General features: G+C 51.2%; 2 protein-coding genes across 3 annotated transcripts; both read right to left on the minus strand.

Moving 5' to 3' along the window:
* Positions 1-12,963: 12,963 nt before the first annotated feature.
* Positions 12,964-15,060, minus strand: LOC125514515 (transcription factor MYB20). Of its 2 annotated transcripts, XM_048679854.2 has the most exons (3): positions 13,979-15,060; positions 13,760-13,889; positions 12,964-13,684 (listed from the first exon to the last, which is right to left on the minus strand). In XM_048679854.2, exons 1-3 carry the CDS (start codon positions 14,109-14,111, stop codon positions 13,159-13,161), a joined length of 789 nt encoding a protein of 262 aa, XP_048535811.1. In that variant the 5' UTR covers positions 14,112-15,060; the 3' UTR covers positions 12,964-13,158. The 2 variants fall into 2 exon arrangements, with proteins under 2 accessions (XP_048535811.1, XP_087384674.1); XM_087528548.1 differs by having other exon boundaries at positions 12,964-13,889.
* A 139-nt stretch (positions 15,061-15,199) lies between these two features.
* On the minus strand, positions 15,200-42,744 carry LOC125514514 (mediator of RNA polymerase II transcription subunit). Its single transcript, XM_048679853.2, has 21 exons — positions 42,354-42,744; positions 42,224-42,267; positions 41,833-41,932; positions 40,785-41,750; positions 39,584-39,818; positions 39,142-39,359; positions 38,029-38,242; positions 37,466-37,752; positions 36,923-37,006; positions 36,633-36,727; positions 36,155-36,317; positions 35,835-36,080; positions 35,180-35,347; positions 34,986-35,099; positions 34,743-34,868; positions 20,051-20,196; positions 17,851-18,094; positions 17,013-17,772; positions 16,693-16,874; positions 15,800-15,903; positions 15,200-15,672 (listed from the first exon to the last, which is right to left on the minus strand). The coding sequence occupies exons 1-21, from the start codon at positions 42,492-42,494 to the stop codon at positions 15,468-15,470; spliced, it is 4,842 nt and encodes a 1,613-aa protein (XP_048535810.1). The 5' UTR covers positions 42,495-42,744; the 3' UTR covers positions 15,200-15,467.
* Between the last annotated feature and the right edge of the window lie 28,379 nt (positions 42,745-71,123).

Consider the following 71,123-nt stretch of genomic DNA (forward strand, 5'->3'; position numbering starts at 1 on the left):
AGCTGTTTTCCATCCATTACTTTCCCGGAGTCGGTCTGTGGTTGGCAGGCGACCTGGTTCTACTGTCAGGACCAGGCGACCCCAGGACAGTCGACTGGTCTTCCTCCTTTCTCCCTCGACCGAGCTGAAAAACCCGCTTCTCTGAAAGTGACGCCGGAGGAAAGGGCCCAAGTCAAAGTGTTGGCCGGTCGAGTGGTCGAGCTTGTCCGTGAGGGTGTGACTGGTATGGACCTGCTGGAGGTCTTCCTCCAGAGACGCATCCAACCGCTCCAGGCCCGTGACCACCCGATGTGGTTGTACTCGGGTCTCGATGACACCACTCGGATCCACCCGGAGGAGGTCACCGACGAGATGCTGGAGGGGTGGCTGTCGAGAATCACGGGGAACAAAGACAACCCCCGAGGAGCCAGGAGGGTAACTCCACTCGACAACTCGTATGAAGTGGACCAGATATGTCTTTATGCTCCCGACTGAAATCTTGTTTTCTGCATTGGTCTTCTTTGAGTTGGTCGATTGACTCTCGTCTTGTCCATTGCTTTCCAGGCGACCACCGAGATGTACTCGACGCCCAACGGGGCTCAGGAGCCAACTGAGGAAGGGGAGGCAAGCGGAGGTGAGAGTGGGGACGACCAAGGCGAGTGGGAGTCTGACGGTGAAGGAGAGGGAGACGACAACGTCGACTCCAGCGAAGAGGAGGAGGAGGAGGTCGAACCCCCTCGCCCAGAGGGGCGGTCCAAGCACACACACGACCCAGCGCGGGAACGTGGCAAGGCGACTGCTTCTGTTGGGCAATCGTCGAAACGCCCTCGGACCTCTTCTCCTACGCCGACTGGGAAGGTTCCCAAGCACCCACGCACGACGCTGTCCAAACCGCCCAAGGCTCTGCCCAAGATGAAGACAGCTGTCCCTACCCTTTCCGGGTAATAATAAAACTTGCTTTCCTTCGTCGACCATGGACAGATCCTTGGTCGATTCATTGAGCCAACTGACTGACTTTCGAGATTTGCAGCGCTGCTACTTCTGAGGTCTCCCCCAAGGACGACGACCAAGAGATGGAGGATGCTGTTACCTCCAACCCTGGTACGATTACTGACGTTCTGCTTTGAGTCGACTGATCATTTATTGCAACTCTGGTCGATTGAATGTTTCTCTTGCAGCCCCTCCTCATGTTATCGACCTTCCGGATGACGACGACAACGGACCGCTGAGAATGAGGAGGAACAAGAGATCGTCGGCTGACAAGACCCCCCCAACCTACTCCGGCGTCTGAGGCCATGGCTCGGGATGGTGGTGACACCACTCGGGCTTCTGTGACTTTCGCCATTCCTCTAACGAGCGTGCGGCCTTCGGCGTCGACTGCGGATCCACCTTCGCTTTTTGCTGCGTACCCCATCCCTGAGGACCAAGCGGCTGCTGCAAAGGAGGCTATACGCCAGGCAGGGATCATGATGGAGCAAGTGAAGATGGCTCGGGAGGCCAGCCAAGCAGCCTATGACGCGAGTTCGGCTCTTCAGAGCAACGTCCAGGTCAGTCGACTCAACACTTGGTCTGTTATGATATGCTATTTGAAGAGTCTCTTTTCCGAAGATCTTTTGTATCTGTATCTGTACACCCACTGGGTGTGTCTGCCAATCCTTGGACGAGTGGGGGCACGCTAAGTGCACCCACTGGGTGTAGTCCCCGAGACTACGGTGGACTGCTGGCAGTCGACTGTAGTCTTTACATTGTGTTGCTGTAGCTGTATTTCTTCACTCGGTTTGGTCGGGCCAGGTCGAGTGGAACTGTATCCGGTCGACTGCGGGCAGTCGACTTTTTCTCTCTTTCTCTTTGTTTTTTTTTGTTTTTTTGGTCGAACCAGTGGGGGCACGCTGAGTGCACCCACTGGGTGTAGTCCCCGAGACTACTGTCGAATGTTTTTGATTCGGCTGTGGTCTTAGAAACGTCGTCATTGTCTCTTAGTTACTCGGAAGCAACTTATCTTGGACGTCTGTCGACTGATTTTGCTTTTACAGAAATCCTGCGAACTTGTAGCTCGCTATACTGAGTTGGAGAAGCAGAAGATTCAACTGAACCTTGATCTGGAGCTGGCCAGAACAGAGCTGCAGAAGGTCAGAGACGGCGCCGCAGGTAAGACGACTTTGTCGACTGGTTAGTTTTTAGGCTTGAGTACCCTTTTGCTATTTCCGATTCGATCATCATTTCTTCGCAGAAAAACTGAACGAAGCTCTGGCGAAGAAGGATCAGGACTTGGCTGCTGCCCGTAAGGAGGTTGATGACAAGACCGCTCTGGCCGTACAGAAGCTGGCTTCTGTCGACCACTTAGAAGAAGAGAATACCAAGCTGAAGATCGCTCTGAATGAGGCCAACAGGGAGTGTTCACGTTGGAAGAAGGAGAACCTCACCCTGAACGAGAAGATGGAAGGCATCGCTCGCAGGAGGGACGACCTGGAGAGCTACTTGAGGAGCCTCGCCAAGAAGTTGTACATCAAGCTTGAAGGTGCACATTCAGTTCCGACTGGTTTTTTTGGGTCAACTCAGTCTATGAAAATTGACTTATCCTTGGATCGTGTATGCAGAGCTTTGTCAGAATTTGAAGAGGAGACTGGGCGGATCGAAACAGGTTTGGATCCAATCAACTCTCCCGTGAAAGATGAAGCTGCCATGAATCTGCTCCGACTGGAATCTCGCATTGACGGCATCGTGGACTACTTGGCTCGACTGAAGGTTGCCATGTCACGGATCGACCCGGCACTTTGGCCAGAGGCTACGCTCCAAAACAATCTCGAGTCTCTGATGACTCGACTTAACGGAATCCCTGACCGAGTGCAGGAGTGGAAGAAGTCTTCTGCTCGGTGTGGCGCTGATGTGGCTCTGTCTCTGGTCCGCGTCCATTGCAAGGAGGCGCGAGAAGAGAAGCTGGTCGCCATCCAAGTTGCCAATACCAGGAAGCACAATTTTCAAGATTTCATGGAGACTTTCATCGCTGCTGCCACCCGTATTGCAGACGGGATCGACTTGGACGAGTTCGTCGCCCCTTCCAGTCCTCCACCTGAGGAGTAAAAAACTTTTGAGCTCCACTTTAAATTTGCCTCGGAATGCCGAGTGGATTTTGTAACCGTTAAACTCCGTCAAGCTGAGGGCTCGATTGCTTTGGCCTGAGGTCTGGGACCTTTAGGTCTTATCTGAATTGGATTCATCGTTGAATATCTTCATGGATGATCCGTCGAGTGGAACTCGATCTTCACTCGGAATAACCTAGTATTTGCGGCGCAGCTCCAGAGGGGAAGGTAGCAGTCGACTCGCGGATTGGGTTGTGTCTTGTACTTAGGCGAGCACTGGGCTGCAGCTAAGCCTCCGAGTGGGAGGTTTGCTCTCCACTCGGTAGGATTTTTAAACACTTAGGCGAGCGCTGGGCTGCAGCTAAGCCCCCCGAGTGGGACGTTTGCTCTCCACTCGGTAGGATTTTTTTCAAACTTAGGCGAGTGTCTGACTGCAGCTAAGTCTCTTAGTGGGAGAACTTAGGCGAGTGCTGGACTGCGGCTAAGCCCCCGAGTGGGAGGTTCACTCTCCACTCGGTAGGATTTTTTTTTCAAACTTAGGCGAGTGCTGACTGCAGCTAAGTCTCTTAGTGGGAGAACTTAGGCGAGTGCTGGACTGCGGCTAAGCCCTCGAGTGGGAGGTTCGCTCTCCACTCGGTAGGATTTTTTTTTCAAACTTAGGCGAGTGCTGACTGCAGCTAAGTCTCTTAGTGGGAGAACTTAGGCGAGTACTGGACTGCGGCTAAGCCCCCGAGTGGGAGGTTTGCTCTCCACTCGGTAGGATTTTTGAACACTTAGGCAAGCACTGGGCTGCGGCTAAGCCCCCGAGTGGGAGGTTTGCTCTCCACTCGGTAGGATTTTTTCAAACTTAGGCGAGCGTCTGACTGCAGCTAAGTCTCTTAGTGGGAGAACTTAGGCGAGTGCTGGACTGCGGCTAAGCCCCCGAGTGGGAGGTTCGCTCTCCACTCGGTAGGATTTTTTTTTAAACTTAGGCGAGTGCTGACTGCAGCTAAGTCTCTTAGTGGGAGAACTTAGGCGAGTACTGGACTGCAGCTAAGCCTCCGAGTGGGAGGTTTGCTCTCCACTCGGTAGGATTTTTTGAACACTTAGGCAAGCACTGGGCTGCAGCTAAGCCCCCGAGTGGGAGGTTTGCACTCCACTCGGTAGGATTTTTTCAAACTTAGGCGAGCGCTGGGCTGCAGCTAAGCCTCCGAGTGGGAGTCTGGCTCTCCACTCGGTAGGATTTTTCGAACTTAGGCGAAACGGATTCGCAGCTAAGTCACCCACTGGGGGATTTCGTAAGCAAACAGAAGTGACAGCAATTATTGGAACACTCTTGTCTTTGATAAAAATAAACTGCAGAAATTTTTCTTATTACATCCCGTCCAAGGGAGAACTCAAGTGTAAAAGGGGCGGAGTAGTTCCGCATTCCAAGCTCGTGGCTCGTCAATCTGACGATCAACATTGTAGAGGTGATACGCTCCATTGTGGAGGACTCTGGTGACGATGAAGGGACCTTCCCAAGTAGGAGCAAGTTTGTGTGGTTTCTGTTGATCCACTCGGAGGACCAAATCTCCTTCCTGGAAGGCTCGGCTCTTCACATTTCTGGCATGGAATCGGCGCAAGTCTTGCTGATAGATGGTCGATCTGATCATAGCCATTTCCCTCTCCTCCTCTAGGAGGTCGACTGCGTCTTGCCGGGCTTGCTCTGCTTCGTCTTCGTTATAAAGCTCGACTCTGGGGGCGTTGTGAAGTAGGTCACTCGGCAGGACGGCTTCGGCTCCGTAAACCAGAAAAAATGGCGTTCTTCCGGTCGATCGGTTCGGGGTGGTCCTCAGCCCCCACAAAACCGACGGAAGTTCGTCGACCCAAGCGCCTGCTGCGTGCTTGAGATCACACATCAATCGAGGCTTCAATCCTTTGAGAATCAGACCATTTGCTCTTTTAGCTTGTCCATTCGACTGGGGATGGGCGACTGATGCGTAGTCGACTCGAGTGCCTTGTGAGGCGCAAAAAGCTCTGAACTTGTCCGAATCGAAGTTTGACCCATTGTCAGTGATGATGCTATGCAGGACTCCATATCTGAATGTTAGCCCTTTGACGAAACTGATAGCAGTGCAAGCATCAAGATTCTTGATAGGCTTAGCTTCAATCCATTTGGTAAACTTGTCGACTGCCACAAGCACATGAGTGAAACCACTTCTGCCTGTTCTGAGCGGGCCGACCATATCTAGTCCCCAGACAGCAAAGGGCCAGACGAGTGGAATGGTCTTCAGGGCTGATGCAGGCTTGTGTGACATGTTGGAGTAGAACTGGCACCCTCCACACTTGTCGACTATCTCTTTTGCCATCTCATTTGCTCTTGGCCAGTAAAATCCTGCTCGGTATGCTTTAGCCACAATGGTCCGAGAGGACGCATGGTGACCACAGGTCCCCGAGTGGATATCATTAAGGATCATCTGACCCTCTTCTGGTGTTATGCATTTCTAACCGATTCCAGTCGTGCTTTCCCTATACAACTGTCCCTTTATGACTGTGAAGGCCTTGGATCGGCGGACGACCTGTCGAGCCTCTTCCTCGTCCTCCGGGAGTTCTTTCCTTAGGATATACGTGATGTACGGTATCGTCCAGTCGGGAGTGATTGCCAGGACTTCCATGATTAGGTCGACCACAGCAGGAACTTCGACTTCAGTCGGATCTGTGGCACTTTTCGGTTGTGGGGCTTCTTCTGTGAAAGGATCCTCCTGGACTGACGGCGAGCGGATGTGCTCCAAAAACACATTGCTGGGAATGGCTTCTCTCTTGGAGCCTATCTTTGCCAGATCATCAGCTGCTTGATTTTTCAGTCGGGGGATGTGATGAAGCTCTAACCCCTCGAATTTCTTTTCTAGCTTTCTTACCGTGTTGCAGTAGCCAGTCATAGCTGGGCTTCTGACGTCCCACTCCTTCATCACCTGATTAACCATCAAATCTGAGTCGCCGTAGACCATGAGGCGCCGGACGCCGAGTGAAATGGCCATGCGCAACCCATATAAGAGTGCTTCATATTCTGCTTCATTATTGGAGGAATCGAAGTGGATCTGGAGAACATATCTGAGCTTATCTCCTCGGGGGGAGACCAATACTACCCCAGCGCCGGAACCATTCAGCATCTTAGATCCATCGAAGAACATGGTCCAGTGCTCCGAGTGAACTTGAGTCGGAAGCTGCTGTTCAATCCACTCGGCGACGAAATCTGCAATTGCTTGGGACTTGATAGCCTTCTTTGCTTCAAACTTGATATCTAGGGGGAGGAGTTCAATCGCCCACTTAGCCACTCGACCAGTTGCACCTCTGTTGTGCAAGATCTCTGACAGTGGAGCGTCGCTGATGACTGTAATGGAATGGTCAGAGAAGTAGTGTGCAACCTTCTTCGTGGTCATGTAGATCCCATATACAAGCTTCTGGTAATGGGGATATCTTTGCTTCGAAGGGGTCAAAACTTCAGACACATAATATACTGGGCGTTGAACTCTGAAGGCCTTTCCTTCTTCTTCCCGCTCGACCGTGAGTACTGTACTGACAACTTGTCCCGTGGCCGCAATGTACAGCAGCAGAGGCTCTTTACTGATTGGGGCAGCAAGCACCGGCTGGGTGGAGAGCAGAGCTTTGAGCTCTGCAAACGCTGCGTCAGCTTCTGGAGTCCACTCGAACTTGTCAGACTTCTTCATCAGTCGGTAAAGAGGCAACGCCTTTTCACCGAGACGAGAAATGAATCGTCTTAGAGCGGCCAAGCAACCTGTAAGTTTCTATACATCGTGCACGCGTACAGGACGCTTCATCCGGAGTATGGTGCCAACTTTTTTAGGATTGGCATCGATCCCCCGTTCGGAAACGAGAAAACCGAGTAACTTTCCACCTGGAACTCCGAACGTGCACTTTGACGGATTGAGCTTGATATCATACCTCCTGAGGTTGGCAAAGGTTTTAGCAAGGTCAGCCCGCAGGTCGGAACCTTTCCGTGACTTGACCACAATATCATCCATGTATGCCTCCACATTCCGACTGATTTGAGTGAGTAGACACTTCTGAATCATTCTCATGAACGTGGCTCCGGCGTTCTTGAGGCCGAACGGCATGGTGACGTAACATAAGCATCCGAATGGAGTGATGAAAGCTGTTTTGATCTCGTTGGGTCCATACAGACGGATCTGATGGTACCCAGAATAGGCATCTAGAAAAGACAATCTCTCGCACCCCGCAGTCGAGTCGACTATTTGGTCGATGCGAGGGAGAGGAAAATGATCTTTCGGGCAGGCCCGATTGATATGTTTGAAATCAATGCACATGCGAAGTGACTTGTCCTTCTTGGGGACCATGACGACATTGGCGAGCCACTCAGAGTGGTAAATCTCTCGGATGAACTCTGCTTCTAAGAGCCGAGCTACCTCCTCGCCAATGGCTTGCTTCTCCTGGACGGCGGACCGTCGAAGATGTTCCTTCACAGGCTTGAATTTTGGGTCGACTCGTAGACAGTGCTCAGCCAGCCCTCTGGGAACTCCAGGCATGTCAGAGGGCTTCCATGCGAAGATGTCCCAGTTCTCACGGAGGATCTGGACGAGCGCTTCTTCCTATTTGGAGTCGAGCGTCGTTGAGATGTGAGTCGGGGCAGCATCAGGGTCGGTCGGGTGAATGTGGACTGGCTTTGTTTCACCAGACGACTGAAAAGCTGATTCTAAAGCAGGCTTCTTGGCTCGTAGCAATTCACTCGGATCGGCAGTCTTTTGGTACTCTTGCAGCTCGACCACTGCCATCTGAGCATCAGCGATCTTTGAGCCTTTCTGAAAACACTCTTCTGCTTTCTTTCGGTTGCCTGTAACAGTGATTACACCTTTGGGGCCAGGCATCTTCAGTTTGAGGTACACGTAACATGGTCGAGCCATGAAGCGTGTGTAAGCTGGCCTGCCCAAAATGGTATGATAAGCACTTTGGAAGTCCACAACCTCGAATGTCAACTTTTCCTTGCGGTAATTCTTTGAATCGCCGAAAACCACATCAAGAGCAATCTGGCCGAGTGATTCGGCTTTCTTGCCAGGAATGACTCCGTGGAAGCTCATGTTACTGGTACTTAGTCTGGACATCGGAATGCCCATTCCTTTCAAAGTTTCGGCGTACAGTATGTTCAGGCCACTGCCACCATCCATCAGGACTTTGGTCAGTCGAGTGCCTTCGACAATTGGATCGACCACCAAAGCTTGCCTCCCAGGGGTGGCAATGTGCGTAGGGTGATCAGACTGGTCGAACGTGATGGCAGTCTGAGACCACTTCAGATAACTGGGTGTTGCCGGAGCAACCATATTCACCTCACGGTTGATGACTTTCAGTCGACTTTTGCTTTCGACGTCAGCAAAAATCATCAGGGTGAAATTGATTTGGGGGTATCCATCGTCACTGTCTTCTTTGTCCTCAACTCTGTCTGACTCTTTTTCCTTATCTTTGGACTGTTTGCCCTGAAACTGCTGGATCAGGAGCCGACGCTGTCGAGTGGTATGCTTTGGGTAAATAAAATTACTCTCCTCATCTTTCTTGGTGTGGATGTGACATGGCAGGTCCAAAACATCGTTTCCATCCTGATCCTTGACTTTCTTGGGCTTCCAGGTGCCCTTGGGTTTTCCCTTGAAGTTTCCCTGGGCTACGGCCAGGGCCTCCCCAGGAGCGGCTGGCTCGGCCTTCCGCTTCTGTTTCCGACTGGAGTTTCCTCCGGTTTCTTGGGCGACTGCCTTGTGCTTGCCACTCCGGAGTCGGTCCTCGTCTTCACCATTAGCGTACTTGGTGGCAATCTCCATCATCCGATTCAGAGACATCTCTCCAGTTCGACCAAACTTCAGATTCAACTCTCTGTATTTAACGCCTTCCTTGAAGGCACAAACTGCTTGATGGTCTGGCACATTCTCAACCGAGTGATGCAGTGTGATCCACCTCTGAATGTATTCCCTCAAAGTTTCATTTGGCTTCTGCACGCAAGACCGCAACTCTGTAAGGCCTGCAGGTCGCTTGCATGTTCCTTCAAAGGTTGTGATAAACACTCGGGAGAGGTCCTCCCAAGTGTAAATGTTGCTGGGTGCCAACTGATTTAGCCACGCTCTGGCTGAGCCCTCTAACATGAGAGACAAATGCTTCATGGCCACCTCATCATTGCCACCGCCAATCTGTACAGCCACTCGGTAATCTTCGAGCCAAGTGTCAGGCTTAGATTCACCGGTGAACTTGCTGATTCCAGTCGCTAGCCTGAAATTGGGAGGAATCACTGCAGCTCTGATGGCTCGACTGAAACACTCTGGCCCTGAAGCATGTACTCCGCTGCTGGCAGGCGCATCTCTGTTGTGGCCTTCTCGATGAGCTCTGTTCCTGTCAACCAAACCTTGAACGAGGATGGATCTCGCATCAAAGCCTGGGTCCCTGGGGTCGACTGGAATCCTCTGCCCAACACTATGAGGGCGTCTGTCATCTTGCTGTCGAGGCAGATACGACCCACTCCTCGGGGGAGGGGTTGGCACTCGACGTCGATCATCACGATCGAACCGGTGATCATACTGCTCATTCCTCCTGTACTGATCATGCCGGTCACCACGTCCCTCACGCCTCGGGGGCGATCTCGGGCTGTGAGCCGACTGGACTGTATCTGTTGCAACGGATCGACTGTGGATCCTGTTCCGCGACTGAGAAACAGTGGAATTCCGGTTTCCCGCCGCCCGGAGCAACGCTCTGATCTGTAACAAGCCCCTGCCAGCCTCCGACTGGGAGGGCTGAATCGATTCTGCTATACGGGCCGCGGCGGCCAAATTCTGAACTGGGGTTCGGTATACCTGCGTCGGCGGGAAGAGCTGACGTCGACTAGACTCGGGAGCCTGCTGACGCGCTTGCTCGTCGAGTGCTCGCTGAAGATTCTCCAGTCGAGTGCGCTCGGCCAAATTAGCCAAGCGCGCGTCCTCCAAGGCCCGGGCCTCGGGGGACTCTCCGACGATAGGAGTGCGGAGTGCGTCCATATTCCAGCGGCGAAGCTCCTCTCACTGCAATGACGTGAGAGGTTCGGAGAGATACTCATCGTGGGGATGCGACGGGTCGCCCCCACCCGCGCCTCCACCAGCGCGAGGGAAACCGGGAAGACTGTGCATTCCATCGACCGCCAGGATCTCAGCCGCTGGGTCGCTGCTGTCGCACTCGAATGCGGTCTCCACGGAGCCAGTCGAACAGGCTGTAGAGGGATTCGTCGGGCTCAATTGCCGCGACTTGCGGGGCGGCCGACTGGCGAGCCGCGACATGCCTCACCCACCTCTGAAGTCTCGACCGACCGGAGCGCTTGCGCCGGTGGGAGACAGAGCGGGGAGACGATACGGGGGCCGACCGATACTGGGTCGACGGCTGCCGCAGGAGGACGCCACGAACGCATGCGCGGAAATGCGTCGCACCGCGGACGGGGAGCGCGTCGATGTCGAGTGGCGCCTCCTGAAGCCAGGCGGAGTCGTCGGCGATGAACGTGAGCGCGCCGAGGCGGATCTCGCGGCCCTCCACCAAAACTCCGCACGAATCCATGATCAAAGGGATCGGAAAAATCGCAACTTCTCCAATCAAGCGCTAAGATTCCTGCCCACGGTGGGCGCCAACTGTCGTGGTTCTAATTCTGACAGTGATGTAGGGGGGTATGTATGGAGAGGCTAGATCTCAGCTATTGGGAAGTTGTAAACACACCAAGATGTACGAGTTCAGGCCCTTCGCGGAGGAAGTAACAGCCCTACGTCTCGGTGCCCGGAGGCGGTCGACTGGATTACTGGCGTGTGAATAACAGGGGTCCGAACCCTTCATACTGAGGAGGGGGGTGGCTTATATAGAGTTCGCCGGCCCTCTCCTGCCCTCGGTAATGCAGGGTTTAAGGTACATTTAAGGTTGGGCGTTACTGGTAACGCCCCTAATAGAGTGCTACAATGACCATAAAGACTACTTAATAGCCGACCGTTTGCCTGCGGAGTGACTTCAGATCTCCTGGCGGTCGAGTGGCTAGCTTCATGGTCGAGTGGTAGCTTCTTGGTCGAGTGTCTTGGACCCGTCGAGTGAGATACCTTCAAGTCGATTGAAAGGTGACTTCTTCTAGGGATGTCCTTGGGTAGGGCTCTTTGGACGGGTTCGTGCCCCTACCCTAGGTACATAGTTTCATCAGATGCCTCCAGAAGGAAACGACGTCTGAGACGCCGCCATCGTCCGTCAAGACCACAGTCTGGCACGATTTTCATCGGAAGCCATGTCTTCCCGACCTCGTGGCTGGCTGGAACCGAGCGGAACCTCGCCATGAAGACGTATGTTGCCGTCGGTATTTCGGCGGAGATCCGGCATCTCCTCATCGGTCCCTCCACGCGCCGCCGGTCGGCGAAAGGCCTCCCCGCGACGGATCCAAACGGGGCATTGGATCCGCAGTAGCCGTCGTCACCATCACGAGCAGGACAGCCCACCTCGCCGGATGGGGCACTGCCACCGCCGCCGTCCATGCAGGGCCGCCGCTCCGCCGGCGATGGTGCTCGGGCCCCCGCCGCACAACCCGGATACTCCGTCCTAGCCGCCGCCGTTGGATCTCATGAGAAGGGCCGCCCCCGCCGCCTCAGATGGGATCCGCCGCCTCCCCCCGCCCAGGACCTTTGGCACCGGGCATTTCAAAATACCGTAGATTCAATTGTGCACAAGCATGGTCTAAAAGTGACAATCCACTGAGTTGTCCTTGCCTTGATTTGTGATACAAGTACTTCTAGTTTGTGAAACGCCTTTTCTTGTGTAACTGGAAAGCATCTATATGTAAGTATAATAGAGTGGAAAAAAGTCTAATTAGATATACTATCTCAGAATTTTGACAATCCTTTGAGAAGACATTTAAGGGGTTCTCAAATGTAACATAAAAGTAAAATATTCAGTTCATGACTGTTTTATTGTATGTAATTATTTAGGTGTTGATGCAAACGAACCAAGCAAAACAGTGTATATCTAAAGGCATGTTTTTTATTGTTTTTTCTAATCATCAAAAGAAGGCCTGCTTTTATTGGGGGTCTTTTCTTGTGCTCCTTGGTATTTCACAAAACAGTCTTGCTAAATCTTAGTCGACTGAGACTTGGTTAAGTGTCAGTCAATGCTATATCAATAAGATTTTATATTAATCCATGTATTTTTTAGTTTTTTTTTCTTTCTTGAATGTTATATCACTTTTTCGATAAAGGACGCTTTATTACTTAAAGAATGTTATATCACTTGACTGAGACTTGATACCTAGCCACGCCCTTCGCGAAAAAGCACACTCAATCTCAAATAGAGCCTAACGGTCAAATCAACAAGAATTATGTTCCCGGTGATTGGAAGGATGCTTCTCGAGACCTGGCAAAGAGAAGGTTTACAAGGCTGCGACCATAAAAGTTGTGAATGATCCTTCTTTGAGTACTGTTTTTTGAATTATCTTTCTTTCCTTTTTGGATTATATACACAAGGATGCTTTTGTGCGTGGAGCCTTTCTTATATTAAACTAATCAGTGTGTGGTTATATTAGCAACAGACATCTTCAACTTAAGTACTCCACTACTATTGCTAAAGCAGTCCTCGCACTTCCAAACTGGTCCCGGAAGTACTGAGCTTTCGTTCCAGGGAGTCTCTGCCGCAGTCCATCATTGGAGCGTGCATGCACAAATACTATTCAGCCATGTTCATAAAACAAGACATTTTTCTTTGACGAAAGGCTTAGCTTTTCGCTTTCAGAATTGAATATGTTTATAGGGGAGGTATGGGTGGGAATGTTTGTTCTTTTGTGTGTGTGCATGAGCGCGTTGAACCAAAGATGATACCGTGATCGATGATCCAGCGAACTGCTTCTTGACACTTTCTTCGTTTCACGGATTTTCACAAACCACGCTCGCCATTTTTCTCATTCGTTATCAACAAGTATGCATGCATGCATGCATGAACATGGACAAATTCTCTCCCAAGATACCAAAGAAATCAGAGCACATAGAGAGTGAGAGTGAGAGTGAGAGTGAGAGGAAAACAGCTAGAAGGAAAGAAGTGAGGTGTTCCTGGCACAATCTACTCTAACCCTCAAACGCTATCGTCAGGATCACATCCACACCTCTTGATCGAAGCCAACGTCGGAGCACTGGTCGAAGAGATCGACGCCAATGTCGCCGCCGCCGCCGCTACCGGACAGGATGCTGGCCCAGTCCATGTCGATGATTGCGTCGACCTGGAAGAGGTCGAGGGGGTCCGGCCAGTCCACGTCGGCGCCGCCGGGCGTGGCGGCGGAGGCCGAGGCCGAGGCGGAGGAGGAGGAGCAGGGGGACGGCGATACGGCCGACGCGGTGGAGACAGAGCAGGCGGCGCCCTGCTTCGGCTCGGCGCTCGTCGGCGCCTCCTCCTCGGCGCCAGCGCCGGTGCCGGAGCCGGCCGATTCCTGGGACGAGGCCTTGTCATCGCAGTGCTCCTGCTGCAGGTCCTCGAGGGGGTCGGCGCGGGAGGCGGCGACGGGCTGGTGGGTGACGGGGTCGAGGCCCATCTTCTTGAGCTTCTTCCTGATGTGGGTGTTCCAATGGTTCTTGATCTCGTTGTCCGTCCTGCCCGGCAGCCGCGCCGCGATCTTGGACCATCTGCGCCGCAGCACAAGAAGAGAATTCACGACGCGAACATGCAGAAAAATGTCCGGAATCGAGCTGGACACGCACCTGTTGCCGAGCTGCGAGTGGAGGTCGATGACGAGCTTCTCCTCGTCGTCGGAGAGGAGGCCCCGCTTGAGGTCGGGGCGCAGGTAGTTGGTCCATCGCAGGCGGCAGCTCTTCCCGCACCTCAGCAGCCCTGCGATGGCAAGCATGCGACTGAGACTCCAAATGCTTTGCGGGTGGTCGGATGGTTGCCATGCATTTGCGTGTGTGTTCTCATCTCACCTGCGAGCTTGGGGACGAGCCTCCAGCAGCAATGGCCGTGGGAGAGGAGGAAGGCGACGAGCTTCTGGTCCTCCTCCGCCGTCCACGGGCCCTTCTTCAGGCCCACCTTCTCGCAGCACGGCTGCCTGCCCATCTCTGCCGGTCGATCGAGCCGGGCGAGCACCAGTGAGCGAGCGAGCTGGGAAGCGAAGGGAGGCGGCGGGGGCAGGCGCTCGCTCGGGTCTCGAGGGAATCGGTCAGTCCCAGGAGGAAGAAGTTTGGCCTTAATGTGGGAGCGGAGGCGCGTAGCGGGGGATTAATAGGTGCGGCCGGAAGTGGAAAGGGGCCACGCGCACGTGGCGGGCAGAGCCCCAGTACGTGTGAGCCGGCCTCTGCTCGCTCTGATGGACCGGCCTCGGCCTCACCCTCACCCACACGGGTGGACCATGCATGCATATATGCATGGCGTTTCTTTCTGCTACTAGGCTGTGCACCCGACCACGGATTAGCAGCAGGAGAAGACGGGCCACGGATTACCAGGCACGTACTACGTGGACCTTGCTTGCTAATCACCGCGGCGGTACTAGTATCTATCTATCGGGAAAGAAAGAGGCTGAATGAACCGTGGGAGGCTCTAGCATTTTTGCTCGGAAACGTGTGGATTTTCACACAAACTTTGTACCGTGCCCAACACGTGAACATCGGGATTTGAACCCGGGGTATGCTGTTGAAAATTTAGAGAAGTGACCGCTGATGTTTACGAGGCATAGCTGACACTGGTGAACTTGCTCGCAGTCAGCAGTACAACGACGACTGTAGTTTGCACAGGAGTGCGGGCTATGTTAACGTGGGAAAAACCGAAATTTTCCGGGCCAACCCAACCGGAGAGAAGCTGTCTTGCAGGCAGCGATCCACTGTGATGCGATGTCCACGGTTCAGGACACGGGGTACACACCAGCGAGCGTCTGATGCCCACCGGCGACAAGGGTCAGTCCGTCGTCCTTGGCGCCTGCTCCGTGACAAACCTTGCAAGCACGCGATGCACTCTTTCTTGCTCGTCTCAGATCGGTGTCACGACGGGTAACCCCTGACCGTGACCATCGACCAAACGAGCCGTGTCCTGCACTGCAGCATCAGAGGAAAAGAGGCACTAGTACTTGGTACCGCCGACTGCCGCTAACTCCAGCCAATGAGTTGCAGCCATGAAGCGACCAACGAAACGCACAAACGCTTGCATGGCGCTGACAGTAAATATGTTTTGACTTTAGACAGACAAGTTCATTTTTAGATGATAAACGTCGCAATCTACACCACTGCTACATATATATGGGGTTACAACACAGATCCAGCGGACAATCTGCCCCTAACCGTTGAGATAAACTCCAGGTTCCGGTTTGGCAGCAAGTTAACTGGTTAAAACTGCTTGGCGCTCAGGCCTGTACAGCGAGATCAGCCGAGCCGCAGCAGTTCAGGCGTACACTATTTTACAGCATCCATGTTGTGTTGTAGATTAGGATGGGTGTTGTTGCGCTAGCTTTGGATGGGTCGCCGCGTAAATCGACGAGGTTGGTTCGGTCTTCAGGTGGGAGAGGAGATGCTGCACGTCGGGCCTAAGCATGTCCACCACTTTCCCGCACAATGTCAGTATCTCCACTTTAGGTTTGCTGGTACTCTGAACCGGGCCGCCTTGACCTTCGTACATGACGGCATGATGCCTGTTTTCGCGACGAGAACATAAGCTCATATGAGAAGCTATACAGCGAATTAACGATTGAGCACAAAATGGGAAAATACATGTAGTCCATGCCCGAGAATTTTCAGCGAGGATTAGGAGTATCTTACAGGAAGTCAATGATGTCTCCAATTTCTGATGCAGGCACATGAGGTGAGGCCTGAGAGTTCTTCCCAAACACATCCCCCAACACACTGAACAGCAAAGCCAGTGTCTGCAGATCCCGAGGACAAGAGAAAATTAGTACAGAACAACAAATAAACTGTACTTCATACAACAATGTATCGGGCCACCGGTGAAGCCAGCAGAGCAGGGGCTGGTGGAGTAAAGAAAAATGGTGTTTCTGTTAGTGCGAAAATGATGAAAACTAGCAAATATAGCAAGAGAGGATGTTGTGGGTCCTGGCCACTTTTGGCCTGCATGAAGCTCTTCCCATGGATGAAAACATCCGGTCGTGGGGAAAAATCAATAACATGCGTTCATTTATTTCGTTCAGAAAGCAAGGGCACACTTACAGCTCAATTGTGTCAAAGACACAACAAATCAGACAAGTGTAGGGCCTAATGATATATGACTGCGAGCCTATATGAATGCACGAGAGGAACTATTCGAGAGTCATTCCGTAAGAATCCTAGAAACTCATTCCCTGTTCCAAACATATATATGGAAAACATTCCTATAGGATTGCAGTCTTTAAATAGCCAAAAAATACTACTCCCTCCGGTCCATATTACTTGTCGCTGCTTTAGTTAAAGCAGCGACAAGTAATATGGACCGGAGGGAGTACATTGGAAAGAGGCTAGCAGTGCTTTTTCAGTGTGAAGTTTCTGAAACAGAAGACAGAATAGAAGCCATGTTGGAACATGATCTTGCTTTGATTATTGAGATTACAGGTGTAACATATATCGTAGAAATTTGTTCAAAACAGCTGTAAATTTGCTCTGATTATTGAGATTATACATTCTCTTAGTAACTAGAAGTACAAAGGGAAAACCAAGCATACCTTCATGAATAGAGGTCGAGCAAAGGCTAGACGAGGCAATAAGGGGCCCAATATGCGGAAGGCAATTCTCAACATGGCAACTGAAGTCACTGGCTTGAGATGTTTGATGACAGTATGCGAAGATTCCAGCCACTCTTGAGGAAGATTGCTAAAAAATGAGTGTAGAAGGGCCACAATGTTACCTGCAATCAAGGCAGAACAAACATATAACTAGAGCACAAAATGGTATAAGTGTATTAAATTAACACTGAGCTGAATGGGCCCAAATGTTTAGGCTGAAATGGGGTAAAAAGACAGTAAACAAAAATGTCTTACGGTACCTATGGCTGTCGATGTACTGTCTTGAGAAGCCCATGTTGGGTCCAGAAGTGCATAACCGACAGCTGAGTTAAGCTCTTTCACAGGTCTCGAACTGTCAGAAAGCCAACGACAATCTTTTATGATTCGAGCTGCTTCTGAGTAAAGTTGCATGTGGAATTCTGGTGGGAGTTGTGCCAGCAAGAAGCCACATGCTTGAATCATCAAAACAGACAACTGCTGACAAGAGTAGCCACTTCTAGAAACAAAGTTAGCGCTGATTCCACTTGCCGAAATGTTTGCTCGGCTGGCACCTGCAGACTCGGCACCGGCGCCTGAAGGAGAAGTTGGCAGCCCAGAATTTTGGCCCAAACCACCAGACATTCCTTGACCAGTATTAGACTGTATAAGCATTGCTTGTACATGAGCTATTAATTGAACTAGAGAGGACACTATTTGAGAAGCTGGCACAGAGAGTGAGAGAATCTCAATAGCTGCTGTTTCCAAAACAAGCTGTGTGTATGACCCAGGATCCTGATTTTGATAAAATGCCCTCTGAGCATCAGCGTTACTATTTCCACCAGCTTGCGTAGATGCGTGAGGCTTGCTGAAATTTGTGCGTCCGCCAGAAGCATCTGCTGGGTTTGATTTGGACTTGCTACTCAAAGGAGGTATGACATTATTAACAAGGCCTAGCAAAAGGTTGGCAAAATATTCTGGTGGTGGGCAAATAGAAGAATTTGAAGACCCTAAATATTGAGCAAAGGATTCCGAGAAAGGAGTCTGTAAAATGATCACCATTAGTATGAATAGAACTGGACAGCTAGAAGAGTTTCCAGAAAAGAGTAAACAGGGGTTTACCTTGGTGGTAACACCCAGCACGTTGAGGATCCGGACAATTAACTTGCTTGGAAGATGACCATAGAAGTATGCAAGAATATCCCGCACAAATGTAAATCTCAGTGGGTGGAAAGCGAGAAAGGTAGAATAAAATGCGAGAACCCTGTCCGCAATATCTGTAGCATCATTCTCAATAAGCCTATAAATTATCAGCGGGATGACTGGAAGCAAGCGGGCAGCAATGTCATCGAAAAAGGGAGGATAGCTGCATTCACAAAACAACTATAGTGAATCAAGCTTCAATAACTTTTGCACAGAAACCCAAAAGGGCAAACTATACCGACAGAAATATGATTTAAAAAGTCAAATATACCCAAATCAACATAATATGCCATGGTACAAGCCTACAAGGTAATATAAACATAGAAAGTAAAGAGATATATGTACCAGCCAGGGGATTGAGGCTAGCACCCCCTCTGAACCGGAGCAACATATTGTTAAGGGTGGAAACTAGCACCAGATAATACAAATTATCTGATGTTCGTATTCAAGAAAAGGCTACTACGGGATGAGATATCTGCATCCGAATCAGAATCAAATCTGGATCCTGACAATATGGGGACTTAATATCCAGATATAAATGCGGATGTGGCATTGGAAAAAGACGAGGATACGAATTTTCAAAATCGAATGTATCAGTGTCAGAGTAAAAACTATCCAGCTCCCTGATCCAGTGCGGCTGTCCCCTTAGATCTCAGCCCATTTAGCAAGGAAAAGCCCAATAAACAAAGTTTAGTGCCAAAACTCTGGCATCAGACACCTCAGTCGCATCCCTTGTCAAGCAACTTGCACGTCGCCCTCTTCACACTAGTGCCCTCCATGCGACTCTTTTGCTTTCTTCTCCACGCAGGCACGCTCCTACTCCTTTCAGCTTCCATCGCGCACGGTAATAACATGACCATACAGTAGTAATCAATCACGTCATGGTGTTGCTCTTCAGGAATCAGGATGCATGCTTAAAGAGCTGGACAAAAATCTACCATGCGCTTAATTATGACCCACACTTTTACAGATAAAATGCCAAACTAGTTTGCTGCCTAGCTCTAAGACTTGTTAGCTGGTATATTGTGCCGCTGGAAGCCTTGAACAACCAAAGAGATCAAGGGAACCACTGTTCATCATATGTCATCAATCAACAGCAATATCAAGTGCCCTATAGTGTGTCGTCAAAGTTTTAGGATATTTAACCTCGCAAAAAAAATTAGGATATTTGTATTCAAGTAGCACCCGAGCTGTCCTCGTGTTCGACAACATCCGTATTTGCATCTGTACTCGTTTTGAAAATATGGAAAAGAAACTGGGAAGAGTACCATCTAGTCAGCATCCAATCCATTTCCACCCTACATATTGAGACTATTGGCACTGGCCCGAGCAGCAAATTGGAAGAATTGTCGAAAACTCAAAACTAAACTTTATCAATTTCATTACAGTGTATTGTTTTTCTACCACTAAACCTTGCTTTATTAGTTACTCCCTCCGTCCCATAATATAAGAGCATTTTTGACACTACACTAGTGTAAAACTGCTCTTATATTATGGGACGGAGGGAGTACTTACAAAGTTGAATCATGAAAAATGCACGCAACTTAAAACATCAAGATGATTTTACAAACAAAAAACGAATGCAGAAAAAAGTAGATATGTTCTTTTACCGGGTAAAGTAGATATATGATCCATTGCTAAAGTAAATCCTAATCACAGCAATACGTAGAAAAAGGCATCTTACATCCACCCTTAAGAATGTTCAGGAAGTCTATTACTAGTGGCCATATATGGTTGGGAATAGGACAAGGGTTTACCAAACCAGCGAGATTCAGATAAAAACAGGGATGGTTCAATTTAAGGCTGGGAAATAAATGGATAAGTACTTACCAGGCATACCCAGAAACGCCCCTGACTAAAGATAAACTAAGCCCTGTACGCTCGAATTTATCTACAGATCCAAATATATCAGACTGTACCAGGCAATCAGATTAACAAGCAAATTTTCAATCAAATAGCTAGTTGGTATTGCTATTCAAAAGACAACTAAAGGTTAAAAATGAACCTGCTTTACGCATGTTTTCAACGAATATGTTATATATCATTCAAATTCCAAATGCATAATTGCATATTTAACTAAAACACTGGACTTGAATATCAATTAAAAGATTGCACTTACCGGTCCTTCCATGAAAGATGGTTACCAAGAGCTTTCTGGAGCTCAGCTCTTTTTGGAGGTTGATTTTTTAGCCAATGCTCAGGTGAGCGAGAACTGCAGAATGCTTTAATTCTGTGCTGAAGTTCAGATCTTTCAAGCAGACTTATCTGTAATGTTAAATTTATCATCAAAGCAAGTCCAAGCTTTAGCATACACAGATGAAGCAACTAGTCAGTTTTAAAATGTCAAATCCGTCCGAGTACAATGCTTTCTAATTACCTTGGTATACACAGACAAAAATCTAGTTGTTACTTAAGAGTAGAAATTAGCCAGCTCAGGCACTGGTTGGTACTCAAAAGACCCTGTTTGTTTGGGCTTGTGCTTCAGCTTGTGGTGTTTCTAACCGTCTAGAAGCACACACTCAACAAACACCTGTCGGCTTTACACTGGGGTGGAGAAGCGCCACCAGAGTTGCTTCCCGCAGTCCCTTGCCAAACCTTCCACAGGAGACTTGACGTGGTGGGCGCACGGCAGATGCCAAGGGATGGCTAAAGAGAGGAGGAGGCTCGAGGGCGCTGGTGGACTCCAGAGGCGGGGTTGGCATGAGCGGGCACGAGACGCCGGACATACCCAGGTTCGGGGCTCTCCGGAGAGATAATACCCCTAGTCCTGCCGAGTGTAGTTGGATGATCGATAGTACAATGTTGCTCCTGGAGCTGTATGGAGGAGGAAGGAAGCTGGCCAAGGCTTGGGCTGCTCCTTCTCTCCGGTGTTGCTGTTTTGTGGCTAGTCCTATGCTTACTTGCTCTTCTCTCGTATGTGTTTTCTGTTTGCCCTCTCGCTCGTCTCCCATGATCATGGGCTCCCGGGGGGTTTTACAGTCCAACCCCCCGGGGGTACAATGGTAATGTTACAAGTCGGTGGGTCCGTATTGTCGGTGTCCGGGAACCCAGGCTGGGTCCCGCTGAGGGCTTGTGGTTCACCGGGTTCCCCTAGGTGCGGGCCCCGCATGCCTAGGGGGACTGTGCGCCGTCTTGTCGATCGTCAGGGCGTAGCCGAGTCGAGTCGCGTACAATGCTCTCCGTCAGGTGGCCGCTTGCTGTCGTCAGCGATGAAGGCGGGGGCACTGTAGCCACGCTGGCCCTAGTTAGCGGGTAGGTGAGGGGCACTGTTGCCACGTTCCTGCTGACCAGAGGCATGGGCGGGGCACTGTTGCCTCGGTCATCGTTGATTGAAGTCTCGTCCCCATCATACGGCCTGGATGGGACGGGAGTTGACCCGCGGCTGGATTGCGTAGCACGCCACGGGTGGTGCTGGCTTGTCGAGGAGGCTTTGGCCGTGCCGGGTTCGGCTGTCTTGCGCTAGTTGTTGGGGCCGAGTCGGCTAGTCTGGCCGGCTTGCGGGGCTTGGCCGGGTCGCTCGACCCGGCCAAGCGCGTGACGGTATTGAGGGGCAGTGCCAACCCCGTTGTTTTTCGAACAGGATTCGGGTTCCGTTGCCTGCCCGGGGTCCATCCCCCGACAGTAGTCCCCGAAGCTGTGAAAGTCCGCCGTCTTCGGATGAGTGAGCCTTCGCAGTTCCCTCCTTAAGCAAGGTGGATTCTGCGAGCGCCGGGTCCGGCAACACCCACTCAGTGCCGGTTTTCTCGGAAACCGGATCGTGGCATCCCGGCCGTGGCGGGAACCAAGAAGTCCGGCGAATCTTGGGGCAATCCCTCGGGCTTTGCGCAGGCGCCACGTGGTGCCCGGAAGTCGAAGGGGCCTAACAGGCCACGCGCGTGACGGGATTGGGCGACGGGCTGGGGCCCGCCGCCGCACGCCCTCGGCCCAAGCGCGCAGATTTATTGCGGCATCCGGGGGCTGGTTGCTCTTCCCCGGGCAGTTACTGCGCGTGTACGTGCGCACTTATTGCGGGGTAGTGGAACGGGCGCGTGCAGATGATCCCACTTCCCCCACTTCCCCACGTTCAAACCGAGGGTTATAAATCGGGGGACAGGGGGGCGGCGGACATTATTCTCGCTCGAGCCCTCCTGTCCCTTTGCTCTCGCTCCGCTCTTTGCAATTGACACACTGCGGCGCCCGCTGCTCCGAGCAGAACTCCTTCGCCGTCCATCTTCCTTCTTCTTCCTTTGATCATGTCGCTGCCATCGGGCTCCTGGATGGGTTCAAATGTCACCTCCGAGGACATCACCCAACTCCGGGCGACGCGGCGCCTGCCGCGGGAGACGGACGTCGGGGTCCGCCTGCCGCGCGGCGAGCAGAGGCCTCGGACCAAGGGGCGGGAGCGCGTGGTCTTCCTCACGCACTTCGAGCACGGGTTCGGGCTCCAGCCGCATCATCTTGGCGTCGGCGCCATCGTCCAGCTCTATGGCTTCGTCACCCTCTGCGAGGGGTACCTGGGGGTCGAGCCTACGATCGACCTCTGGGCGCGCTTCTTCTCCTTGAAGCAGCAGGGCCTGTCGGCCGAGGAGTTCGCCGATTGCGGCGCCGCCGTCATCTCGAAGCGGTCGGGGGCGGATTTCCCCAAGATCCCGCTGGAGGATTCTGCCAAGAAGTGGCAGAACTCCTTCTACGTCTACAACCTCGGTGCGGATCACATCAACCTTCCGGCCTTCGCTATCGCACCGCCGCGGGCGAAGACGAACTGGGGCTACTCGCCCAGGCGCCGTCGCAGGAGATCGTCAATCTCTGTGAGCGGGTGACGGTGATGAGGACTCAGGAGGGGCTCACCGGCACCGACCTCCTCGCCGCGTTCATCAGGTGCCGGGTCCTTCCGCTTCAGGGGCGCTCCTGCCTCATCGGCGAAATGGTCGGCCTTCAAGACCCCAACCGCATGGGGTCGACGCGGTTGTCCGCGGAGCAGATCGCACGTGGCGTGAATGACATCTCCAAGGCCAACCTTGGGGAGGACTGGCAGTTCGGCAAGGCGCCGTACAGCCAGTCGAATCCGGCGCCGCAGGTGAGTGTCTGGTCTTCTTACTTTGCTGCCGCGCACCTTCTTATCCGTCCTGACGCGACGCGGGGGGTACTTCTGAACGCAATTCGGCATCCTTACGCCCGGGCCCCGTTGCAGGTGACGCAGGTGGTGCCAGAGGAGCCCGCGGCTCATGGCGGGGAGAAGGCCGAGTCCGACGCCGGCGCTGGGCGTCACGCGGGTAAGTCCGTGTTTTTCTTCATGTGTCTTGAATTGCCGACCACGGCACGGAACGGTCGGTGCTGACGCCAGTTGTCGGTGTAGTGGCGTTGGGCGGGGGAGGCGGCGATGCGGGCAGAGCCGGGTCCTCGCGTGGGGCGGCGCCGAGCCGACCACATGGGAAAGACAGCGCGCGACCCCGGGCCCCGAAGCGCACGGCGGACCCGGCCGGGGCCGGGAGGCCGGCCAAGAGGAAGCGCAGCGGCGGGGACGGGAGGCCAACCCCGGTCCCGGTCTTGGCGGGGTAAGCTTCATCTCTCGTTTGCGCTCAGATTCTTTTTCTTGAGCTAGTCTTGTTTCTTTTCTGCTCATTCTGTCTTCTTCTTCAGGTCGCCAATCGCACTGGCGAGGGTGGCGGCGGAAGCCGCGGCGGCCGAAGGGGCCGTGTTCCGCAGGAGCCGGTCCGACCTCGCCGACCAGGCCGAGGTGGAGGGACGGGCCGACTCGGACCTCGGCCTGGATCAGAATGACGCCGAAGCCTTGGCCTGGCGGGACAGGAACCGGGCCGCGGCGGAGCTGGAGGCGGCGTCGGTCCGTGCTTGGACCGACGCGGCGGCAACATGGGCGCGAGCCGGCGCGGAGCCGGCCTGGCGCGAGATGTCGGAGGGCACGGTGGTGGCGGCGACGGTCTTTGAGCCGTCGTCGGTGGGGCGCGGCCGTGGAGGCCAGGCTGAGGTGGTGATCCCTGACCGGGTGGTCGTGGAGGTGGCGGATGACACCCCGCCGCGGGCCGACGTGGTCGAGCGAGCGGGGACTGATGGTGGTGGAGGCGGCGGCGTTTTTGAAGAGACGCTGCGGGCGGCGAGGAGGCACCGCGGGCGGCGGTGACGGAGGCCACCCCGGCAGCTGGGCCGGAGACGGCGACGCAGGGCTTTCCGGCGTCCGGGTCGGAGACGACGATGCAGGGCGTCCCGGCGCCCGGGTCGTCATCGGCGCTGGGGGGCGTCGGAGGAGGTGCTGGCCGCGTCGCGAGCGGCCAGCGGGGAGTACGCCTTGGTGCCCCGATAGGGAGGGCGCCGAGCTGCCGTGCCGCAGCTGGCGCGGAGCGGGGGCGCCGTTGTCTTCGGGCCTCAGACTCAGGAGGAGGCGGCGCTGGACGCCGTCAGTCGCCGCCTGTGAGGCCGGACGTAACGGCTCAAGGCCTTCGCCCAGGCCGAGGTGGAGCGGACGCGCGACCTAGAGCGCGTCATTCTGGTAAGTCTTCTTGTAATTTCTTCTTTGTGGGGGCGCGCCAGCGCACCCACTGGGTGTAGCCCCCGAGGTTCGGGCCAACTACGTCGAATCTTTAGAGTGTTGGCCTTGTTCTCATTTCTACCTTCTTCAGCATCTCGACGCCTTCCAGATCGCCGCCTACAATCGTCTCCTGGGCAAGCACCGGGAGCTCATGGAGCAGCTTGCCGCCAAGGAGGAGTTCCGCGTCGCCGCAGGTATTCTTGTGCTCTTTTCTAGTGGGGGCGCGCTAGCGCACCCACTGGGTGTAGCCCCCGAGATTCGGGCCAACTGTGTAACAGTTGGGCCAAATCTTAAGTCTTGCTTTTTTCTTCTGCTGAGTCCTTTTTCGCAGCCGAGGTGCTGTCCTGGCTGACTCGTCTGCTCCGGGCCGGTCATCGCTACGACCGGCTCGTTGTCGACACAGGCCGTCTTGGCGTCGAGGCGGCGCAGGCAAGGGCGGAGGCGGCCGCGGCTCAGCGGTCTCTCGACGAGGCCAACCAGCTGCATGAGCAGCTGGCGGGTCACAAGGGCCGCCTCGAGGCCGAGGTGGAGCTCCTTAAGGCGGAAGCCGCCAAGATGGCAGAGGCGCAGCAGGCCCTGGTGGAGGCGGACCAGCAGCGCGGCCAGCTGGCTAACGACAAGGGCCGGCTCCAGGCCGAGGTGGAACGCCTGCAGGGGCAAGTCACCGCGGCTGAGGGGGCCCATCAGGACGAGGCCCGTCGCTGCGAGGCGGCCGAGAAGGCCGAAGACAAGGACGTCGAGCTGAAGGCGGCCCTTGCCAAGGCGACCGATCTCGCGTCATCGAACGGGAGCGGCGTGGTACGTTGCTTGAGGCGCAGCACCTAGAAGAGTCCTTCTCCAGTAAGTGCTTTTTCTTGTCGTTTGCCGGGTCAGGATCCGGCCTTTCTTCCATGTTGCTCTTCTTCTAACTCGCTTCTTCCTTTTGCGGCAGGGGCCTTCTCGGAGACGCAGCGACTGGCAGAGGAAGTTGTCCGCTATCAGCGCGACCCGACCGGCGTCGTTGGGTCCGGGACGGATCCGCAGGTGGCCTGGACCTTCCCGAAGATCGTTGCCGCCGCTGAGGCCCGCCTGCAGGTCCTGGGAACGCAGTTGGGGCGGTTGTCCCAGGACGGTACCGCAATAACGGCGGCCCTATGGCCGGACTCCGTCCAACCGAGCAGCTTCTCGCGCCTGGCGCGTTGGTTGGAGATGGGGCCGGACCGGCTTCCCGGGCCAGCTACATCACCGAGTTCGCCTTCCACGACGAGTTCCATCCGAAGTGGACAGAAGACGGCAGGGTCGTGGACGGCGACGACTACGGCTTGCTCCTCCATGATCCGGAGGGGAGCTCGGAGGAGACGGGCGTCTACCGCAACGCGGGTGCTGAGGACACCGGCGCCTCGCTGGACCCGGAGGCCACCAGGGAAGAGCCGTCGACGTCGCGACGCGGCGCTGGAGGTGCCTGAGACACTTTGTGTAAAATTTGTTAAATAGCAAGTCCACCCACCCACTGGGGGTTTTAGGGTGTAATGAACTCGGGTCATGGGCTTTTGCTTAAATACTTGTGTAGATGTCGTGGGTGCTTTTGCTTTTTGCCTTCCGTTTTTTGGACCGATTTCATGCGCTTTTACTTTCTCAAACGGCCGAGGCTCCGGTCCGTGACAAGGAGTTCGGTTCTTTGAGAGGAGCGCGCAGGACTTGGGTCCCTCGAAACGTTGAGCGCGAGCGAAACACCCACTGGGCCAGCTGGCGGCAATCCGGCGAAGCCGGTTGGCGAGCAGCCGGTCGTGCGGCTGTTCATTTGATGAATGGTGGGCCGGGTTGATCGACCCGGCAGCCTTTGACTTAGTGTATGAAGCATAAAGGAGCTTTGGCCCGTTGTGCTTGCCAGCCGACAGCCAAAGCTGGATCTGTGGCTTTAGGGCAAAGTGGGGGACCGCGGCATCCTAACTTTATCAGGAATCACCAAGTAAGGTGGCGGGCTGGCGACCGAGCCGGCCAGTCCCCGAGCCCCCAGGTCGAGCGAGTCGGACCGGTGGCCGGGTTCAGTGGTATAGTGATGCAAGAAAATAGGGACACAATAAATTGGTCGACAAAAGGCAGCCCCCGAGTCTCGTTCGGGGACCCCATGGTTCCATGCGTTTACAAAAGGCGACGATACATACGCTCGTGCGGCTAACTGTAAAACGGGCGGAGGAGTTCCGCGTTCCAAGGCCGGGTCGTTTCTGCACCGGCGGTGTCCTTCTTGCGCTTCCTTGACTTGCGTGCGTCGATGAGGTAGTAGGCGTTGGTGTCGCGCAAGGCCTTGCTCATGGAGGGGACAGTTTGTGCTGGCCTGCCTGCTCTTGGACGAGTCGGAGGACGAGGTCGCCCTCGCGGAACGCGAGGGGCTTGATCTTCCTGCTGTGGTAGTGCCTCAGGCCTTGCTGGTAGAGGGTCGAGCGACTGAGCGCCAGGAGGCGTGCTTCTTCGAGCAGGTCGACGCCATCTTCGCGGGTTTCTCTGGCTTCGGCTTCGGTGTACATCGCGACGCGCGGCGAGTCGAACTCGACGTCGGTCGGGATGACGGCTTCGGCTCCGTAGACGAGGAAGACGGGGTGAACCCGGTCGACCGATTCGGCGTGGTGCGTAGACTCCAGAGAACGGCTGGCAACTCGTCAAGCCAGCTGCCGGGTGAGCGGATGAGTGGCTCGACGAGTCGCGGCTTGACGCCGGACAGGATGAGTCCATTGGCCCGCTCGACCTGCCCGTTGGACTGCGAATGCGCAACGGAGGCCAGGTCGAGGCGGATGCCGGAGACAGAGCAGTATTGCTCGAGCGCGCCCTTGGCGAAGTTGGTGTCGTTGTCGGTGATGATGCTGTTCGGCATGCCGTAGCGCACCGCTATGTCCTTGATGAACCGAACGGTTGTTGGCCCGTCCAGTTTCTTGATTGGTCTTGCCTCGATCCACTTGGTGAATTTGTCCACTGCCACCAGCAAGTGCGTCATGCCGCCTTGAGCGGTTTTGAAGGGTCCAACCATGTCGAGTCCCCAGACCGCGAAGGGCCAGGCAATCGGTATGGTGCGGAGTGCTGACGCCGGCCGGTGGCTGCGTTTGCTGAAGCGCTGGCATCCCTCACACTTGAGGACGAGCGACTCGGCATCTTGGAGGGCCGTGGGCCAGTAGAAACCGTGGCGGAACGCCTTGGCCACCAGGGATCGTGATGCGGCGTGGTGCCCGCACTCGCCCTGATGTATGTCGAGCAGGATGTCGATGCCCCGTTCCTACTTGACGCAGCGCTGGAACACGCCGGTGGAGCTGCGCTTGACGAGCTCGTTGTTGATGATGTTGTAGGCGGACGCCCGGCGCTGCACTTGCCGAGCCTCGGTCTCGTCCATGGGGAGAACCCCGTTCTCCAAAAATTCTGATATTGGGAGGGCCCAAGATGGAGTCGTAACCACGGCGAAGACGGCCACCAGGGTGGGTTCCGAGTCGGCAGCCCCCGAGCCGGGTTGAGCAGCCCCCGGGTCGGGGATGACGACGGCCGGGTCCGGGACGATGGTGGCCGAGTCGAGCTGAGCAGCCCCTGGGCCGGTTTCAGCAGTCCCCGGGCCGGGTTGAGGTGCGGCCGGGTCGTCTGGAACGTGGATGGACTCGGAGTCCGGCGATGGCTTGACGGACGGCTTGCGCAGGTGCTCGAGGGAGACGCCGAACGGGATGGCTTGTCGCGACGAGGCGATCTTGGCGAGCGTGTCGGTTGCTTCGTTCTCCGCGCGCGGGATGTGGAGGAACTCGCAGCCCTCGAAGGATTCGGACAGCTTCTGGACGAGGAAGCGGTAGCTTGCCATGTTGGAGTCGCGGGCGTCTCATTCGCCGGAGCACTGCTGCACCACCAGGTCCGAGTCACCATAGCACAGGATGCGTCGAATGCCGAGTTCCTTGACAAGCCGGAGGTCGTGCACAAGGGCTTCGTACTCGGCGACGTTGTTGGAGGCGGCGAAGTGGATCTGGAGCGCGTAGCGGAGCCGGTCACCCTTCGGGGACGACAGTACGATGCCGACCCCCAAGCCGAGTCGCATCTTGGACCCGTCGAAGTGCATGGGCCAATGCGTCGAATCGGGAGGCGGCGGCAAGTACTGGGTCTCGGTCCAGTCGACGAGGAAGTCGGCCAGGGCTTGAGACTTGATCGCGGTGCGGGGCTCGTAGAGGATGGTGTGGCCGGCTAGCTGGATCGCCCACTTGGCAACCCGGCCAGAGGCGTCCCGGCATCCGATGATTTCTCCGATAGGCGCTGTGCTGACCACGGTGACAACGTGCTCTTGGAAATACTGCTTCAGCTTCTTGGCGGTGAAGTACACGCCGTAACACATCTTCTGGTAGTGCGGGTAGTTCTGCTTGGAGATGGAGAGCACCTCGCTCAGGTAGTAGACCGGGCGCTGGACGGCTTGGATCTTGTCCTTCTCTGGTCGATCGACCACCAGCACCGTGCTGACCGCCCGCGAGGTCGCGGCTATGTAGAGCAACAGCGGCTCCTTGTCGGTCAGCGCGGCCAGGACTGGTGCGGTGGAGAGCATGCGCTTGAGGTCTTGGAAGGCCTCATCTGCCTTGCCGTTCCATTCGAACGGGCTTGTCTTCATCAGATGGTACAGGGGTAGCGCCCTCTCGCCCAGCCGGCTTAGAAACCGGCTGACCGAGGCCAAGCATCCGGTGAACTTCTGGACATCGCGCAGCCGAGCCGGCTTGCACATGCGCTCGATGGCCTTGATCTTCTTCGGGTTCGCCTCAATGCCGCGTTCCGAGACGAGGAAGCCGAGTAGCTTTCCGGTCGGGACGCCGAAGACGCATTTTTCCGGGTTAAGCTTACCTTGTATTCGCGGAGGTTGGTGAAGGTTTCCTTCAAATCATCGAGGAGCGTGAGGTGCTGCTTGGTCTTCACCATGATGTTGTCCACGTATACGTGGATATTGCGGCCGAGTTGCGACAGCAGACATTTCTGCATGCAGCGCTGGAAGGTGGCGTCGGCGTTCTTCAAGCCGAACGACATGGTGATGTAGCAATACGCCCCAAAGGGCGTGATGAAGGACGTCTTCAGGGCATCGGCCGAGTCCAGCTTGATCTGGTGGTAGCAGGAGTAAGCGTCCAGGAAGGACAGGAGCTCACACCCGATGGTCGAGTCGATGACTTGGTCGATCCGCGGGAGGGCGAACGAATCCTTGAGACAGGCCTTGTTGAGGCTGGTGTAGTCGATACACATGTGCCAGGTCTTGTTCTTCTTCAGGACGAGGACTGGATTGGCCAGCCACTCGGGGTGAAACACTTCCATTATGAAGTCGGCCGCCAAAAGCTTGGCGACCTCTTCACCAATGGTTCTTCTCTTCTCTTCGGAAAATCGTCGTAGGGGTTGACGGACAGGCTTGGCGTCCTTGCGGACGTGAAGTTTGTGCTCGGCGTACTTCCTCGGGATACCCGGCATGTCCTTGGGGGTCCATGCGAAGATATCCCGATTCTCACGGAGGAAGTCGACGAGCTCGCCTTCCTATTTGCTGTCGAGGCGGGCGCTTATGACAACGTACTTGCTGCAGCTGGGGTCTTCTGGGTTGAGCTTCACTTTCTTGGTCTCCTTGGAGGGCTTGAAGGCGGCCTCGTCGGTCAGGTCCGGGGTCGGGATCGACGCGGCGGAGGCCTCGCCTGCCAGGGCGACGATCCAGTCGAGATGGCGCCGCTCCTCGGCGATGACCAGCGACTCGGCCAACTTGGCGCCGTCTCGGGCGCACTCCAGGGACTTGCGGTAATCGCCGATGATGGTGATGAGGCCCCGGCATCTTCATCTTCAGGTACGCGTAGTGGGGAACCGCCATGAACTTGGCGAGCGCGTGCCGGCCCAGCAACGCGTGATACGCGCTAGACAGGTCCATCACCTCGAACCAGATCGGTTCGCGCCGGAAGTGGCTGATGTCACCGAACAGGACATCTAGCCGGACCCGGCCAATGGGGGAGCAGGAGAGGCCGGGCACGATGCCGTGGAAGATCGTTCGGGTCGGCTCCAGGTCCTCGGCCTTGAGGCCGAGCTTGGTCATCGTGTCACGGTAGAGGATGTTGATGCTGCTGCCACCGTCGATGAGGACTCGGGAGAACTTGCATGTGCGCCGCGCGACGATGGTGGGGTTGAGAATGAGGGCGTAACCACCCGGACTCGGCATGACTGCCGGGTGATTGTTGTTGCCGGCTGCTTTCGCCGGCCGGCTTTGGAAGGGGAACCGGCTTCGCCTTGCCGGCTTCATCCAGCGCCACCTGCATCTTCATGGCGGAGTCGGCGTTGGCGTACTTGTCCGCCGTCACCATGAGCGCGGCCATGGTGGCCGGCTCGGAGCGTAAGAGCTTGTGCTTGAGGAGGGTGCCGTCTCGGCACCCGCTGACAAAGTACTAGATCGCCTGGACTTCATGGACGCCCTCGCAGCTGTTCCGGAGCTCGGTCCAGCGTGCGAGGTACTCGCGACCGGTCTCCGTAGGCCCTTGCACGCACATGGCGAGCTAGCTAGGGCAGCCGAGTCGCTTGTAGGTCCCCGTGAAGTTGCGGACGAAGGCTTCCTCGAAGTCCACCCACGTGTTGATGCTGCCCATCGGCAGGCTGTTCAACCACGTGCGGGCCGACCATTGGAGCATGAGCGGTGCGTAGCGCACGGCGAGACGACAATTGGCACCGGTGATGCCAATGGCCGTGGTGTAGTCGGTGAGCCAGTCTTCTGGCTTCACTGACCCGTTGTACTTGGGGGTGTCGCGGGGAGCATGAATCCTTTGGGGAAGGGCTCCTCCCGGATGCGCGGGCCGAAGCACGCCGGCCCGATAGCGCCGCTCTCCTCCACCTCCAGGGAGTGAGCGAGCCGATCGAGGCGGTGGCGAGCGTCGGCGTCGTCGATGGCGCGCGGGCCGAGTCGACTTGCGGCCAGGCCTCGGGGGCCGGGTCGGTTGGAGCCGGACGCCGGCCATGCGGGCCGGGCCCGTGCTGGATCTCTAGGGCAGGCTCGTCGCCCAATCCGCCGACGGCTGTAGCGGCCGGGTCGCGCCGAGTCCGGGTTATGCCGGAGTGCGCCTCGCCGGGTGGCGAGGAAGCGGTGTGCAGAAGTTCGTCGGACCCGCCAAGGCAGGCGAAGCCGGATCCCGCCGGCTTGGCGAGCTGATTGAGGCGGTCCTGCTAGGCGTTGGCGGCGTGGAGGAGTTCGCGCATCCGCCCGATGCGCTCTTTCAGCTCCTCACCCGCGAGCTGGTCCAGGCCGGCTGCGGCTACCTGGGCAGCGCGCATGTTCTTCGCTGGGGTCTCGTAGACGGTTGGGACGGCGCCGAGGGCCCGGCCGATCACTCCTCCCCGGGCACGCACATCGGCGACCCGGCTTGGCCCGGCCGCGGCGGGCGTGAACCCGTAGGCGGCATCGCCCTCCAGCTGAGCGGCGTCCAGGCGACGCTGAGTGGCAGCGAGCGTCTCGGACAGGTCCAGCATCTGCTGGCGCCTTTCCTCGAGCTGGGTTCGGGCCTCAGCGACGTTGGTGGCGTTGACGTCGGTGCCAATGGGGATGCGGAGGCTCTGCATCGCGGCGCGCAACGGATCGGACGGCTCGATCTGATCCGCTGCGGCCCTGGCTTCGGCAGCCTTCCTCGTCTTGCTCGACGAGGAGGCGCTGTCGCCGGTGACGAAGACCTCCACATGGACGTCCATTGCCCCGGCGAAAGCGCCGCCGCCGAGGAAGAGGGGAGAGTCGGAGTAGCTGAGCACCTCGCTGGGGTACTTGTCGGCCGCGAATGCATCGGAGATACGCAACGCGGCGAAGGAGGCGGCAAGCGCGCCGACGACGTCGTCCGCCAGCGCGACGGATTCGTCGGTGTAGGAGAAGGGCCCCGTCTGAAGCATGCTCCCGGCCAGCTCCTCAAGCTGCCCCACGGTGGGCGCCAACTGTCGTGGTGGGCGCACGGCAGATGCCAAGGGATGGCTAAAGAGAGGAGGAGGCTCGAGGGCGCTGGTGGACTCCAGAAGCGAGGTTGGCATGAGCGGGCGCGGGACGCCGGACATACCCAGGTTCGGGGCTCTCCGGAGAGATAATACCCCTAGTCCTGCCGAGTGTAGTTGGATGATCGATAGTACAATGTTGCTCCTGGAGCTGTATGGAGGAGGAAGGAAGCTGGCCAAGGCTTGGGCTGCTCCTTCTCTCCGGTGTTGCTGTTTTGTGGCTAGTCCTATGCTTACTTGCTCTTCTCTCGTATGTGTTTTCTGTTTGCCCTCTCGCTCGTCTCCCATGATCATGGGCTCCCGGGGGGTTTTACAGTCCAACCCCCCGGGGGTACAATGGTAATGTTACAAGTCGGTGGGTCCGTATTGTCGGTGTCCGGGAACCCAGGCTGGGTCCCGCTGAGGGCTTGTGGTTCACCGGGTTCCCCTAGGTGCGGGCCCCGCATGCCTAGGGGGACTGTGCGCCGTCTTGTCGATCGTCAGGGCGTAGCCGAGTCGAGTCGCGTACAATGCTCTCCGTCAGGTGGCCGCTTGCTGTCGTCAGCGATGAAGGCGGGGGCACTGTAGCCACGCTGGCCCTAGTTAGCGGGTAGGTGAGGGGCACTGTTGCCACGTTCCTGCTGACCAGAGGCATGGGCGGGGCACTGTTGCCTCGGTCATCGTTGATTGAAGTCTCGTCCCCATCATACGGCCTGGATGGGACGGGAGTTGACCCGCGGCTGGATTGCGTAGCACGCCACGGGTGGTGCTGGCTTGTCGAGGAGGCTTTGGCCGTGCCGGGTTCGGCTGTCTTGCGCTAGTTGTTGGGGCCGAGTCGGCTAGTCTGGCCGGCTTGCGGGGCTTGGCCGGGTCGAGCGACCCGGCCAAGCGCGTGCCGGTATTGAGGGCGGTGCCAACCCCGTTGTTTTTTGAACAGGATCCGGGTTCCGTTGCCTGCCCGGGGTCCATCCCCCGACAAGACTTCCCCGCACTTCACATTATTTACAAGCAAACTGCCAACGGATATATATATATAAGGAGATCCTCTGTAGTTTTCCACTTTCCCCATCCCAGTCTAATCTTCTCCTATCTCCCGATGAAGTTGTATAAGATTTGGGAGAAAACAGCGGCAATGACCCGAGAGCTCCCCTCTACAGCCATCCGCGAGCCCCTGACAGCTTACGATGCCCTCCGCACCCACACATCATCCCAGGCTTAGGGTCACATGCCCCCCACCTACTCACGAGCCATCTCTCAATGACTGGTGGCAATCCGCAAGGCAGCTCGCGCCCAAGCCCATGCGCAAAGGCCTCGCATCTGCGATCCTGCTCGTCCCTTGGATGCTATGGAAGCACCGCAATGACTGCGTTTTCAACCAAGGCCGCCCCCTGGTTGCTGACCTGCTCACAAAGATCAAGGAGGAGGCCGCCGCTGGCGGGTTAGGGCTTAGAGCTATCATCCCGCAAACCTGGGACGTCCATTGACTACCATCCCGAGCTGTAACCGCCTCCTTTAACCCCCCCCCCCTTCAATACAATGAAACGCAAGCTCTTTTGCATTTTCTCGAAAAAAGTTCCGCGCCCTCCACAGAGCTGGAGCTCAACCACTGGTGACCGCCAGCCAGATCTCTGGCCCCGTACGGTGGTGCCCTTGTGCTTCCCTCCTATATACAGCAGGGTACTCTATGTCTATTCCTACGACACTTTGATAATAGTAATGTGTTACCAAAAGGCATCCGCATGCTGCCCTCTGTTACTCTTTTTTTTCGAAACGGAGGCAAAAGTTTTGCCTCATCGATTAATTAAGAAGAAGAGAATTGCCCAGTTAATTTACGAAAAACCGGGCGAAAACCAATACAAACGGAGCACATACTAACTACTCACACGGCAAGAAACCCCACAACAACACAGGTGAACCCCCCAGTCTCTTCGAATACACAACATCCACAGAACCCGACATTGCTACTACACCAAGAGACCGCTGACAAGAACACCTGGACACAAGGCATCTGATACCTCTCAAGGACGGGCCGAGAGATCTGTTACTCTTTTAATGACTAATACAAAAACTGTAACGTGTTACCATATCCATGCATTAAACAACTTGTGCATGCTTTAAAAACTGCAAATAGAACAAAAAGTGTCTGGTTTTCAACCCTCAACTCTAGCTAGAGTCTACTTATCAACCCTAAACTCGAAAACCATTCTATTAGATTAGCTGCTTTCAATATTTGACCATGAACAGCTATCTAACAACTGGGAAACAGTCAGTTGGTAACTAAATAGTGGTTATCGAACTAATGATGTAACAGAAATATGGGATTCAAACCTAATCTTTTAAGAGGACTTACCACAAGACGTAAAGCATAAGGATCATCATCCCTGTCAATAAGAGCTAGCAGCACAATGTCCAGTGGAACTAACTCATGTGTCCAGACAAAGAATGCAAGATTTGTGATTGCTTTGGAAAGTAAATCCTGCAAAAAAAATAAGCGACCAGAAAAATTTAGACACAAGCTACTAGAAAAGGAAAACCACAAAAAACAAAAAGGCAAAGAGACAACTTTTGTAACAAAAAAAATTTCTTGTGTCACCTGCACTAGATGCCCCCGTTGAAGCTCAAGCTGGATATGATGCAGAAGAACATCAACCATTGTATAAATATTTGCCGTAACTTCTTCAGGTGAAAACTCTCTCAAGACACGAGCCTGCGATAAGATCAAGCAGCGCATGTATAGAGTAACTGACAACCATCGTATGGAAGTAATCACAAAAAATAATATCATACAAGATTTGCGCTGTTGATCTCAGGATGTCCATTCATTAGCATCCAAGCACCAGCGCATAGATATCGACGATGCTGAGGGAAACTATGGCTCAAATAAGTCATGACATAGTTCGGCTCAGCGGATGGTGACAGTAGCTGGTTGCATTGATTGATAACAGTAGTTTCTGCCTGAAATGAGAGTTGTCAAAATTAAAGGTGAAGAACAATGTGGCCCAGGCGCCCGGTACAATAATCTCAAAAATATATGATAGCAAGTTAAAGAAACCAATCCAAGACCTTTGGCAATATTATACTATTATACATGGCCGGAACAAGCATGTGGAAATGCTGCATTTTCAGGTCACAGAAACCATATTTATTCAACTTAACCATAAAGTAGCAAAATGTGAATATGTGATAATATCACTCTGGTGGTATATATTTAATGGCATTTTCTAATGCTAATAGTACATAAATGGTGCACATACAATTGATACATTCTCCAGCAAACTATCCACAAATAAGAAGAGCAGTTATTACAAGCTAAAAAAGATATAGCAAACAGAAGCGTAACTAATCAATCCTCGACAAAAATGAGCTACAAATTACCCAAGATGGTGATCAGTAGATGCATACGGATATAAATGGCCAAACATGTGTCCCCAAAAAATGATACCTGCTGCCATGCTTGGATAGCTTGTCCCCTCTTATCCGCCCTAACCGTTAAAAAGTCACGAATAAGGGGAGGAAAATAACGTAGAGTCTTTTCTGACCATGTATGCTGACTGGTTGCCATAATTTGCTCCAATAGTGGTTGAAGATAAACCATGTGTTCAACCTCGGCGATTCCACGTGTCTTGATGGTGATCGCAAGGCTTATTATGGTTATGCGGTTAAGCGTTTCAGTAAACTCAGTTGGTCCCTACATAAACATAGAAGTCACTCCACAAACTAGTGATAGTCGAATTTCTAAAGAAAAGTGTGTATTCTTTTTACCTTCAACTCTTTTTTCACCAAAAAAAAGTCTCTCAGTGAGAGAATTAAGTTCATGCACAAATTTTCAGCTAATCTAAAAAGGCGATGCTCTCCACGTTTTCCCTTAATCATTGATATTATCTTTGTGACATCATACATCAATGCCTTGCTTTTTCCATGATACCTACAAAAGACCCATAATGATGTAAGAAAATAAGAAACGCACAATGATATAATCAACAAAAGACGCAGACTTTGAGGATTTTCTAAAGGACTGCAAAACAAAAGGAAATTCATGTATTATTATGCTGAGATCAGTTTAGAAGGGTAAATCTCTATATGCACAATATAGAAGGCATTTCGAGTCAGGTGAAAAGAAAGAAGAAAGAGATGGGAAAAGAAACACTCAGATATTCCAATCTTTTGCTGTGCCAAAGCTACTTTCCTTCTAAGAAAAAGAAGAAGAAAAAACTAAAGATCAGATTAGGTAAAGAATGACCTGTACAGAGGAAGTAGTCTGTAATTCAGTATCTCAAGTAGGAGCAAAGACACACCAGATTTGCTCAGAATAGATGGCGATCTTTGGGTTAATGTCTGCCAAGTTTAAATAGCATGAATGTATCAGAATTTCCATAAGACCATGATTTGCACGAACTCAGAACAGGGGACCCTTAGGGTTATAAGTTACAATTACAAAAAGTAATTCGGAAATCAGAGGAAAACAACAGTCAGTCTGGCAGAAGCCCCATATGAAGAATACAGATCAAATTAACAGGTAGCAAAACTTACCGTAAAATGTGGGCGGAACAATGAATGTGGTGTTATAAGCAGCAACCTAACGTAGGTTTCCACCATAGCAATGCTAGGAACAGCCTATCAACGAACAGAGTTAAGATTAAAGTAGCAATATCAACTGTATGGCATCTAAAGATAGATGAGTATTAGCAATGAGACCAAAAGAACAGATAATTGTGACTGTATGCATACTTCGAGCAAGATATATTTCCAGTCAAGATTGCAAATGATGTCATAATTTTAGAACAGATGAGTCACAGGTTCATATATTGTTAGCAAAACTGTAACATATGAGCTATCAGCAATTGCTATTTAAATGAGCAGAAGAATTATTCACAGAAATTGTTTTGGTCATGTGAAAACATATGCGAACTAAGCTATTTTCTATTTATGTATCAACTAATGTATATAAAACTAACAACCACAAAGCTTATAGTCTGAATGAAAAGTTGTGGTGGGCTTTATAAAGCTAAATACAGAACAGAAATATAAATGCAACTAGGGTATTAGCAGCAGCTTGATTTTTTAAAGTTTTACCTGGCCAAGAAATATAGTCTCTTCAAGCTGGTAAGCAAGCTTCAAACACAAGTTGATAGACAACCCAGAAAGCAACGCCATTGACAAAGGGTAAGTCTCATGCATCATCGTCACTCTTTCATTTGGTTGCATATTGGGTCCCTGCATGAATTCTGCCCCTCCAGCTGATGTAAACCAGGTCATGACTGCATCACATGCTGGTTGTGCCATGGTGAATGAGAGAACCCAAAACATGCCCATTGCTCGCTCATCCAAGTTCATAAAATCTATCATTCTCTCTCCCGAAGCTATTTCAAGGGGGAAAATGTTTCTAATTTATCAGTAGATACATGATAGAAGGCAAAATTGCAAATTATAAAAATGGTATGCAGCCAAGCATCTCTCAATGAAATAACATGCATTGCCTGCATTCCGAATTCTAATGTTATTATGTAATGCAAACAAGGATTTTCCTACATTTAATTACTTCCTGGCCTATCTACACATATCCCTTTTAATGAACTCTTGATTTAGCCGGAATTTTTACAAAGCAGAGCATGATGGTAAATCTAGGGCACAAGTACCTTTCGTCATCTGTTTCCACCACTCATCTATCTGTTTGCCTTTCTGAAGCTGATCGCTGTTCAAATGCTCTCTAATTGAAGTGTTGAAAGACCAAATGCGCAAAGTCTGGCTGCTACTTATGAAATCAAGAAGAATACTTTGAGGGCTGATGTTATTAGGATCAAGGCTTTTGTCTTCTTTGTGGAATGAAATTATCTTGCGTGTCGTTTCAACCTGACAGAACAGCAAATAATTAGAACGATATTATGTAGTTACGATGAACATGTAACTGTGAAACTAAGACAAATACAATAAGACAAGTAACAAAAGGAAGCATAAAAATATTATCCGATATAACAAAACGGTAATCATTTAAGATTTTACAGCTCTTAAACATGAAGTTAGTCATGTATTGTTATTATCTGTAACAGTTTGTTAGTGTTAAACAAATTGAGTGTAGACCAGATAAAGTGCATTTAATATTCCACAACAGAATAGCCTTTTTACAACACCCGGTCATCAAATAAGAATCGCACTCCACTTCCCCCTTCATCGCAGCCGTTGATGAACATACGATCTCCAACAGCTCCTCCTCGACCATCATGTTAACTAAGGAAAGCAATGACATTTGCACCATATACAGGGCTATGCTTCCTTTTCCTCCAGGATCACGCCTATAAAGCAGATTTGGAACCGCAAATGCACTTCCAAGCTTAAGGCCTTTGCATAGCTCCTACAGAATGATACTCAGTGCCATTGGCATGGCTCGTAGGCATAACATTCAATGTCACTGAGGATTCGAACTGTGTGCTCTGCAATCCAGAAGAACTGAAAACCAGGGATCGTCTTTTCTGGAGCTGCCCCTTCAGCACCTTATATGTTGGAATCCTATTGGACTCTCTGTCTGTGGACACCAACTCAGATACACATCATCTTCTTTTATTGGCCACGACTCACTTGATCCCCCACCCCACCCCCGCGCGCGCGCGCGTGTACACGCTCTATGTCAACCATGTAGATACCTTCTTGTAAGGTTTAACAAAATCTACTCCCTCCGATTGAATTTAAGTAACTAGAAAAAAGGAAGGAAAAAATAAGAAATATGTACATATCATCATACAAGAGTATATCACCTTTCTTGGGTCCGAACTAAGTGTGTTCATCACAATCTCAATACGGATAATCTGTGCAAGCAACCATGTGACATGATTACTGCGTAGAATCTGTTGATCACCATTTGTTACTCGAGATGCAAGCTTGTCCACAAAATCGAGAAAATCAATACAGCCACTTTTCATTAGGAAGAAAAAGATATCTGCGAACAAAAGCCAATCTTGCCAGCACTGAGTTTCTGCAATAGTATGACAAAGCTGTAATGAGTGCATAGGCAGCAGGCAATAATTAATAACTCCATACGAATACCCGACAAGCAGATTTATATTCTTAACAAAAAAGGTGCATGCCTAAAAAGGGCATTTAGTAAAAGGGGTGAGCATCCATGTACACCTGGAATCCACCCACTTGAGAAGGGATCTGTACTCGAATCGACAAACAGTGAAGCTCCCAGATGCTAACCTGAGTTAGTTAACTTCAGTAGTTCAATTGTCCTGTCAGCAACTGCCTCACCAATCATATCTGGTGAGAAAACAGCTCCTGGTGTTGATGTTTGAGAATGTGATCTGTAACAAGGAGCAACAAGAAGAACACGTCTCCACCAATCTGGTGATGGAGTTGTGCGGAGAGCATGCCTCAAGCAACGGAGAGCACGTTCCCAGTCTAAACCCCCCTTTGGAATAGAGTTTGCAAGATCCTAAACAAGAATGCAATGTAAGTTTTGGTATACTGCCCAAGTTTGTTGCCTAACAGTTTTTAGTTGCTTCATTTCACTTGTTTCATGTGTAACTTCATGCATCTTGCATATAATTTATGATCAGTCATAACGATGAATATTGTATCAATAATGTGCAAGACACCCGCAAATAAATACGTATTGTTTGTATTTGCAGTACTGAACCACCAAACCATAGAAAAAAATAGTGATCCCTTTGTAACTAAACATAAACCATTTTAAAAACATTGCACTTGAACTATACCAGCTTTAGACAATAATAAATACATCTAACATGACCACATGAGAATCACTAATATACATAAAACTATGTAATACGGCAACGTGAAAATAGCATTAACAGAATCTATCTCAGAATGTGTTCACACAATTCTGCCTTTCCAAAAATGTTGTTGAATAGAGAATGTTTGTATATTAACTTATTCCTCCCTCATTCTCTTGGGTATTCACAAGGACATTTCATTTATTTTTTCTATCTAATTGTTTGCTTAAGTTTAAAACCTTCATGATATGTGCTTGCAATCAAAATAATCTCCATAAAAGTATTTCTGCATGGAGGTAATAGTAAACACTACTCCCTCCGTTCCAGTTTATAAGGCGCACAGGCATTCCACGAGACAAGTTTGACCATCAATTTAACCAACAAAATGTAGATTATATGCCACGAAAATTATATTGTTGAATTTGTATTCGTAAGAAGTTTCCAATGGTATAATTTTTAGGACACATGACTTTTATATTATTGATCTAACTGATGGTCAGAGTTAAATCTTAAGATGTATGCACGGCTTATAGACTGGAATGGAGATAGCATGAGCTTGACCGGGGGCTTCGATGCATGTATAATATAACAATCCATGCAACCATGGGAAAAGTAGGCATAAAAGGAAAGATGTGCTAATTAGTGAAAAAAAAAGGTAATATTACCTCTCCATGCAGTGGCTCACCCAGAACACTAGGATAAGTAATAGGAGAATAACGCAAATTAGCAACAGATTCACCAGCTATGCTTGGGTAGGATTGTGACAAGAACCGATGAGTTCCAAATGTTGGGCAGTGAAGGTGTTGATCCAACATTTGCATGTGCATGCACACCATGTCCCTCCTCCTATGGATCTCCATAATAATGCAAATCACCGCATCATCATCAGGAATGTTCTCCAGAAACTGCAAGTTGCTGCGAACAAGCTCATAGAATGGAATGCGACATTTCTCTTCATCAACTAAAATCCAAATCACGTCTAAGCATAGATGCATCCATTCATGCACGGGCCTTCCGATCCTAGAAGTTTGCACTGTATCAGCTTCATCCACGCCATGGGGTCTCTGGTCCCAATTGACTAGCCAATTTACCATATGATGGAATATCGCAGCATGAGTAGCTGGCTTCAAATTGGACTCCAGACCAGCTAAAATAATTCTACAGGATAAATGATGCAGGTAGCTAACTTGTGCTCCTCTGCGGGACTGGTCACCTCTTGATGTTGTACCAGGCTGCCCAAGAGTAGAGAACTCAGCCGCCTTCATGGGTGACACATTTGCCCCTACAGGTTGATCAATACCAGATTGAGTAGGAGATCCAATAGTGTTCATTGCTGACAAGGGAGACGTAGGATTTGAAGCGTGAAAGCTTGGAGCATTTGGCACTGCAATAGCTGATGAAGAAGACACAGGGCCACCGAAAGTCACAGAACCCCCTTGGCCCATTGGTGCCTCGGCGGAGGAAACTACACTAAGTAGAGATGGAATGAGACTGTCCCATCTGAGGTGGCCACGAGCGCAGAGGCACCGTGTAGCAAAGAGCAGGAACTGAGATTGTGGAGCGTGACTACTGCATTGCAGAACAAATGAGATGAGAACTGATTCCGTGACAGCCTGCAACTGCTCCTGGTCCTAAGAAAAATGGGAAACATAATCAATCTCTTCTGTTTTTGCCCTGTGGTCAAATGAATATCTGTGCAATGCTTCTGCTTACCGGAAACGGCACGCACAACTGCTCAAAATCTGAAATGAACTGCTCGTCGCGGGGAGGCAGATCTCTGTTATGAGCAGATACTCTCTTCTGCAGCTTGTTCCTGAATAATTCGCGTGATCAGAGTACAGAACAGGTGCTATAAGACAACGTACAAGGAAGACAGCTACCACACCAGGGTTGCACTAGCTACTCAAAATTGTCAGCATAACATAGCATTAAGAAGGCATAATAATCTTCATGCGCTCAGCTAACGCCATATGCAGTAAAACAAATAACAGCGCCACAAACATAATCCGACATCATCTACCATACCACCTTAACCAAATACTGATACGGTACTATGCACGAAATCCAACCCGATTTGAAGCACACAGGAGAGGAAGCAACTTACGAGGTCTCCCTCGCCGGGTCCTCGGCTCCCTGCTTCGAGTTCACCTGCAAGGCCACGGGCACGCAGGGTCAGAACTAGGGTTTGGCGAGAGCGTGCGGTGAAAGATTGGGGGGAAGGGATGGGAACGCACGCCGAGGTACAGGGTGAAGAGATCGGCGATTGCCGGGCGCGCCGGGTGCTGGAGGAGCTGCATCTGCCGCTGGTGCGGCAGCACCGCCGAGGCCGAGATCGCCGGCGACAGCGGCTGCCTCTGCCCGTGGCCCCCGTCCATCTCCGACGCGTCGCCGGCGAGCGGCGCGGCTGTCCGACCCCGACCGGAAGGGGAACGTGGGGAGTGAGGGTTTAGGAGTGCGGGAGCAGCCGGGGAGTAGCCTGGTGCCGCCGCGTTTGGCGAGAGAGACGGAACGGACGGCGTGATCTGTAGCCCTGAGGTTTGAAGCCTGATCCGAGCCGCTGCTTCGGGCCGAGGTTGGGGGAACAGAGACAGAGGGCTGAACCCTCTGACGGGTGGTCTCGTATGCCGGAAAGAACTGATAGTGACAAGTAAAGATCTGGGTTGACCTCTACCCTAGACTTGTCACTCGTTCTTCCTCATGTGCGAGTCCCTCTTCCCTTAGAGCATCTCCAATAGTCTATATGAAGAATGTCTATACTCGTTATCCACGACGTGACCCTAAAACAGGCGTCCAACAGCTTGTCTATATGGTCGTCCAAATATACACATCCTCTATATCGACCTCGACAATGTCCACGCCTGGACAATGTGAAGGCGTTGTCTAAACTCAGCTGCAGTCATGATTTCTTCCTCTTCCCAGCGACGGCTCACCTGTCATGGTCCCTATATATAGACATTCTGATGCAAAACTGGACGTGTATATGAGATAATCTTTTTAGACCATTGTCTACATGAATATATAGACATCCAAATATACACATACTATTGGAGATGCTCTTATGCCAACTCCAAAGCACATCGTACTTTGTTCGTCCCTATCCATTTCAATTAAAACAGACACAAATCGTGGCCCAACGCAGCGACCCAAACAAACGGGTGTCTTTTTTTGTCCGCCCACGATCCATTTCCAGACCAATTTTGGAAAGGGTATCCACGCCGACGCTCGTCCTTGTACTCCCAATGGTCCGCCCGTTAGTGGCACGCAGGCCATTCTCCCCTCCCCGCCCCACTCCTTCACCTCCACTCCGACACCATCTGTCCTCGTTACCCTAGCCGCCGCCCACTTCCGGCCGCTTGAACGCCACCTAGGCCGTCTCAAGCATCCACGCACTCCCCCTCCTCAAAGCCGCATTCAAGGCACATTCTTGCCAGCGTTGGTGCACGAGAAGCCATGGGTGCCTGTCGCACTCGCCTCCCCTCCACTTTCGCTTCGACAGGACTTCTTCCTGTACGGGGAGGGCGCCCGACTCTTCACTGGAGGGAACTCCACCACGCTCGCAAGGTGTCGGACGCTTTGCCCGCAAGGTACAATGGATAATGAGGCTGGATTCTTTTTCAACAATTTCATTTGTGATTTGGATGATTCGTCGTCAGACGTGAGGACTTTGTGGTTGCTACTTTGGTCGTCATCGACCACACTGCTAGGCAGTGGCCGAGGTTCAGGGGTCGATTCCGAGCCATGCTCCCGCGTTGAATCACAATAGAGAGAACGGCCATCGCCTACTCTTCGCCGACTACTTTCAATGCGCGTCCCCCCTCTTCAATCCCAAGTTTTTCAAGTGTCGTTTCTAGATGGCGAGACATGTGTTCAACCGTATTCGAGAGAAAGTGGTGGCATATGATGATTACTTTAGATGCAAAGAGGATGCCCTTGAAAAGGTTGGCTTCTCCTCTTACCAAAAATGCACTACGACTATTCGGATGCTTGCATACGGGATTCCCGGTCATCTAATGGATGGGTATGTACGTATGATGTTGGGGATGCGGTAATTTCAAAAAAAATCCTACGCACACGCAAGATCATGGTGATGCACAGCAACGAGAGGGGAGAGTGTTGTCTATGTACCCTCATAGACCGTAAGCGGAAGCGTTATGACAACGCGGTTGATGTACTCGTACGTCTTCATGATCGACCGATCCTAGTACCGAAAGTACGGCACCTCCGCGATCTGCACACGTTCAGCTCGGTGACGTCCCACGAACTCACGATCCAGCAGAGTGTCGAGGGAGAGCTTCGCCAGCATGACAGCGTGATGACAGTGATGATGATGCTATCGGAACAGGGCTTCGCCTAAGCACCGCTACGATATGACCGAGGTGGATTATGGTGGAGCGGGCACCGCACACGGCTGGAAACAATCAACTTGTGTGTTCTAGGGTGCCCCCTGCCCCCGTATGTAAAGGAGCAAGGGAGAGGCTGGTCGGCCTTGGGGCGCGCCAAGGAGAGGGAGGAGTCCTCCTCCTAGTAGGAGTAGGACTCCCCTTTCCTAGCCCAACTAGGAAGAAGGAGGGGGAGGAAAGAGAGGGAGAGAGGGAGGGAAAGAGGGGGCGCCCCCCTCCCTTCCTTGTCCAATTCGGACTCCCAAGGGGGGGCACGTGGCTAGCCCTTTGGCCACTCCTCTCTCTCTCACAAGGCCCATGTTGGCCCATTAGTTCCCCCAGGGGTTCCGATACCCCCCCCCCCCCGGCACTCCGATAATTATCCGATGACCTCCGGAACTCATCCGATGCCCGAATATAGTCATCCAATATATCAATCTTTATGTCTCGACCATTTCGAGACTCCTCATCATGTCTGTGATCACATCCGGGACTCTGAACTACCTTCGATACATCAAAACACATAAACTCATAAATACCGATCATCACCGAACTTTAAGCGTGTGGACCCTACGGGTTCGAGAACTATGTAGACATGACCGAGACGCGTCTCTGGTCAATAACCAATAGCGGAACCTGGATGTTCATATTGGCTCCCACATATTCTACGAAGATCTTTATCGGTCAAACCGCATAACGATATACGTTGTTCCCTTTGTCATCGGTATGTTACTTGCCCGAGATTCGATCGTCGGTATCTCAATACCTAGTTCAACCTCGTTACCGGAAAGTCTCTTTACTCGTTCTGTAATGCACCATCCCGTAACTAACTCATTAGTCACATTGCTTGCAAGGCTTATATTGATCTGTATTACCGAGAGGGCCCAGAGATACCTCTCCGACAATCGCGGTGACAAATCCTAATCCCAGTCTATGCCAACTCAACAAACACCATCGGAGACACCTGTAGAGCACCTTTATAATCACCCAGTTACCTTGTGACGTTTGGTAGCACACAGAGTGTTCCTCCAGTATTCGGGAGTTGCATGATCGCATAGTCATAGGAACATGTATAACTTATGGAGAAAGCAATAGCAACAAACGAAACGATCATCGTGCTAAGCTAACAGATGAGCCAAGTCAATCACATCATTCTCTAATGATGTGATCCTGTTAATCAAATGACAACTCATGTCTATGGTTAGGAAACATAACCATCATTGATTCAACGAGTTAGTCAAGTAGAGGCATACTAGTGACATTCTGTTTGTCTATGTATTCACACATGTACTAAGTTTTCGGTTAATATGATTCTAGCATGAATAATAAACATTTATCATGATATAAGGAAATATAAATAACAACTTTATTATTGCCTCTAGGGCATATTTCCTTCAGTCTCCCACTTGCACTAGAGTCAATAATCTAGATTACATTGTAATGATTCTAACACCCATGGAGTCTTGGTGCTGATCATGTTTTGCTCGTGAGAGAGGCTTAGTCAACAGGTCTGCAACATTCAGATCCGTATGTATCTTGCAAATCTCTATGTCTCCCTCCTTGACTTGATCGCGGATGAAATTGAAGCGTCTCTTGATGTGCTTAGTTCTCTTGTGAAATCTGGATTCCTTTGCCAAGGGAATTGCACCAGTATTGCCACAAAAGATTTTCATTGGACCCGATGCACTAGGTATGACACCTAGATCGGATATGAACTCCTTCATCCAGACTCCTTCATTTGCTACTTCCGAAGCAGCTATGTATTCCGCTTCACACGTAGATCCCACCATGACGCTCTACTTGGAACTGCACCAACTGACAGCTCCACCATTTAATAAAAACACGTATCCGGTTTGTGACTTGGAGTCATCCGGATCAGTGTCAAAGCTTGTATCGACGTAACCGTTTACGACGAGCTCTTTGTCACCTCCATATACAAGAAACATATCCTTAGTCCTTTTCAGGTATTTCAGGATATTCTTGACCGATGTCCAGTGATCCACTCCTGGATTACTTTGATACCTCCCTGCTAAACTGATAGCAAGGAACACATCAGGTCTGGTACACAGCATTGCATACATGATAGAGCGTATGGCTGAAGCATAGGGAACACCTTTCATTTTCTCTCTATCTTCTGAAGTGGTCGGGCATTGAGTCTGACTCAACTTCACACCTTGTAACACAGGCAAGAACCCTTTCTTTGCTTGATCCATTTTGAACTTCTTCAAAACTTTATCAAGGTATGTGCTTTGTGAAAGTCCAATTAAGCATCTTGATCCATCTCTATAGATCTTGATGCCCAATATATAAGTAGCTTCACCGAGGTCTTTCATTGAGAAACTCTTATTCAAGTATCCTTTTATGCTATCCAGAAATTCTATATCATTTCCAATCAACAATATGTCATCCACATATAATATTAGAAATGCTACAGAGCTTCCACTCACTTTCTTGTAAATACAGGCTTCTCCAAAAGTCTGTATAAAACCATATGCTTTGATCACACTATCAAAGTGTATATTCCAACTCCGTGAGGCTTGCACCAATCCATAAATGGATCACTGGATCTTGCACACTTTGTTAATACCCTTTGGATTGACAAAACCTTCTGGTTGCATCATATACAACTTCTTCTTTAAGATATCCATTAAGGAATGCAGTTTTGACATCCATTTGCCAAATTTCATAATCATAAAATGCGACAATTGCTAACATGATTCGGACAGACTTAAGCATCGCTATGGGTGAGAAGGTCTCATCGTAATCAACTCCTTGAACTTGTCGAAAACCTTTTGCAACAAGTCGAGCTTTGTAGACAGTAATATTACCGTCAGCGTCAGTCTTCTTCTTGAAGATCCATTTATTTTTTATGGCCTGCCAATCATCGGGCAAGTCAACCAAAGTCCACACTTTGTTCTCATACATGGATCCTATCTCAGATTTCATGGCCTCAAGCCATTTTGCGGAATCTGGGCTCATCATCGCTTCCTCATAGTTCGTAGGTTTGTCATGGTCAAGTAACATGACTTCCAAAACAGGATTACCGTACCACTCTGGTGTGGATCTTACTCTGGTTGACCTACGAGGTTCAGTAGTAACTTGATCAGAAGTTTCATGATCATCATCGTTAGCTTCCTCACTTACTAGTGTAGGAATCACTGGAACTGATTTCGGTGATGAACTACTTTCCAATAAGGGAGAAGGTACAATTACCTCGTCAAGTTCTACTTTCCTCCCACTCACTTCTTTCGAGAGAAACTCCCTCTCTAGAAAGGATCCATTCTTAGCAACGAATATCTTGCCTTCGGATCTGTGATAGAAGGTGTACCCAACAGTCTCCTTTGGGTATCCTATGAAGACACATTTCTCCGATTTGGGCTCGAGCTTATCAGGTTGAAGCTTTTTCACATAAACATCGCAGCCCCAAACTTTAAGAAATGACAACTTGGGTTTCTTGCCAAACCATAGTTCATAAGGTGTCGTCTCAACAGATTTAGATGGTGCCCTATTTAACGTGAATGCAACCGTCTCTAAAGCATAACCCCAAAACGATAGTGGTAAATCAGTGAGAGACATCATAAATCGCACCATATCTAATAAAGTGCGGTTACAACGTTCGGACACACCATTACGTTGTGGTGGTCCAGGTGGCGTGAGTTGCGAAACTATTCCGCATTGTCTCAAATGAAGTCCAAACTCATAACTCAAATATTCGCCTCCACGATCAGATCGTAGAAACTTGATTTTCTCGTTACGATGATTTTCCACTTCACTCTGAAATTCTCTGAACTTTTCAAATGTTTCAGACTTATGTTTCATTAAGTAGATATACCCATATCTGCTCAAATCATCTATGAAGGTGAGAAAATAACAATATCCGTCACGAGCTTCAATGTTCATTGGACCACATTGTTCCAATAACAGTATGTATGATTTCCAATAACTCTGTCGCTCACTCCATTGTTTCGGAGAACGGAGTTTTAGTCATCTTGCCCATGAGGCATGGTTCGCAAGTACCAAGTGATTCATAATCAAGTGATTCCAAAAGTCCATCAGAATGGAGTTTCTTCATGCGCTTTACACCAATATGACATAAATGGCAGTGCCACAAATAAGTTGCACTATCATTATCAACTCTACATCTTTTGGCTTCAATACTATGAACATGTGTATCACTACTATCAAGATTTAGTAAAAATAGACCACTCATCAAGGGTGCATGACCATAAAAGATATTACTCATATAAATAGAACAACCATTATTATATGATTTAAATGAATAACCATCTCGCATCAAACAAGATCCAGATATAATGTTCATGCTCAACGCTGGCACCAAATAACAATTATTTAGGTCTAAAACTAATCCCGAAGGTAGATGTAGAGGTACCGTGCCGACGGCGGTCACATCGACTTTGGAACCATTTCACACATGCATCGTCACCTCGTCCTTAGCCAATCTTCGCTTAATCCGTAGCCCCTGTTTCGAGTTGCAAATGTTAGCAAGTGAACTAGTATCAAATACCCAGGCACTACTGCGAGCATTAGTAAGGTACACATCAATAACATGTATATCAAATATACCTTTCACTTTGCCATCCTTCTTCTCCACCAAATACTTGGGGCAGTTCCTTTATAGTGGAAGCACTCAGTCTCAGGCTTAGGTCCAGACTTGGGTTTCTTCACTTGAGCAGCAACTGGTTTGCTGTTCTTTGCTACGTCTTGAGCTTGCGTTGGTTTTCCCCGAAGAGGAAGGGATGATGCAGCAGAGTAGCGTAAGTATTTCCCTCAGTTTTTGAGAACCAAGGTATCAATCCAGTAGGAGGCCACGCTCAAGTCCCTCGTACCTACACAAAACGATAGCTACTCGCAACCAACGCGATTAGGGGTTGTCAATCCCTTCACGGTCACTTACGAGAGTGAGATCTGATAGATATAATATTGTTGGTATTTTTGGTATAAAGATGCAAAGTAAAAAAGCAAAGTAAAAAGCAAAGCAAGATTAAAGTAATGGAGATTGATATGATGAGAATAGACCCGGGGGCCATAGGTTTCACTAGTGGCTTCTCTCAAGAGCATAAGTATTCTACGGTGGGTGAACAAATTACTGTTGAGCAATTGACAGAATTGAGCATACTTATGAGAATATCTAGGCATGATCATGTATATAGGCATCACGCCCGTGACAAGTAGATCGAAATGATTCTGCATCTACTACTATTACTCCATTCATCGACCGCTATCCAGCATGCATCTAGAGTATTAAGTTAAAAACAGAGTAATGCCTTAAGCAAGATGACATGATGTAGAGAGATAAATTCATGCAATATGAAATAAACCCCATCTTGTTATCCTCGATGGCAACGATGCAATACGTGCCTTGCTGCCCCTTCTGTCACTGGGTAAGGACACCGCAAGATCGAACCCAAAGCTAAGCACTTCTCCCATGGCAAGAACTACCAATCTAGTTGGCCAAACCAAACGGATAATTCGAAGAGACTTGCAAAGATAACCAATCATACATAAAAGAATTCAGAGAAGATTCAAATATTATTCATAGATAGACTTGATCATAAACCCACAATTCATCGGTCTCAACAAACACACCTCAAAAAGAAGATTACATCGAATAGATCTCCACAAGAGAGGGGGAGAACTTTGTATTGAGATCCAAAAAGAGAGAAGAAGCCATCTAGCTACTAACTATGGACCCGAAGGTCTGAGGTAAACTACTCACACTTCATCGGAGAGGCTATGATGATGTAGAAGCCCTCCGTGATGACGGCCCTCTTCCGACGGAGCTCCGGAACAGGCCCCAAGATGAGATCTCGTGGATACAGAAAGTTGCGGCGGTGGAATTAGGTTTTTGGCCCCTCTTCTGATCGTTTGGGGGTACGTGTGTATATATAGGAGGAAGGAGTACGTCGGTGGAGCTCCGAGGGGCCCACGAGGCAGGGGACGCGCCCTAGGGGGGGCGCCCCCCAGCCTCGTGACCGCCTCTTTTGTTCCTTGGAGCAGGGTCCAAGTCTCCTGGATCACGTTCGGTGAGAAAATCACGTTCCCGAAGATTTTATTCCGTTTGGACTCCGCTTGATATTCCGTTTCTTCGAAACACTGAAATAGGCAAAAAAACAGCAATTCTGAGATGGGCCTCCGGTTAGTAGGTTAGTCCAAAAATAATATAAAAGTGGAAAATAAAGCCCAATATAGTCCAAAACAGTAGATAATATAGCATGGAGCAATCAAAAATTATAGATACGTTGGAGACGTATCATTCTTCTTGAAGTTCCCCTTCTTCCATTTACCCTTTTTCTTGAAACTGGTGGTCTTGTTGACCATCAACACTTGATGCTCTTTCTTGATTTCTACCTCCGCAGCTTTTAGCATTGCGAAGAGCTCAGGAATCGTGTTATCCATCCCTTGCATATTATAGTTCATTACAAAGCTCTTGTAGTTTGGTGGCAGTGATTGAAGAACTCTGTCAATGACACTATCATCAGGAAGATTAACTCCTAGATGAGTCAAGTGGTTGTGGTACCCGGACATTCTGAGTATATGTTCACTAACAGAAGTATTCTCCTCCATTTTGCAGCTGTAGAACTTATTGGAGACTTCATATCTCTCAATCCGGGCATTTGCTTGAAATATTAACTTCAACTACTGGAACATCTCATATGCTCCATGACGTTCAAAACGTCATTGAAGTCCCGGTTCTAAGTCGTAAAGCATGGCACACTGAACTATCGAGTAGTCATCAGCTTTGCTCTGCCAGGTGTTCACAACATCTGGCGTTGCTCCTGTAGTGGGTTTGTCACCTAGCGGTGCTTCCAGGACGTAATTTTTCTATGCAGCAATGAGAATAATCCTCAAGTTATAGACCCAGTCCGTGTAGTTGCTACCATCATCTTTCAACTTAGCTTTCTCTAGGAATGCATTAAAATTCAACGGAACAACAACACGGGCCATCTATCTACAACAACATACACTACAAAAAAAGACACATCCGTGACATTTTGGGCCGAACAAATTTTTTTGTCATACATATGACCCTTCTATGACGATAATTGTAACAAAATCCGGTATCATCATAGATGTGGTGGGCTCCTACTTCTATGACAAAAAATCATGACAAAAAATGGGCTTTTCGTCCTGGGCGGGCCGGAGATGCAGCTGCATGACATTCTTTGGGTCGTCCATGACGGAAAAAACCATGGTAGAAGCAAGGGGGGGGGATTTCGGGGAGTTCCCGGTTACGGTGGGAGGTCGGGGGCCGAGCGATGCATGTTTCTCTCGTACACGTACGCGCGTGTGTACGAGGCATTGGCTCTAACTGAACCAGAGCGAGGCGTTGGGCTCTAACTGAACCCGAGCGATCGATCGATGACTGTTAACTGAACCCGATCGAGCGATTCCTTCGCTACTGCTGCTAATCGAAGCCGATCGATTGGATGAACAGTGAGCGTTGCGGGGGGGAGGGGTTGGATGAACAGTGAGCGGTGGCGTGGCCTCTGGATGAACAGGACCCCGTGGTGTGGAGGGCTGGATGAATAGTAGATGGTGGAGGGGTGCCCGTGGAGGGGTGGTTGAACAGGACCCCGTGGTATGGAGGGCTGGATGAACAGTAGACAGTGGAGGGGTGCCCGTGGAGGGGTGGTTGAACAGTAGCCGGTGGAGTAGCGCGTGGTGGAGGCTGGATGAACAAGAGCCCGTGGAGGCTGGAGGAGGTCGACGGTGGAGATGAACAGTATCCCGTGGAGTCCCGTTTTGCGGTACACCACACCCCTCCCGATGAACAGGACCCCTGTTTCGACCATAGGAGGTCCGTTTCGTCCGTTTTGCGGTACGCCACATCCCTCCCGATCAACAGGACCCCCGTTTCGACCGTAGGAGGTCCGTTTCGTCCGTTTTGTGGTACGCCACACCCCTCCCGATCAACAGGACCCCCGTTTCGACCGTAGGAGGTCTGTTTCCTCCGTTTTGCGGTAGGCCACACCCCTCTCGATCAACATGACCCCGTTCCGAACATAGGAGGTCCGTTTCCTCCGTTTTGCGGTACGCCTGACCTCGTTTTCATCGCCTGTTCCGTCCAAGCCCTCCCGATGAACATGACCACGCATTCCGTTCCGACCCAGCCGGTTGGCTCCCACGCATTCCGTTGCCTCCCGATGAACACGACGCATTCTGTTGCCTCCCCATGAACACGAGCATTCCGTTGCCTCCCCATGAACACGACGCATTCCGTTGCCTCCCCATGAACACGACGACGACGCTGTTTCTCCGTTCCGACCCAGCCATGTACACGAGCCCTGGCCGTACGTATGCGCGAGTAGGCGTTTGAGACCCCGCCCGTATGTACACATACGTGGCCGTATTTTCTTTCTTGCACCCTGGCCGCTATACGTACGTGTACATGCTATGTGCACGCCTCTACTATGACACGTACGCGCCTCTAGTACGACATGTGCGCGCCTCTACATCCACCAGTATATATGTACGTACACGTTCGCGACCAGAATGACAACGCTATGTACGCTTCGACCAGGTGGGTCCCGACTGTCAGGCACTTCCTTGCGTGCGAAGATGTAGCTGGTGGGTCCCAACAGTCAGGGGGGCGAATCGTTTTTTTGCCCGGACGCACTTCCTTGCGTGCGAAGATGTAGCTAGTGGGTCCCAGCAGTCAGGAGGGGGAATCGTTTTTTTGCCCGGACACACTTCCTTGCGTGCGAAGATGTAGCTGGTGGGTCCCAGCAGTCAGGGGGGCGAATCGTTTTTTTGCCCGGACGCACTTCCTTGCGTGCGAATATGTAGCTAGTGGGTCCCAGCAGTCAGGAGGGCGAATCATTTTTTTGCCCGGACACACTTCCTTGCGTGCGAAGATGTAGCTGGTGGGTCCCAGCAGTCAGGGGGAAACATTTTTTTTGTGAAATACGGTGGCCCGTCCGGTGGGTCCCCGCTGTCAGGTGGAGGAATCATTATTTTGCGAGTGATAAGGATGCACTTCCTTGCTGCGGCCCTGGACCTAGCTGTCAGCCTCTCCACGTACAGTCCACGTCCGATGGAAGTCGTTCCTTGACCACGTTGACCATGCCGCGCCGAGAGCACCACGGCGGTGGACGACAGCGAGGACTAGGAAGGGGACGACTCGGAGCCGGGGAAGACGCGGCAGTGGATGCCCACGCGAAGAGGAGTACGATGGTTCACTGGTTCGGCTGCGGTGTGAGGCTGCTGTCGCCGCAGAATAACAGGGGGTATGGGTGAGTAGAGGGATGGCCTGGCCAGCGGTGGGAGTAGTAGGGGCGGTGAGGCCTCTGCGGCATCACAGCCGGCCACGGGAAGCAGGAGCACGCGGCACGACCGACGTTGGTTTGGGCGGCTGGAGCAAGAAGACCAGAGGTTGAAGAAGCACTACGGCCGTTGGATGAACATCGTACGGTAACAGGAGCTAGAATCATTCATATTGACTAAGTTGACAAAGCCCTCCGTCCCCGTCAACTTGGTAGGCCCACAAGTCAGCCTCCCACTATGCTGGGTTCCAGCTAGCAGGGGGATATTCATTTTTTGTGCATAATAAGGAGACACTTCCTTGCGTGCGAAGATAGCTGGTGGGTCCGACATGTCAGCGGGGGGCACGTTATTTTCGTGAAATACAGAGGCCCTTTCGGTGGGTCCCAGATGTCAGGTGGAGGAATCATTATTTTGCGCGTAATAAGGAGGCATTTCCTTGTATGCGGCCGTGGACCCAGCTGTCAGCCTCTCCACGCACAGTCTACTTACGATGGTGTCGTTCGTTGACCACGTTGACCACGCCGCGCCGAGCGCATCCAAGGTGGTGGACGACGGCGAGGCCCCGGACAGCGACGAGCCGGAGATGGGAAGACGCGGGAGTAGAGTCGCAGACGGAGAGGTGTACGAGGGTTAACTGGTTCTAGTGCGGTGTGGTTCGGCAGTCGGTGGAGAAGAACATGAGGTGTGGAGGGGTGGAGGGATGGCCTGGCCAACGGTGGAGTAGCGCTTCATAGCGAAGTGTGCTGAGTAGAGCTGCTAGCAGCAGGAGGCGGGAGGTGGTCCCGACGGCGCTGGAGGAAGAAGATGAGAGATTGAAGATGGATGCCGGTCGTTGGATGTAAATCCAACGGCTAACATGCCAGAATCATTTGTTGACTAAATTGACAACGACTTGCGTTGGTTTCGACCTATTGGCCCACATTTCAGCCTCCAAAAATGTGGCACATATTCAACTCATTTTTTTAGAATTTACAGTCTTTTTTTGTGCGGTAGAATTTATAGTCAATTTGATCTTTTTTTTGAATTACAGCCATTAGCTGGGCTGGGTGAACAAATAATGTAGCGTCCATGCGGCCCATTTATTTTATTTCCTAAAAATTACAGGTCATTTGCACTTTCTCGGAATACACGATTTTGTTGGGCTGATTCTAATTATAATGTTGGGTTGGGCCAGCAATGTTATCAAAAAATAGAAAAGGGGCTGAGCATTTTGTTATAAATATATTTAAATAATAAGTGATATTATTACATTCATCCTTAAATCTTACCAAGCTTTTGTACACAATCACTAGGATTTTCGTGCCAAAACAATCCAGGATTTTATTTGTTAAGAAATTGTTTTTATAAGTTAATAAGATGTGGGATATTGTTTTCTTACATATGTAAGTATTTGTTAAATATATGATGACAATAAAAATAATATAAAATAACATATAAAATAATTTAAATATATATAATATAGTTAAAAGGGAAACATAAGTTGGACCTGGCGTTCCTATTCTTATATAGAAAAATAGAACAGACCTCTGCGTTTTCTTCAAAAAAAAATATAAATTGGGCTACCAAACAGGCCTATGGACCTCCCATCCGAGGTCGTGGGTTGCGCATGTTAAAAATGAAAGCCTAGACGAGGCAGCCCAAAACCACGTCCAACACTTGCCAAAACTTCGTCCCTCGTTTTCTCTGTGTTTCGCACACTCGACATTGTGTGGGCATTTTGACTGTGCATCATATGAAGATGTGCTATGCATGAATGTTGATCAACATGATGTTAACTGGCTGGTAGTTCCATTTTCGACCATGAATAAAACTTCCAACATTTAACCCTGTTTGAAAAGGCCGAGTTAATATAAATGCTCTGCCTCTGAAAGTTGCAGTTTCTTATCTGAAACTGAACTTGCAGTTTCTTATCTGAAACTGAAACTTGCAGTTTCTTCTCCGAGAATCACATTGTCTGCACTTTTATACTCCTATGAAACTATATTTTTTAAGTGCTAAAAACAGATCTCTAGAATTCATAAAATACTTCATATGCTCAATACTGCAAATCTGAAATTCAAAAGACATTCATATCTGAAAGTACTCTCAAAATACACAATACAAAACACTATTCACAACCTGTAAATACTGACAACCCTAAGCTCCTCCTGACAATTCACAACCTGCCCGACTATTGGGCTGGGGGGGAGCCCCCTCCTATTCCTCGATAGCAGACAGCCGCCCCGTGAGACGATGTGAACGGCGAGGGAGACGATGGCGGGGAAGCATCGTCGGGCCAACTGCTTTTCTCCTCTTGCAGTTGGGTTCGGTCGACGAAGACTCCACCGGCTCGCTCTGGCAGGACACCCTCACAAATGGCACCCTGTAGATGCTCGATCCTTCAATCTCTGGTGGATGCTCCATCTGGGATCGATACTCCAACCACCGCTCCCTCACGATCGGATTCGGTGAATCTGTTTGCTCCATGGCTCAGAGGAGCAGCTCTATGTACTCTAGCGCGACTCCCTCCGGGAGTATCGCCGCCTTTTCGCTCTGTTGCAGATATTTGGCCATGGATGTCGTCGTCACCGCTAGTTGGTCCTTGTTATCAAACCAAGACTGTACCTCCAACATCCTAGCTAGCTTCACAGGGTCGTCGTCTGCGATCCTCATGTATCGGTTGTACTCCTCCATCGATCTACTTCTCCACAGCACCTTCACTCACCGGTGGTGGTTTTTGAATGGAAGAGAAGAGGAGTAGCGCTGGTTTTGGATTAGAACGGGAGAGGAGCGACGCTGGTTTTGGACTGGAACAGAAGAGGAGGGGCGATGGTTTTGAAATGGAAGAGGAGAGGAGCGGCGATGCATTTAGATTGGAACAGGAGAGGAGCGGCGGTGGTTTAAGAGGAGAAGAGCGGAAGAGCGGCGCTGGTCTTGGAAGTATTTTTTGTTGTTTTGCGTATTTTGGGCCAAAGTTTGACCACGTACTGTATTTGACCAGCAAAATGTGAATGCATGTCACCAAAAAAATTATCGTTTGGTTCGTATCTGAATGTACATTCAAATTATATTATTTTTGCAACGTATAACATCTATTTTATGTGCGAAAATCATGGTCAATTATGACCCAGAATAAAAGGGAGACTAGTTAATGTGGGGTCGCTTTCTTAATTGAAGGGTAAATTGATTTTGATTTTGATCCAGTCACAGCGCGCTGGCCCTCTCGTCCAATCCTAAATCGCTGCCGCACGCTCCTCTCCCTCTTCTCCATTGCAAAACCACCTCCTCTCCTCTCCATCATCTCCATTCCAAAACCACCGTCTCGCCTCTCCCTCTTCTGATCTTCTCCATTGCAAAACCACCTCCTCTCCTCTCCATCATCTCCATTCCAAAACCACCGTCGTGCCTCTCCCTCTTCTGATCTTCTCCATTGCAAAACCACCTCCTCTCCTCTCCATCATCTCCATTCCAAAACCACTGTCTCGCCTCTCCCTCTTCTCCATTGCAAGACCACCGCCTCTGCTCCCATCTTCCAAAGCTAGCACCGGACCACTCAAAAGGACATCTACGGAGAGGATGCAGCAGCGAATCAGACAGATCGCCAGCGGCGACCAGGCAAAGTTAGCCAGGTTGAAGGAGATCCTTAGTTGGTTTGACAATGAGTGGGAGATTTCGAGGCCGATGCGGGCCATGTGGCAATGTATGCGAAAGAGCAAGACGGCGGCGATGAGGGCGGCGATGTACATGTACTCCTCGGCAGCAGTCACGCCGCAGTCCTCCGAGTTCATCGAGTATCTCCTCTGGGCGATGGAACAGACAGATTCGCTCGAGGCGACAGTCAGGCGGAGGTGGTGGGCGTACAGGTCGAAGGTCGAGCACCTAGAGGATAACGAATCAATCGAGTATGGTGTGCCATTCGTGAGGGTGCAGAGCCAGCCGGAGCCACAGGAGTATTCGTTCTCCCACCGCAAGAGGAGGCCGGATGGCGCGACGTCGCTTCCCCGCCGTTCTCCACGGTTCCCTCGACGCTCGCCTCGTTTCAACGGCGGTGGTAGGGTTTAAGGTAAGCTTCGCAGTAACCTAATCTTCCACCTGCTCATGCTTACAATCAGTGTGACAGCTAATGAAAATCATGCTTACAATCAGTCTCCGAGTACTACGCCAATCACCCTAAAATAGCTCTGGACCTTTGGGTCAAAGTTGTGACACAATGTACAAATAATGAAAAATAGATTGGTGCTTCTTTCAGAAAAGAGTACTCCCTAGAAAACTGCCAATATAAGCTACTAGTATTTGGTTAGATGATTTGCTGCCGAGAAAGATCCGTCCACAGAGAGCGCCACACATCCCACTGGTGGTGGTGGATGCCAATGCGTGCATGCAGCATGGTTGGTGTCGGTAATTTTTTACTTGGCACACCTCGCACTCTGCATATATGCCGGTTCCATATGTACATTTGTGCAGTTCCACCAAAATGCAGCTGAATAACCCTCTTTGCATAGATAATGAAAAAGCGTGATTACATTATAGTGGCACTAGTTGATGAAACACACAAAATAAATAGAAGAAAATATTGCAATAGTATCATAGTATGCCATGCTGCGAGGGCGAGATGGGCCATGCGATGCCTCATACTGGACATCGTCCCAAGTCTCCTAGATACACCTTCTGCCAGTGATGAACATCAGTGTACAACGGTAGTACAAGGAGGCGCCTTGAGACATTCAAATCTCTATTTTTGTACATATCAACTAAAATTAAGCACCCCAGTTTGCAGAAACGCTTAAACATTAACAATGGGACTAGTTGATGAAACATACATTAACAAAGAGAAGCACTTTCTTTATCTACATTGGAAATGAAATGATAGAGATGACACTCGCTCTATTTTAACGGCATTATTACTTCATTTTATCAGTGACACTAGGGCCGAGCAGGTGGCAAACAAGGTGTACCGTGCGTCGCAAGGATGGAGGCCAGGGGTGCTTAGACTGGGATGCTGAAGCTGGCTCTTTCAATCACCAACATGGATGATTCAATTCATGGGACCTTTTGGTGCAGTTCACCTAAAATGAAGCAATGTCCCGTGAGCTAGTAGCTTCTTCTTCAATTTTTTTTAAGAAAAGGGCTCCAGCCCCGGTTCCATTTCCATCAGAAAACGAAACCCACAGAGCTTCTTCTTCATTAGTTGCAATAAAATTGAGCAACATCAAGGTTGGTTATGAAGCTCCTGGAATGCTCAACTATAATTTGGATATCATTTGTGTAGTTCAACTAAGATCGAGCGTGAAATGTATATCTCTGTTTGCACAAAAAAAGGTGGAAAGGAGGGTGACTAACAAGTGATGAAACATGCATCAAATGAAAAGAAGCATGTTCCTTATCTGAATGGCAATCCTATAAGGACAGTAGCAATTTCTAAAGCACTGGCATTGCTAGATATTAGTGTGGGCATTAGGATTAATTATGACAACCGTTAAATACGACATTACTTTGGGCACAGGAGAGTAGGCGGACCAGGACAGTTGCATTTCTAACGAAAAGAACCAACTTATCTTAATGGAAAATTTTAGCAGGACATGTAAAGAAGTGCCATTGATTCATATTACTGGAGGCATTACATTGAAAACAACATTGGTTTAATGTGTCCTTACTTTTAATAGTGCGACTGCTAAATTTTACCAGTGGCATTACATAAGAGTGGCTTGGGGCAACAAACATCAGAACAGGATATCTGGGTTGGTCCCATTTTTGTTCGGTATAGCCACCTTATACTATGTGAGGCTAGCAAATCTAGTGCTGGACTTACTCTGTTGACTTGTCCCCCAGTCCCCACTTTCTTTCCTTTTTCAACCAATAGATCGGGTTTATATTGAGTTTGTACTGTGTTTCCCTTTATTTCCCTATTAGACCTAGAGACCAGTTGGATAGCCAGTCTCTGCTACTTTTCGCCCCCATTATTTCCTCTTTCGACCAAGTCCTAGATTCAGGTAACAAATCCTCCCCCACCCCACCCCCTTTCTTCCTTGTTTGAACCAAGTAGTACTAGATTCGAGTTCATGAACTAGTTTTACCTCTTAAACGTAAAAAATTAGGTGGTTTTCGAACAGCCGATCGATCCTATCTACGAGGGGGCCTGAGAAATAGTAAAAGATACAAATGCAGCGACGTCAGGAGCTCGGGAAGTAGAGCAAGGCCGGTTTCGAAGGAAGTTATATCTGATGGTCGCCGGGATGTCGCTAGGTGGGTGGCGAAGGCCAGATCTGCCCACACTACGACAGCGAGGAAGAAGGGGTCGGAGGCCCTCCCTTGCCAGCGGTGCTTGGGAGAGAACGACAAGGCAGGCTAATCGGGACGCGCCTAACAGTGGGTAAGAGCCGTCGCCGAGGACGACCGCGTGAATGTTGCACCTTCTCACCTTCCCCGGTGGAGAGGATCCGACTGGATCTGTGACCAGCGGTGAGTAGAGAGAGAGAGAGAGTGTGGCCACCGCTGTCATGTTTAGATCTGGAGAGGCCGAGACAGTGTGAAGAGAGCAAGACTAGCAAGCAAGCGCGGAGGCTCCTGCCTATATAGTGGAGTAGTAATAGTTTTCTTTTGTCTACCAGAGCCGGCTTGACCTCGTCAATGACTGTCGAGAAGTCTTCATGCATGTGGCCCGGAGGCGCAGTTGTTGCCATTTTGATCTGAAGCGCTGGATTATAACATATAACACGAAAAAATGCCACATGACAAGAAATCATAACCTCACTGCCCAAAGGAGACAACATGAATCCCGACGGACAAACTAGACGAGGAACAAAGCTCAAATTAAAGATAAACTCATAGAAAAGGGGTCTGTCGATAGATGTCCTAATTAACATAGCCGGCTTGACCTAGATGGCAGCCTAGTAGTCACTATTCGTGCATGTGCCCCCAATGACTAGCCCAACTCAGTTGTCGCTGTTTAACCCTCGCAGTGATCCGAAGCACATGACACCTAATTTTGCGAGATGACAAGAAACCTTTTTTTAGATTTCTCACCACAACTACAGCCATGTACAACACAGCTTGCACGATATGTAGACGATAGCCAATCCAGGCATGTCTGCTGGAGTCTGGTCACATGCATGGACGAACTGATCTTCCGTGTCCTGCATGGATCGTCTAGGCACCAACGTAGTACAACACTTCTCTAGTACTATCGCTCGTCTCCCTCTTCTATTAAGTCACCCGACTTGCGGGGCCGGGGAGTGTGCCCATGGTCGGTTCTCAATTGTCGTCCCACATATGTGTGCAAACGCAATATGACGCGCGTTCCATTCAGAGAGCAGCGTGCCAGACCGACTGACCGTCTGGGGTGCGACGCGAACGCGACGGGCATGCTGTATACTCCGTACATGTGTACCGGCGTTTTCTAGAAGCTTTGCTCCATGGCACGGGCGCAATCCATGGATACAAAATTAGTATATTGTATACTATTTAAAAGTCAAGGGCGGGGCTTTTCCTGCGCGGTAGGCGGCGGGGCAGTTCCGCCTAGTCGGTTCGACAGAGACGCGAGAAGATGAGGGAGTGGGCTACTGCAAACGTAGGGCTGTGTGACTTGACAGCTAGTTACTGCTGGACAGGTGGGGCCCCGTGATTTGACTTGCCATTATCATTTTAACTGCGGCGCTACGAATGCTGGCAGTTCGCTCCTACTCGTCCCCGCACGTCCTTCAATACTACGGCGGTTCGCTCCTAGTCGTCCCGTCCATTCACATTACGATAGTTCCACTAATCCGAACTCTCCTCCCAAATCCATGGCGTCCCAAATCTCCATGATCGGTGGTGAGTACAAGGTTAGAACCATCACCGGCGATGAGTTCGACGTCATCTACACCATTCTTCCGTGACAATGAAAGGATGCCTTTCTCGCTTCAGACGCATGTTCGAAGACTCAGATGATGAGTGGGTCGCTGGGCTAGATGTTGAGCACACCACAGTCCTGGGACGAGAGTAGGATCTAAAGGACGAAGAGAGGAAGAAGCCCGCTGTGATCCAGGTTTGCGTGCATGACTTATGCTTGGTCTACCACATATGCCATGCCGACGTTGAGTGCTAGGATTTTAAGGACTTCCTCGAGAGCAACCTAGTCAAATTCGTTGCTGTAGACTTTGGTAATGACAAAGAAGTCATGCGTCGGATAGGCCTCGTTGCAGGCAACACTTCGACCTCCAGAAGAATCGGCTGGTGTCCTCTCGTCAGCCTTCAATGCTGACCCTGGCAGGAGCCACGGTTCATCCTTCGTACGGTAAACTGGAGAAACCTCCTGTCAGTGTCAAAACCGGCGGATCTCGGGTAGGGGGTCCCGAACTGTGCGTCCAGGCCAGATGGTAACAGGAGGCAGGGGACACAATGTTTTACCCAGGTTCAGGCCCTCTTGATGGAGGTAAAACCCTACGTCCTGCTTGATTAATATTGATGATATGGGTAGTACAAGAGTAGATCTACCACGAGATCGGAGAGGCTAAACCCTAGAAGCTAGCCTATGGTATGATTGTATGTTGTGGTGTTGTCCTACGGACTAAAACCCTTCGGTTTATATAGACACTGGAGAGGGTTAGGGTTACACAAGGTCGGTTACAAAGGAGGAGATATCCATATCCGTATTGCCTAGCTTGCCTTCCACGCCAAGTAGAGTCCCATCCGGACACGAGACGAAGTCTTCAATCTTGTATCTTCATAGTCTAACAGTCCGGCCAATAGAGATAGTCCGGCTGTCCGGAGACCCCCTAATCCAGGACTCCCTCAGTAGCCCCTGAACCAGGCTTCAATGACGATGAGTCCGACGCGCAGTATTGTCTTCGGCATTGCAAGGCAGGTTCCTTCTCCGAATACATCACAGAAGAATTTGAATACGAGGATAGTGTCCGACCCTGCAAAATAAGTTCCACATTCCACCGTAGAGAGAATAATATTTTCACAGATCTAATTTGCTGGCTTGTTTTGGCAGCATGACGTTATGTCATGTCCCAGTGATTATTTGAACCGTTTTCTTTAACCAGCCCCGCACATAACGCGAGGCAGTTTTTCGACACGTCTTATCAAAGCAGAGATCGTGTCCCCTTATTATGGGATTCTCATCAATACGGGCGTGGGTAACCCAATCGCGTCATCAATTACGGCGCTTGGGGGATAAGCGAGTTTTACCAGGCAAGTGGGGACGCGTAGTATCGTCCGCCCATATAAAGGGATAGGGATTCACCTTTCTATCCACGCCTTCTTCCTCCTTCGCTCATCCGCTTTCGCACATTCGAGCTCTAGCGCCCAAGTCCGCACTTCCCACCTCAACCTTCTCCAATCATGTCCGGAGCGGGAGGCAGGTGGATGGTCTCCTCCGTCACGGAGGGAGACATCAAGGAACTGAGGAGAGCCGGATACCTGCCCGACGACATCGCGCACCGGCTCCCAGATGAGGGGCAGCTCATCCCCACCCCCAAGCCCCATGAGAGGGTAGTGTTCCTCACCCATTTCCTCCGCGGACTGGGATTCCCTCTCCATCCATTCGTCCGGGGCTCATGTTCTATTACGGCCCGGATTTCCATGATCTGGCCCCAAACTTTATCCTCAACATCTCGGCGTTTATCGTCATGTGCGAGGCCTTCCTCCGCATCAAGCCCCACTTCGACTTATGGTTGAAGACCTTCAATGTCAAGCCGAAGGTTGTGGGAGGGCGCCAGGCGGAGTGCGGAGGCGCCATGGTGGGCAAGATGCCCAACGTAACATGGCTCGAGGGCTCCTTTATGGAAACCATAAAGGGGTGGCAATCGGGGTGGTTCTACATCACCGAGCCGCGCGACCCTGCATGGGCAGCAGCCCCCGAGTTCCGATCTCGCATCCCCACGCGGCTCACTTCCTGGAAAGAGAAGGGCCTATCCTGGGGTAGTTTAGGAGAGCTGACCGGACTCCAAACATGTATTCAAAACATGGTGAACAAGAAGCTCAAGCTTGTCAACATAGTCCAAGTTATACTCATCCGCCGGATCCTCTCGTGCCAACAACGGGAGTTCAACTTATGGGAGTTCGACCCGGCGCAGCACTGAACTCTGAACAGGCTCTTAGACACGACTCATGAATATGCCTGGAGGGTGCTGTTCAAAAGTGCCGAGGTCCCCCCTCCTATTACTGAGGATCACGGATTCAGCGCGAAGCGCCAAGCCAGTGCGGTAAGCCGCTTTACCTTTCATAGGGTACTTATTTTTTATAGATTGACTCTACGCAGGATCTAAACTCCCGTACTTTGACAGGACTGGCAGAAGATGGCTGGACAGATCGATTGTCCGGCTCCTTTGCCCGAAGGCCCCGCAGACGCTCTTCTGGCGAAGATGTTGACTCCGGCCCCTTATACGGTGCCGGAGAAGACCAAGAAGGCCAAGGGAACCCGAAAGAGTTCCCGACGCCAGGCGTCGTCGGACTCACCGCCCGATGACTCTGCGGCGCACTCTTCCCCCGAAGACGAGGAAGAAGAAGAAGAAGAAGAAGCATATGCTCCCCCACCGACTGGGGGAGACAGGAAAAGGAAGGCCGCCCCAACTAGGGGGGCCGAAGGGTCCAAGAAGGGAAGGACTCTCCTTCCGGATAGTTCCACCGCCGCCGATGAAGGCGAAGACGAGTGGTTGCCCAGGGCCAAGCCCCCGGGGAGATAGTAAGTATTTGGATACCAGAGTAACTCATAGGATTCCTTTGTCGCACTGCTTTCCCTAACGTCGAACACAATTATGCAGGCCGCCACGAGCCAGTATCGATGTATCGTCGGACGGCTCCCTAGGCTTGTCGGACATGGATAGCGATCTAGTCCCGACCGCCACCTCCCCTCATCCTGCCGACGACGCCGAGGTGTTGTCTCAAGAGGCACCGGATTGAGGGGAGACAGTCTCGGAGGCGCCTCAAGGCGACCTTCCGGACTCCGGGAGCCGAGGGGATGGGGCCCCTGAGAGCTCCGAGTTCGGCCCTCAGCCGAACACCGTGCCGGAACCTCCAGCGGTTCCAGGCTCGGGCAGGCGGCCTCCTTCTAAGAGGGGCAAGACACCTGTGCCGGTGACCTCTATCCATCCAGAGGCGCCGGACAATCTGCTGGAAGCGCTTCACAGCGCTTCCATCGATGAGGGGCACCGCGCTATCATGAGTGCGGTGATCCAGAAGATCCAATCCGCCAAGAGTGGATTGACTGAAGCCTGTGCCGGCCTTCTAACAGGCTTCGAGGTGAGTGTTTTAAAATGTAGTAGGAATATTACCGCATAGACAGTAGCCCCTGATGCTTTGTTCGGTGTTCACAAAGAAAAGCCGAACATAGGATCAAATAATATCGCAGGAGTCTAATATACGTGAGTCAATATGCATATGCAGGCTTCGCTGCTGGCGTCCGCCGCACTGACTGCGGAGGTCGCCGTACTGAAGCAGGCCCTCGAGGGGTCCAGGAAAGAGCTCGGCCTTGCCAAGAGGCAACTCGAGGAGAACAAGGATAAGTAGTACCCTGTCTATAGATATGTATATATAAAAGAAGACGCGATTGCAAAATGACATGATCATCGAATATTTGCCAGGGGCCACGACCGAGGTGGCGACCCTGAAGCAAGCGCTAACCAAGGCCGAAGATAAAGCGGCCAAGGAGTGCACCGAGCGAGAGAAGCACGAGGCTCGGGTGGGCGAGGTGCAGCAAGAGCTCCAGGCTCTCGTGGCGAAGCATGAGGCGTTGGAGCTTGACTCAAAGATGCGGGAGTCTGAGCTTGCCGCGGCCCTCGAGAGTGCAAAAAGTGCCAAGGCCGAAGCCCAAAAGGCCCTCCAAGAGATCGACGCGATGAAGAAGATAGCGGCGGGTAAGGCTTTCTATATGCAAAGCAAGCATGTAAAAGTAAATTACCGATTACTTACCCGAATCCGGAGCTCTCCAGGAGCATTCGCAGATTTGCCCCGCAGTGTGTCCGATGCCGCACAATTTTACCAGGCCGAGGATGGAAGCTCAACGGAGAAGCTGTTCTGGTCTCAGTATGCTGAGGCCGAACACCCGGTGCCAATGAGCGACCAGCTGAAGCATATGGTCGAGCTACATAAGGCGGCCGATCGGGCCATGAAGAGCTTTATAGTCCGGCTGTGGCCTGGTGACGCCCTTCCAAACAGCTTCTTCGGCCTGGTGAGGCGGCTTGTGGATGCCTACCCGCGGCTGGAGGTCGTCAAGCGATCTGTCTGCATTGAAGGTGCACGCCGGGCTTTCGCCCGTGTGAAGTTGTAGTGGGTCAAGCTAGACGCTGTGAAGCTGATCAAGGAGGGGCCACCGGAGGGCAAGGAGCACCGCCACCCTGAGATGTACTACGAGGGTGTTCTGCCGGGTGCCCGTCTCATCACGGACGAGTGTTCAAAAGATGTAATATTTGAATGAGACTTGCTCATTTTATCCCGTGTTTATGAAAACTTATTTCATATGCGCTATGCAACACTTGTTTGAATTTAAAATATTACCTTATGTTTGGCTGTTTATCCAATCTGAGAGATGGCTAGTCCTCGGCTTCTTCCCCATGCCACGAGTGCTGGGGTGTTCGGGATAAACCTGAGCACTCTTGTTCCCATGTTTGGGTCCTTCGAGGGAGGTGCTCAGCACAGCGAACAAGGCAACCGGACTAATAATGCTTTATCACTCTCACTTAGCCATAGAATTCTATAATTTTAAATTTCGGTGAAGCCCCTGGTATTCGGAAGGCCGAATTTGGGGTGCGATACACGCCTTTAAGCCGGACAGGGCCGGCCCCTCGCTCTAAGCGGCATAAGTCTTTAGGGACTCGAAAACCTCGCCGAACAGCGACCAGTCTCTCGCCTTATCTTGATAGTCAGTTTTAGCTTTCTCTACTGAGGTGCTGAACCCAGCAGAACCGGGGCACAATCGCAGTAGTTCTCCTAGCGCTACCTTAGCCGATAGAGCGGAATGTAAGGTACCAAAATATAGGAGCTAGGCAAACCCAACATTTGACCAAAGACATGATTCGGAGCTGATGCATATAATGCTATAAGTTCGGGGTGCCGCACTTGTGAAAGTGTTCGGACTTTTCACACCGTGTCGTGGGGTACGTAAGCCCCTGGTGTATTGGTCGTACCAAAGTGTACGGTTGCAAGGTGTCGTTAATGAACACGAAGATATATATATATATATATATATATATATATATATATATAACAAGAATGCAATAATAATCGTGATGTCATGCATTGTTTATTCAAAAAATTGCGTTAAGGCAAAGTGATACAGATAGTGCGATAAGCAAAGAGTGGGACTATGTCCCTTCCAAGGGCAAGCTGAGGAATTATATTAAATCGAATATTTCGCTCGTTACTGTAATCCACCCGGGAATTCCGTGGTATGATGTAGCTGTCTGCCTCCTTGGTTGCTGCATCATGTGTTTGGCAATGGTGCTGCCGGATAGTATTTCCAGAGATTAAGGTCCTGAAAAAAAGAAAAATAACCAAGCGGGAAGCCCCTAGTGCGGTTTAAGCCGCGTCTTGGGGCGTGCCGCAGTTGTGTCCCCCCTCCCTATCTGTGCCCATGGTATTTTTAATGCGTAATTATGTACGCGCGGCACGAGTTTCGCCACTGGGCTGGGATTGGGGTGTCCGCCGTATTGCTACGCGAGCTCAGATCGCGCCAGGTGGTCTATTTGCCAATTACTCCGAGCGCGCTTGAAGGTGTCCGGGCTTTGAAGCGCCGAACTGGTTGATTGCCTTGAGAGGCTGCTTTGCGCTTCTGCTGCGAGGGCTGCGGTGTGCTCCTCTGTTCGGAGGGAGCGCTCTGTGTTTCCATTGACTGTAATAACTCCGCGAGGTCCTCGCATCTTGAGCTTGAGGTATGCATAATGCGGTACCGCATTGAATCTAGCAAATGCGGTTCGCCTGAGCAGCGCGTGATAACCACTGCGGAACGGGACTATATCAAAGATTAACTCTTCGCTTCAGAAATTATCCGGGGATCCGAAGACCACTTCTAGTGTAATTGAGCCTGTGCAATGGGCCTCCACACCTGGAATGACGCCTTTAAAGGTCGTTTTTGTGGGTTTGATCCCTGAAGGGTCTATACCCATTTTACGCACCGTGTCCTGATAAAGCAGGTTCAGGCTGCTGCAGCCATCCATAAGGACTCGAGTGAGGTGAAATCCGTCAATTATTGGGTCTAGGACCAGTGCAGCGAATCCGCCATGACGGATACTAGTGGGGTGGTCCCTGCGATCGAAGGTGATCGAACAGGAGGACCAAGGGTTGAACTTTGGGGCGACTGGCTCTAACACATATACGTCCCTGAGCGCACGCTTCCACTCCCTCTTGGGGATGTGGGTCGCGTATATCATGTTCACCGTCCGCACTTGCGGGGGAAACCTCTTCTGTCCTCCGGTGTGCGGCTGCCGGGGCTCCTCCTCGTCATCGCTATGCGGCCCCTTGTCCTTGTTTTCAGCAATTAACTTGCCGGCCTGCTTGAACACCCAACAATCCCTGTTGGTGTGATTGGCTGGCTTGTCTGGGGTGCCGTGTATTTGACACGAGCGATCGAGTATACGGTCCAAGCTGGATGGACCCGGTGTACTTTGTTTGAATCGCTTTTTCCGCTGACCGGGTTTAGAGCCTTTGAATCCGGCATTGACTGCTGTGTCCTCAGTATTTTCGCTGTTAATGCGGCGCTTATGTTTGTTGCAACGTGACCTGCTATTGCCGTCCTTGGTATCTGAGGTACCATGGTTCTTTGATATGTTATTACTACCATGGTACCATGCTTGTTGCGACGTGAAACCTTCTGGGAATTTGACACGAGCGATCGAGTATATGGTCCAGGCTGGACAGACCCGGCGTACTTTGTTTGAATGGCTTTTTCCGCTGATCGGGTTTAGAGCCTTTGAATCCGGCATTGACTGCCGTATCCTCAGTATTTTCGCTGTTAATGCGGCGCTTATGCTTGTTGCGACGTGACCTACTATTGCCGTCCTTGGTATCTAAGGTACCACGGATGTTGTGCTTGAAAGCCACTAAGGCCTCCGCATCTGGACAGTCGATGATTTGATTTTTCTTTGTAAGGAACCGAGTCCAGAACTGCCTGGCCGACTCTTCTGGCTACTGAATTATGTGGCTCAAATCATCGGCGTCTGGTGGTCGCACATAAGTGCCTTGAAAGTTGTCGAGGAATGCGGCTTCCAGATCTTCCCAACAGCTAATGGAGTCCGCTGGCAAGCTGTTAAGCCAATGCCGCGCTGGTCCTTTGAGCTTTAGTGGGAGGTATTTGATGGCGTGTAAGTCATCACCGCGGGACATGTGGATGTGGAGGAGGAAGTCCTCAATCCATACTGCGGGATCTGTTGTGCCGTTGTATGATTCAATGTTTACATGTTTGAAACCTTCTGGGAATTGATGTTCCATTACTTCGTCTGTGAAGCATAAGGGGTGTGCGGCGCCTCTGTATTGGGCTATGTCGCGATGCAGCTCGAATGGGTCTTGCCCGCTGTGTTCGGCCCGGCCGGATTTTCTTTTACTGTATCCGGCGAGACGTTTATCGTCTCGCAGAGTGGTGCGCCATCGTGATCCGTAGATCGATCTTGCATGCTTTGCTTTGTCCTCCAATATGTCTCGCAGGTCTGGCGTATCTCCCCATGCCTTTTTATTTGAATGGCGTCGGGGTGGAGGCTGAGCTTTTGGCTGGAATGCCTCTCTATCGCGGCCACGAGGTGGCTGATCAGCCGTATCATACGCTTCTTCCTCCAGTCGGGGTAGTAACCTGCACTTTGGGTAACTCTTGGAGGGGCGCTCGAGTTTATATTCCTCGGCCGCGAGGACTTCAGTCCATCTGTCAGCTAGCAGATCTTGATCAGCTTGAAGCTGCTGCTGCTTTTTCTTCAGGCTATTTTCTGTGGCCATAAGCCGGTGTTTGAAGCGCTCTTGTTCGAGGGGATCCTCTGGCACGGCGAATTCATCGTCGCCGAGGCTTGCCTCGTCTTCAGAGGGGGCATGTAATTGTCATCCTCCTCCGCTCCGTCTGCCGCTCTCTCAGGAGAGCTGGCTCCTTCATCCTCCTGCTCTAAATCTTGCTGGAGGGGATTGTTGTTGTCTTTGGCACTATCCGGAGTGTTATTATCTCCTGTGCCGGTATCACCACTTTTGCTTTGGCGGGACTTAGAGCGGCGCCGCTGACGTCGGCGCTTGGGTTGCTTCTTGGAGGGGTTATCCTCCGCTATCTCGTCGCCATTGCCTTCATTGGGTGTATCCACCATGTATATGTCATATGACGAGGTGACTTTCTAGTGCCCTATAGGCGCTGGTTCATGTTCATCTCCTACATCGTCGTCCATACTGTCGATGTCATCGGAGTCGAAGTCGAGCATGTCGGTTAAATCATCGATAGTGGCTACGAAGTGGGTGGTGGGTGGGCGTCGAATTTCTTCGTCGTCCGCATCCCAATCCTGTTGGCCATAATCTGGCCAGGGCTCTCCTGACAAAGAGAGAGACTTTAGTGAATTCAGAATGTCGCCAAAGGGCGAGTGCTGAAAGATATCCGCGGCGGTGAATTCCATGATCGGCGCCCAATCAGATTCGATTGGCAGGGGCGCGGATGGTTCAGAGTCCGAAAAAGAGTCCGGCACCTTGGAGTCACGGGCTGCGCAGAGGGTTAGGCTGGTGTTTAGCTCGATCACCGTTGAGACTGCAGCCCCTGAGGCGGTGTCTAACCACCCGTCCTCGTTTGGCGCAGTTGGCTCCGAGCTAAGGGTCGGAGCTGATGCGAGCGCGGCCTCTGGGGTACTGTTCGGCGGCAGAGCTAGGTCATACCCATCGCGACAGTGCGGCGCGCCCGGCTGTGGCTCGAATCCGTCGAAGATCAAGTCTCCGCGGATGTCTGCCGTGTAGTTCAAACTTCCAAATCTGACCTGACGGCCAGGGGCGTAGCTTTCAATCTGCTCCAGATGGCCAAGCGAGTTAGCCCGCAGTGCAAAGCTGCCGAATACGAAGATCTGTCCGGGGAGAAAAGTCTCACCCTGGACCGCATCGCTATTGATGATAGTAGGAGCCATCAAGCCTAACGGCGACGACACAAAGGAACTCTCAATGAAAGCACCAATGTCGGTGTCAAAACCGGCGGATCTCGGGTAGGGGGTCCCAAACTGTGCGTCTAGGCCGGATGGTAACAGGAGGTAGGGGACACAATGTTTTACCCAGGTTCGGGCCCTCTTGATGGAGGTAAAACCCTATGTCCTGCTTGATTAATATTGATGATATGGGTAGTACAAGAGTAGATCTACCACGAGATCGGAGAGGCTAAACCCTAGAAGCCAGCCTATGGTATGATTGTATGTTGTGGTTGTTGTCCTATGGACTAAAACCCTT

The sequence above is a fragment of the Triticum urartu genome, chromosome 6A (assembly GCF_056163025.1).
Source record: "Triticum urartu cultivar PI428250 chromosome 6A, HENAU_Tu73, whole genome shotgun sequence".
Lineage (NCBI taxonomy): Eukaryota > Viridiplantae > Streptophyta > Magnoliopsida > Poales > Poaceae > Triticum > Triticum urartu.

Excerpts from the sequence above, each read along its gene's own strand:
- LOC125514515 (XM_087528548.1), bottom strand. The coding sequence starts at position 14,111 with ATGGGCAGGCAGCCGTGCTGCGAGAAGGTGGGCCTGAAGAAGGGCCCG. Across the intron at positions 13,890-13,978 it reads GCTCGTCCCCAAGCTCGCAG|GGCTGCTGAGGTGCGGGAAG; the intron begins GTGAGATGAGAA and ends TTGCCATCGCAG.
- LOC125514514 (XM_048679853.2), bottom strand. The coding sequence starts at position 42,494 with ATGGACGGGGGCCACGGGCAGAGGCAGCCGCTGTCGCCGGCGATCTCG. Across the intron at positions 39,360-39,583 it reads ACTGAAGTTAACTAACTCAG|AAACTCAGTGCTGGCAAGAT; the intron begins GTTAGCATCTGG and ends ATACTATTGCAG. Across the intron at positions 15,673-15,799 it reads GGAGACATCATTGACTTCCT|GCATCATGCCGTCATGTACG; the intron begins GTAAGATACTCC and ends TCGCGAAAACAG.